This window comes from Apium graveolens, chromosome 3 (assembly GCF_009905375.1).
Source record: "Apium graveolens cultivar Ventura chromosome 3, ASM990537v1, whole genome shotgun sequence".
Classification (NCBI taxonomy): domain Eukaryota; kingdom Viridiplantae; phylum Streptophyta; class Magnoliopsida; order Apiales; family Apiaceae; genus Apium; species Apium graveolens.
In genome coordinates, this window is record NC_133649.1 from 370,185 (window position 1) to 442,273 (window position 72,089).

The following is a 72,089-nucleotide window of genomic DNA, read 5'->3' on the forward strand; positions in this document are numbered from 1 at the left end:
TATAAAATTTGAAGCAACAGATAAATAACAAGAGGCAGTGATGTACTAATACTAATATCATCTCCGGCAACGTCAATTCTATTAAACATATTCAAATAAGTAAATTAGGGTTACAATTTAAAAAAAAAACCAAAATTAAAAATTCAGGGTTTCGATTTTAAAAAACCCCAATTGAAAACTACTCACAGAGAATATCCTATTTCAAAATAACATAGTAAATTCACTTACCAATTCGAGTTTCTAAAATGATAACCAAGTAGAGAAGATCATAATTCAGGCTTATCCTCTTACGAGCTTAGCATAGAAAAATGGAGAGAGATGGTGGAGATGATGGTGGTGAGTGGTGGAGATGATGGTGGTGAGCAGAGCGGCGGTGATGTTGGTGAGTGGGGGTGGTGAGTGGTGGAGATGATGATGGTGGGGTGAGAGAGTCGGGGCGAGAGAGTCGGATGAGAGAGAGAGCTTATGTGTCTCGTGGGGAAAAACAAAAAGGGGGGAAGAATATTTGCTAAGGGGGGAAATTTATTTGGCTAAGGCGGAAACAAAAATAAAGTGGGCGGGGAGTGAATTTTTTTTTGGAACTTTAGACACCAGTTTTAAAAGAACCGATGTTTTAAAACAACATAGACATCATAAAAACACGGGGTGATATTATAAATTCTTTTAACATCAGTGGCAAACCTAACCGATGTCTAATGTGTGATGTCTATTGACAGTTTTCTTGTAGTGCAACCTAACGACTGAATTCACAAATCCTTTAACAATAAAATTGAAACCTGAACCTCGTAAATTACAAGGGCATCTAGATGATCCTTTCGCAACCATAAATTAATGAATTACTTTTACACTTTCTTTTTAAAATTATGCAACTTATTTAAGAACTGAATAACTACTTTTCTAGACACATCAATCGCAACAAAAAAAAGCTAAAATGAAACATCATTTAGCTTAGACACTTAAAAACATAATCTAATTAAAGAAATTTGTTACATTATTCAAATGTATGCAACTTAATAACTCAATCATATTGAAAATCAAAAACCTCTTATACAACTAAAATAATCAATTGCTCAAACTCAACAATAAACTTCATAATCCTTTCATAATACAAAACAAGTATATCTACAATTTTCATATAAAATCAGTAATTAGAAGTTACCTTTCTACGATTTGAATAAATTTGAAGAAATAGTTTGACTTTCGATATCAATGATGAAGTCCAGATAAATTATCAATTGATTTTTATGTTTGTCTTCTCTATGAATATGTACATAATCGAAAAAATCTATGATGTTTGTTGACGAAAAAGAAAGTTGCAGATTGTTGATGATGAAGAAATTGTGGAACGAAGTGTACGGAGGAAGTCCAATTTTCTAATTTTTTATCTTCTTGTATTGTTGTCGTATTTGTGCAATATAAATTGTTTATTAACGTAGATTTGCAAATACTTTTAAAAACTGTAATTATTTTTGCAAAACTTTTCTTTTTTTAGTATATTTATGAAAAATCCCCTAAAAATATAATTAAAAACAGGAAAATGAAAGAAAGAGAAGTCTATATGAACATATCAAAATATGATTTGTAAATCTCTTCTACTCAACAACTCAAGTATCTTCCACACAATATTTGAACAAAAACAATAAAAACGTATATTATTTATTTGGCCTATTAAATTAATATATAAATATGATTAAAAGCTCAAGATATGAAACTGAAATATTAATATAAAAATTATTAATAAGAAAATATTTAATATTATAATTGAGAAAAATATATAAGAAATTTATTTTTATTAAAAAGTATTTATTCAAAAATATCTAACAAAATATCTCTTAAAAATTGTCACTAAACTACATTGTTGCAAAACTAATATAATATCAATGTTATAAAATTCGGTAATCGAAAGATATCGGTCGAGGTACCGATTAGAATTTATCGGAGATCTGGGATTAATCAGATGCACTTTATATTTTAAATTATATTTAGTTTTAATATCCTTATTTTAGTAGTAATTTATAAGTTAATACACATTTATCATATTATATAATTATCATTATTTATGTTTAATTAAAATTCTATATTACCGATTAAGAAAAATACATAAATATTAATCGGATTTCAAAAATCGAATCGGTATCGTGCCTTTTCGAGAATTAATCGATAAAATCGGGAATCTTTAGAATCATGGATAATAATGTATATTCGATAAAAAGAATGTATAATAATGTAAAACATAGGTCCTTATTATATGATATGCATAAAATGGATCTTATCCAGATTTTTGATAGTTATTGTCCATTTACTATCAATTTATTATGGATCGTTATATCTTTAAAAAAATTGATCATGACCGTTAGATTTAAAATAAATGAAAATTTTATAACCAACGATAAGTAGGTATTTTATATTAAATAGAATATCCTACCCTTTCAATGATTTAAATAAAAAATAAGTAGGTATTCTAAACTGAATATAATAATAATGCAAAATTCGTAATTACTATTTTCTTCAAATTCTAGATCATATTTGTTGAACAAAATTTATAAACCATCACTGAATTAAACATTAATTCGTGAGATTCGCATGAGCTGTATATCGTAAAAATCTGATGTACAAAACTCAAGATAGAGCCGAAATAAAATGAAATGAAACTCAGTAATTTTTTTGTTTGTTTAAAATTTAATATAATTTTTTTACTATTTTAAATTAATGAACAATTGTTAAATAAAAAGTAAAATGTTCGTGCATTGCATGGAGAAACATGAAAAATTTGGTAATCGGTTATTCGGTACCGTATTTGAGTTTATATAATACTTGAGTTTATATAATATACGGGATTGTTTTTTTTATTTATGTTATTCATGATATTTTCTCAAAACTTAAATGGAGACAGTTCGTTCATAGGTGTAATGACATTGGAATAAGACAAAATAATATATGTTATTTATTCTGAATAAAAAAAAATTATACTATTGGACGTGATTAATATAAATTTAAAACAAACTAAATATAACTTCTTAAATTTAGTCGGTGCAATGAATTTCGGTTTAAAATAAAATAATGACTACTTAGCTAAAAAATTATACTCATTATGTCCCCCTAGTAGTATATATTGGAGGACGGGGGCTTGACACACATTTTAAGACACCTTTAAATTATAGATCCGTAAACAGTTTTTAAAACTTTTTTTTGTTCCGAATAAAAATTTTTTGTTTAAAGTTTAATAAAAAAATCAAAAATAAATAATAAAATTATACTTTATATTCACTTTAAAATTCGTGTCGAATATTGAAAAAAGAGTGTATTCCGTCAATCGAAATAATAGCACCTGGTTAAAATAAAATAACTTAAACTATTCATCAGACTAAAAAATTATACAACCCATCCGCGGTAAAATAATATTAAAATCAAAATAAAATTCAACCAATTTATACAAAATAATATGTACTATTCATATGAGTTAAACAAAAGTCTATATTTATCTCGGTTTAAACTAAATTAAAATCAAATTAAATATTATTAGTTGAATTTGATCATATAATGGGTCTGAGGATAAAATAATTTTAAATTAAATTAATTATGATTCACATACTTTTGAACCAGGATAAAACTTATCGTTTAATTAAAAAATAATTATATTTGTAAACACACATAAAAATAACAATAATACTATATGTTTCAATTTGAAATATTTCTTTTCAAAGTTATATACATTTAAATAAAACTATCGAATTATATTCTTATATAAATATATATAAGGGGATTTTATCCAAATTTTTATTAGTTATGACAGTGTACCGATTTAATATGGACACTTAGATCTTTTTGTAAATTTTTATTAGTTATGACAGTGTAGCAATTTTATCCAAAAGAATAAGACGTGAGGAATGAACTCGCTAAACAAGAACTTGTTAAAAATTGTTTCGTAGACAAAATTATTTATACCAATAATTTAGATTATCAGTTTTTAAGTTTTGGGAAAAATAATTTACTTGTCAATAAGGCTTTTCCTGATAAAATGAATTAATTGTAACTAAATTTAATATTATAAGATGTCGTTCATATAATTTTTATTCAATTTAACATTAATTAATAAGATTTTCCCTATATTTTGTTTTTGTAAAAAATTATAAGATTTTTAATTTTATATGAAAAAAGGAAAGTACTATTTACAAGTAGCATCAATTGAGCATAAAATAAAAGTTGATCTAAAATTTGATATTACGACTCATTGCATAAGTATTTTTTTTTCTTTTTTTATTGAAGTATGTGTTTCTTTATTTTTTTGTCTAAGTATGTATTCTTTCTTATTTTAACATTAATTAATAATTTATTTAATAGTTAATATTAATGTCAGTCTATAATAGTTAACACACCTAATTTATTGTCGGAGAAATTAAGAAAAGTAAACAACTTTCCATGTAGTTGCTTACTTGGCACAGGTGATATTATACCAACGGCGCTAGGAAGACACTAGGACTAACAACCGAATAACTAAGATTTATTACAAATAAACAAATTGTATTAAATTAAATTAGAATCCAAATAGAAGTTCTTAAACCCAGCCCATAAACCCAGCTCACGTACTATATAAACATTAATAATTTTGAATCATTAACAACATTAGAGAATTGTCACAGACTCACGATGGACAGAGAGGAATGTGACATTTGCGAAGGACTAAAGGTAGGGTTTCGCTTTGCGCCTTCACCACACGAAGTCTTGCTCCAATATCTCATCCCTATGATCCAAAAACAACCACTCCCCTGCGATCGTATCATCAAACAAGCTGATGTTTACGGAGCCTCGACGCAATGCGAAGTTTTCAGAGACGATGATCTCTTCTGGCAGTCAGCATCATCCGGCAAGAAGAAGACTATTTACGTGTTCACTAAGTTGTCCAAGAACGGTAAGCGTGTTTCGAGGAGAGCTGGTCGTGGCACTTGGGTTGGTCAGAGTAATAAAATGATTAAGGACAAGAAGAGTAATGAGGTTCTTGGAAGCAGAGGAGCTTTTACGTACAAAATCGACAAGAAGGTGAGTAGTAATGGTGAGAGTGGTGATAAGTGGTGCATGTATGAGTATACTCTGGATGATAAATTTTCGAAAAAACTTGGTTTACCAGAATCAGTTCAAGACTATGCGATATGCGAGATTATTAAGCGAGGTGATGATAATGCCAGCGAGTACTCTGTTAATCTACTGGAATCATCTAATCAATATGATACTGATTCTTCAGTGCTTATGGGCGAAGTTAATCTGTTAATTGATATGACTCTTGAAGCTGAAAATCAGGAGTCAAAATCAATTATGCTATAATTAAGGACCATGAATATTCTGCTGATTGTTTGCTGTTTTTAATGTATTAGTTGAGCATAATTTTCTGCAATAATGCTGCTGTTATGCAGTATAAATAAGCCTATCTTTATCAATAAAATTATTCAAGCATTTCATGATCATGTTTTCTCTTATACACTAGTCTATAACTTTTTTAATATCCTACATTGTGGTATCAGAGCTTTAATCTCAAGGGACCTGTGAGATTAAAGACCAGCCCTCAAACACATACACACAAAAATAAACCTGATGGATTCTGAGCACTTTAACAGCATTACACCACCTACGTTTGATGGTGAAAACTATCATATTTGGGCAGCTAGAATGGAAGCATATCTGGAGGCAAATGATCTATGGGAACCGGTTGAAGAGGATTATGAACTTCCTGCTTTAGCTAATAATCCAACCATGGCTCAGATGAAGCATCATAAGGAAAGGAAGACAAAAAAATCAAAGGCAAGGGCTGTTTTGTTTTCTGCTGTCTCATCAGATATATTCACAAGGATTATGACAATGAAGACCTCATTTGAAATCTGGAATTTTCTCAAAAGCGAATACGAAGGAGATGAAAGAATTAAAGGAATGCAAGTGCTGAATCTGGTCAGAGAATTTGAGATGCAAAGAATGAGAGAATCAGAAACAATCAAGGTATATTCTGATAGACTTCTTGGAATTGCTAACAAAGTTAAACTCCTTGGTACTGATTTTCCAGACTCTAGAATTGTTCAAAAGATACTTGTCACACTTCCCGAGAAGTTTGAGGTTACGATTTCAGCATTGGAAAACTCTAAAGATCTATCAACCATTACGTTGGCTGAGTTGCTGAATGCATTAAAAGCACAAGAACAAAGGAGACTCATGAGGCAAGAAGGAACTGTGGAAGGTGCTTATCAAGCCAAATCATTCAGCAAAGATGGTGGTAAAAACAGAAACTGGCAGAATAAGAACAAACCTGGTGGTTTTGCAAGCATTGAAAGCAATCAAAATAACAACGCTCAAGTTTTTCCACCTTGCTCTTACTGCAAAAAAACTAATCATCCTCCAAACAGATGTTGGTGGAGACCAGATGTAAAATGCCACAAATGCGGTCAGCTGGGACACATGGAAAAGATTTGTAAGTCACAGCAAGTGGAAGCTAAGACTGCTGAAAATCAATATCAGGATGAAGAGCAGTTGTTTGTAGCATCATGTTTTTCTGCTCATAATTCTACAAAAAGATGGCTTATAGATAGTGGTTGTACAAACCACATGACATATGATCGGGAACTCTTTAAAGATCTTAACGAGGCTATTGTTTCTAAGGTCAGAGTTGGGAATGGAGCATATATTGCAGTAAAAGGCAAAGGAACTGTTGAAATTCAATGTAATACAGGTTTGAAATTAATTTCTGATGTCTTGTATGTTCCTGATATTGATCAAAACCTCTTAAGTGTTTCTCAGTTGACAGAAAAAGGTTACAAGGTGTTATTTGATGACAATCAATGCGTTATTAAAGATGCAAAAGGTGTAGATATATTCAAAGCTCAAATGAAAGGGAAAACTTTCGCCTTGGATTTGACAAAACTAGAACAGACTGATGTACATGAAGAGGAGGCTTTTGTACACAAAGAGGATAACACAATGTTATGGCACAAAAGATTGGGGCACTTTCATCATGCAGCTATACTCTTTATGGAAAAGAACAATATGGCGAGAGGATTGCCTGCACTAGGAGAGGAACCACCTAAATGTGTTGCATGTCAGTATGGAAAGCAAAGTAGACTTCCTTTTCAGCAAAATAGTGCTTGGAGGGCCACAGAGAAGCTGCAATTGATACACACAGATGTGGCAGGACCAATGAGTACACCATCATTAAATGGTAGTAAGTACTATATTGCATTTATAGATGATTACTCGAGAATGTGTTGGATTTATTTCATGAAACAAAAATCTGAAGTTGCCGATATCTTTGCTACTTTCAAAGCTTGGGTTGAGACTCAAACTAGCAGCAAAATTATAATGATTAGATCCGATAATGGTACTGAATATACCTCTGAAAAATTTAACAAGTTTTGTAGAGATGCAGGCATTGAGCATCAGTTGACAGCACCTTACACTCCTCAACAGAACGGAGTCGTGGAAAGAAAAAATCGGACAATTATGGAGATGGCAAGGTGTTTACTTCACGACAAAGGATTGCCAAAGAAATTTTGGGCTGAGGCTGCGAATACAGCGGTTTTTTTTACTAAACAGACTGCCAACAAAAGCTTTGAGTAAGATGACTCCGTTTGAAGTATGGTATAAATTCAAACCCAAGTTGCTTAATTTGAAAACATTTGGTTGCTTATGTTTCTCTCATATTCCTCAAGTTAAAAGAGACAAATTGGACAAGAAATCAGATGTTGGAATATTTGTGGGTTACACCTCAAATGCCTACAGGATCTACCAACCACAAAGCAACAAAATTGTCACCAGCAGAGATGTTTATTTTCTTGAGTCAGAAAGCTGGAAGTGGGAAAATGAAAAGCAGGTTGAGATTCAAGAAGAAAACGAAAATGTGGATGATGAACCTGTTAAAGGTACCAGGCTACTTTCAGAAATTTATCAAAAATGCAATGTTGCCTTGATGGAACCTGCAGAGTACGAAGCAGCTGCAACTGATCAGAAGTGGATAGATGCAATGAAGGAGGAGCTGAAAATGATTGAAAAAAATCAGACATGGGAATTGGTGGATAGGCCTAAACACAAGAAAGCTATAGGCGTCAAGTGGGTTTATAGAACCAAGTTCAATCCTGATGGTTCTATAAACAAGTACAAGGCAAGACTTGTTGTTAAGGGGTATGCTCAGATTTATGGGGTGGATTTTTCAGAAACATTTGCTCCGGTTGCGAGGATGGAAACTATAAGAATGTTGTTAGCTCTCGCTGCACAAAAGGGTTGGACAGTACACCAAATGGACGTCAAATCAGCGTTTTTGAATGGTGTGTTAGAGGAAGAAATTTTCGTCGAGCAACCAGAAGGGTTTGTTTGTAAAGGACAAGAGGACAAGGTATATCGACTGATAAAAGCTTTATACGGCTGTAGACAAGCACCAAGGACATGGTACAGCAGAATTGACACTCATTTGTTAAGCTTGGGCTTTGTTAAGAGTCTAAGTGAAGCCACACTTTATGTCAAGAAATCAGATTTTGAAATTCTTGTTGTATCGTTATACGTTGATGATTTACTTGTAACAGGCAGCAATTTGAAGCAGATTGACAACTTTAAAGAAGAAATGAAGGCTGCGTTCGAGATGACAGATCTCGGAAAAATGACTTTTTTTCTTGGCATGGAAGTGCAGCAAAATACTAATGAGATTTTCATATGTCAAAAGAAATACGCCAAGGAAATTCTCAAAAAGTTTAACATGGATGAATGCAAGCCTACTACAACCCCAATGAATAACAAAGAAAAGTTTTGTGAAAAAGATGGTGCTCCTAAAACTGATGAAGGACTTTACAGAAGTTTAATTGGATGCTTGATGTATCTGACGATAACTAGACCAGATATTATGAATGCTGTAAGTATCCTCTCAAGATATATGCATTGTGCTAGTGAAATTCATTTTCAAGCAGGAAAAAGAATTTTACGATATGTTAAAGGTACAATTGATTATGGAGTAAAGTTTAGCAAAGTTGAGAATTTTAGACTCCATGGTTATGCTGATAGCGACTTAGCTGGATGTGAAGATGATATGAAAAGCACATTAGGTTATTGTTTTAGCTTTGGTTCTGGAATGTTCTCTTGGAGTTCAAAAAAGCAAGAAATAACTGCTCAATCCACAGCTGAAGCAGAGTTTATAGCCGCTGTTGCTGCTGCAAATCAGGCCTTATGGTTAAGGAAACTCATGATGGACTTACACATGAATCAACAAGAAGGCACAATTATATTTGTGGACAACCAATCTGCAATTTCAATTGCTGATAAGCCAGTATTTCATGACAAGACAAAACATTTCAAAATTAAGTTTTATTTCTTAAGAGAAGTCCAGAGTGAAGGGGAAGTGCAACTGATTCACTGCAGTTCAGAAAATCAGACTGCTGACATTCTCACAAAGGCTCTTTCAAAAAGTAGATATGAAATCTTGAGGCATAAGCTTGGTGTTTGCAGCTCCAGAGTCAAGGAGGAGTGTTAATTGATATGACTCTTGAAGCTGAAAATCAGGAGTCAAAATCAATTATGCTATAATTAAGGACCATGAATATTCTGCTGATTGTTTGCTGTTTTTAATGTATTAGTTGAGCATAATTTTCTGCAATAATGCTGCTGTTATGCAGTATAAATAAGCCTATCTTTATCAATAAAATTATTCAAGCATTTCATGATCATGTTTTCTCTTATACACTAGTCTATAACTTTTTTAATATCCTACATAATCAGATACTAACAGATTCACAACGAGTTCCCAACATTATTGATACTTATTCTCCGATGCATGTGGGCGAAGTTAATCAGATAGTCCCGGTTGCACAAGGAGTTCCCAACACTGATCACGAGCCTTGGTTCGATGCTGATTTTTCAATGCCTATGGGTGAATTTAATCAGATACTACCTGTTGCAGAAGGAGTTCCCAACATTGATGACGAGTCTTGGATTGATGATATTGATTTTACAATGCCTATGGGTGAATTTGATCAGATACTACCTGTTGCAGAAGGAGTTCCCTACCTTGATCATGAGCCTTGGATTGATACTTATTCTTCGATGCCTGGGGGTGAAGTTAATCAGATACTACCAGTTGCACAAGGAGTTCCCAACATCGATCACGGCCCTTGGATTGATACTGATTTTTCAATGCCCATGGGAGAATTTAATCAGATACTACCTGTTGATCAGCAAGGAGTACTTCCCAACATTGATTACGAGCCTTGGATTGTCGATGACAGAAATTATTCGCAACCAGCAAATCCTCAACATGTTATCAATCAGAATAATCCTAATATTTTAATGCTTCCTGGAGAGACTGATCAACCAATCCCGGTTGCAGAAGGAGTTATCCACAATGTTCCTGCACCGGATTATCAACCTGAGACTGTAATCGGGAACAATCAATCATCAGCGACTATTCCATTGATGGATGAAGGTGAGCTCGAATCACTAGTTTCGCTTTTTGCTTCATTACCAGGGGAAGATTTCGACGACTACATGCAGAGAAGCTCGATGAAGTGAATTTGACAAACAAGAAAGTAAAACAAGGGAACCAATTACACAAAACAATGTTTGTTTAGGGTTCTCTTAAGTAGTGCAGTATCTTTTTCCTACATTAGGAGTTTTTTGCTTTTGAAATACTTTTAGGTTTTCTATTCCAACATTGTTGTAATTGGTGGTGTTATTTAAACTTTCATTTAGCTTTTGCAGTTTCATATTTCTACCTGTTTACATAATTTTCATCTTAAATTTCATGTAATCTCTTGATTCGGTATATCTACTACTCTGCTTTCATTTAATAACTCTATCCTGTTTCAAGTTGAAAGCTTTTGTCAAGGACATCAGCAAGGCAACAATTTAAATGCGAACAATCTAATCTTTGCGAAGGCTTGCAAGAGTTATTCCCCCACACTTTGCATTAGGTTTGCTACTTTCTTTTGTGAAGTATATTGTCTCTTCAGGGGCATTATTTCAAACTTTTATCAAGAGATTGATTTTATCTGGATAACCTCTATTCTTGACAAATGTTGTCTCAAGAGAATTTCTAAATGACTGAGAGCTAAAAGTATGTGACCCGATCTTGTTTGATTTACTTTCCTCCATTGAAGGAGGCAAAGTATAAAAAGGATTTTCCATGTAAGGTTTACACGGTTTCTCTTTGGAGGGTAGTGCTTTTCTTACATTCTGCATTTCACAAGTCTGCTTGTCTAGAGCTTGTATTAGATGCTCTTTAGGAATAATTAGGACCATATCCTTTCCTTTCTCTCTGCATTTCAAAAGCATACAGCACTGAAATTCCTACCTATCTGTTTCCAACTAAGTTCAACTCGTTTCGGCTACAGAAGGTTCTGAGTTCAGACTCGTTGAACAAAATTAGTTACATAGTAGTATAAAGGCATTGTAGGGGTAAGTGTTTTTATCAGTAAGGTCATGAGAAATAAAGAACTGCCAAAACATCGATTAAAAATTTAATCTACGGTTCCATTAAAGTCGAAACAGCACAATCATTTGATCATGGTACTCCTGTATGTGCTTTAGATTTCATGAAGTTCTGACTTCTGAGTTCTGACTCGAAAACAAGCTCCCTACAAAAATAAGGATAATACTGCGTTATTATGAATTTCTCTTCAACAAGTCGACGCTTTAACTAATTACAACAATTCACACCTATGCAATGATGAAAAGTGAAAACAATGCCTCTACTTTGTCAAAGAAAACATTCCCCTTGTTCTGTATAAGCACTGTTTAATACTAATCAACAACACAATACAAGCAGATTAAGGTATTCAAATGTGTAGCAGCAGCCCACTTTAGGAGAAGGAAGAATTGCAGAAAGAATAAAGCCGATGTAGAACTTATATTCAACGAATGTAGCGATGATTGTCGTATACAAATGACATTCTTGGCGTAGTTATAGTGCATATACTTTTTCTCAGGTAAACGGCCAAAAGAATGGCATTAGGACTAATATGCATTGGTTTGATCCCACTATTTAGTTTTTTGGGTAGGATGTAGTCATATCCTTTGACCTCTATAGTATCGGTCTTCATACCTTTTAACATTTTTTCTTAGTAAAAGACGTTTTTACCCTCCGATATTGGCCGATATGTCGTTTTATCTCCGAAAATGGCTAAAAGGAACGATACCTAATACTACAGGGGTTAAAATGTATGACTTCATACTTTTGAGGCTGAATACTTTAGGGGTCAAAAGGTCATTAAGCCTAGGAGTTTTTTGCTTTTGAAATACTTTTAGGTTTTCTATTCCAACATTGTTGTAATTGGTGGTGTTATTTAAACTTTCATATAGCTTTTGCAGTTTCATATTTCTACCTGTTTACATAATTTTCATCTTAAATTTCATGTAATCTCTTGATTCAGTATATCTACTACTCTGCTTTCATTTAATAACTCTCAAACCCAATTTTCTTTTTCACTATGAGGCGAATATTTTATTTGCAGAAGGTGATAAAGTCTGGACTTCATGTACAATGATTCTGGTTGAGGTTTTCGTCGATGGCGGTTGTGACAAACAAGACGTTTTCTGCAACTTCTCTTCACATCATCAAACTCCCAAGAGAATGGAATCTGCAGCAGTTGATAAAGTAAAACTCGGTTATTAGTGATTATGTCGAGTGTGGTGTTCATTGCTAGGCTAATAGGGAACACAGTTAGAACCGAACACTAACAGAAAATAAATGAGCGAATGAAGAAAGTAAGACCTGATAAGAGTATAGAAGGGATGCATATTTAGGCAATTTTGATTAGTTTTACTGGTTTTTGTAGTTAAAAGTTGCGAGCAGCCTTGTTCTTTGGAAGATCCATCTCGTGTTAGTATTTTCATAATTATAGGCATTACATCTATTCCAGAGAAAAGTTTAAGATTATAGCAAGATAACGTGCAACCTATATATCCTCTCTAGCATTCATCCACATGTTATTATAATTAGTAGAGAACTAATTGAAACAATCCACGTGTTTTGAACAAAATAGAATGAAAGATATCATAAAAGAACTGACACCGGAGCAGAGATATGGCTTGATTCATACTCAGAAAGCCTCACCTGCTGCATTGCTGGCAGTACCTTTGCTCTCTGCCTTTACTTATCAGAACAGGGATCTTTGAGTGACCCTCGCAAACCCTGTGGCGCCTATGGTACTCCCTGCACTTATTGAGGTCTTCCAAACACCCATCCACTAAACACATTGCCTTTTTTGCGTAACTGAAAGCACATACCTTCTTCGATTCTAAAGGTAATGGCAGTGATGGTAACCCCTTTGGCCCCTGCAATCTGTCCATTGCTCCATCTCGCACATCTCCTAATGTACTTGGTCTTTGATCATAGCAAATCATCACCATTCTTTGACAATCACGCATACGCTACCATTAATTACACACTTTAATTGATTTTCTTTGTTTTGTTTTTTTTTGTCTTGTTAACTCAACAAGTTATAAATCAGAATAATCCTAATATTCCAATGCTTCCTGGTGAGACTTATCAACCAATCCCGTTTGCAGAAGGAGTTATCCACAATGTTCCTGTGCCCGATTATCAACCTGGCACTGCAAACAGGAACAATCAATCATCAGCGACTATTCCATTGATGGACGAAGGTGAGCTCGAATCACTAGTATCGCTTTTTGCTTCATTACCAGGGGAAGATTTCAACGACTACATGTAGAGAAGCTCGATGAAGTGAATTTGACAAACAAGAAAGTAAAACAAGGGAACCAACTACACAAAACAATGTTTGTTTAGGGTTCTCTTAAGTAGTGCAGTATCTTTTTCCTACATTAGGAGTTTTTTGCTTTTGAAATACTTTTAGGTTTTCTATTCCAACATTGTTGTAATTTGTGGTGTTATTTAAACTTTCATTTAGCTTTTGCAGTTTCATATTTCTACCTGTTTAGATAATTTTCATCTTAAATTGCATGTAATCTCTTGATTCAGTATATCTACTACTCTGCTTTAATTTAATAACTCTATCATGTTTCAAGTTGAAAACTTTTGTCAAGGCAACAATTTAAATGTGAACGATCTAATCTTTTAAAACCTAATGGATGAGATCATGGTTCTCTAGGTTTGCTCACTGAAGTAGATTTCCCTATATATTGCCTACAAATTCGATAATGTTATATAAATTTAAGAACTTTTTCTACTGATACAACATGACAGAGTTCACAATGTTAAAGACAATTTAAAAATCTCAAATTTTCGGTAATTGAGCGTAATGCTACAAAAAGTGAAGAATTAGAGAGTCTAAAAGTGAGATTTAACCGTACCATCACCGATTTTTTCACAAAATTCTACGACCTCCAAATGTTAAAGATGGATCCGCCATAGCGCATGAACGCATATGTATACACGTTTCAGGCCTTCTGGGCCTGATGTATTGATAGTGGCTCTATGGCTGTACACTACTGACACTAAGTTGGTGCCTGGTGGGAGATCAGAATTGGAAAATTGGATGCCTTTGGAAACGTGTATTTGTTTGGGCATGTTTTGGCTAGAGATTGCTATAAATTCCATGATCTCTCTAATCCACAGTACACAGATCAAAATTTTCCGAAAAGTAGTGTGAGGCATGGAGTCATGGAAATATTATGTGCAGTCAATAGCATGGTGGAACATGAATACATTCATCCCAGAAATTAACAGTGCTGCACATAATTCAAAATAAAGCAAGCACATCAATTACATTGGCAGAGACATCATTACATAGAATCCTTAACATCACTGTTAATCCAACAACAAAAGAACAAGAAACTTATACTGAGGATGTAAAAGCTAGCTTAAGAATTCCCTGAAGAATTAGTCTCAGGTCCACTTCCTCTGGTGGGCGGTCGCCTCGGAGGCGGTCGGAAACGTATTGTCATGTCTTCCTGTATAAATTCGAGGACAGATAAATACAACAAAATTACAGTGATCGAACTAGAATCTTAAAATATTTGTGACAAAATACATAAGTGTAAGGAAACAATTAAAATTTCAAGATAGTCGAGATTAAAAAAATAATTCAATTTATTTACGAGGTTAGTCGAGTTTTAGCCTCCCCTGGTTCCATCCCGGGATTGAGGAGGTTAGCACACATTAACCGACTCCTGTAACCATATTTTTGTTTTGTTTGGGAGAAGGTCAATTTGTGACAATTAAACCTCATATGCTATTGTGGATATGAATGCAAAGTGTGAGTTGATGGATGAAGTGAGTAAAGTGACTGAGAGGATGAAGGTGATGGATGTTGTTTCTTGGACTGCAATGGTTACTGGGTATTTTCAGGTTGGGAGGTTTGAAGATGCTTTGAGCTTGTTTGAGATGATAAAAGTGGAGAAGAGGTTTGGTATTGACGGGAAGTGGAATATCAAGATTGGAGAGGATGGATTTTGGTTGCGTTTAGGCGATTTTTGCTCTGATTTTAGTTAATTTCATGGTTACTTTTGTGATATTAGTATTGGCCCTGCAGGCACACTTATTTTTCGTCATTTGCAACCACTTGCAACTTATTTTGCAACTAAATGTTATTTTCAACATATTTTTTCAAATTTGCATTTGTGGTTGCATATATGGTTGCTAGCAGTGGTAGGTATGGTTGCAAATACAACCTTCATCTTTAAGTTAACCTTTGGATAAGACATACTTCAGTTTATGCCAAGTATCTCAACACTGATCACAATAACAAGTTATGCTATGTAAAAGATTCCTTAGAAGAGGGTCACGTTTTAGATTCTGATACAGTAATCTCCCATGAACAAAAGTGTCAAATAGGTAAAACCATAATTAGTAGTTGATTCTTCCAAGTATTAAAATAATAAAATGATATGCAATGTGGAAACTAATAAGTAAGCACACAAAGAGGGATTACTTAAAGTACCTATGATAATGATCATCATCAAAATCATAACCAATGGCCTCGTCAGAGCAATTAGTTAGCATCTTTAAGTTATGCTTTTCTCATCAATGCTATTTTTATGTCTGATCATACATACCCCAAGTATCTCAACACTGATCACACTAACATTTGAGTAATTGTTTAGAGGTTCACCAATTCCATAATTGGGTTTTAGAAACGTGAGTAAGACTGTAACATTTGCGGTTACATCTAAAGTTACATATTTTATGTATTAGATAAATTTTTAATTTTTAAAGTTGCATATGTGGTTGAAATCTAGGTTTAAATTATTTCTATAAGGTTAATTTACAGTTATGGTAAGATTACATTTAGAGTTACATAATGGTTATATTAGATATTAATAATCTTGTAATTTTTATAGTTGCATATGTTGTTGAATTCTAGGTTTCAAACATGTATATAAGGTTGCATTAAACATGTTATATTTAGGATTGCATAAGTAGTTTCATAAAAAGTTACAAACAATATTGTATGTTGCTTTTTATAACAACATAATATTAAATGTGTTGCATTTGAGGTTTCTTTGAGTTGCAAATGTAATAGAGGTATCTAGTTGAGATTTCTTTGAGTTGTATTTGTAGTTGAATAATGGGTTTATAGTTTCGTATTTATATGAGTTGCACCAGTAGTTGAATTTTGGATTTCTTTGAGTTACAAATGTAGTTGCAGTTAAGGTTTCTAGTTGAATTTGAGATTTATTTGAGTTGTATATGCAGTTGCTCATAGTTGCTCATAGGATCTCTCAATGATATTGTCGCAACCGTAAACTAGTGAACTAGTTTGAAATAAGTTTTAGAAAATGCACAACCTAACTATTGAATACACCAAAATCTTCGATGTAAGTAATATGACCAAGAGCAATTTCAGATAAATCTTAAATCAAATTTAGAACCAAATTATAATTTAATCTTGGACCCTAATTTAATAATTTTGTAATATTTAGAGTTCAATAATTCCGTACTGGGTTTTAGAAACTTTTATAAGACTGTAATATAACATACAACGATTTTATAATTTATAATTTAACCCTAAACCCTACAATCCAAACATTTTATGCTAAACATTGAGTTTCATAATATGTTTACATATTAAATTTTAAATATTTTGTAATTTCATATGTGGTTGCAATCTAGGATGAATATCATGTGTATAAGGTTGTATAATATGTTTAATATCAAAATCTATCACATTAGGTTGTTTATCATGCATGCTTTTTTATTAGACTTAGAGTGTATGGAGAGGTTGCATTGAGAGTTACATAAGTGGTTGCATAAATAATGTCACAAATATTATATGCAATGTTGCTTTTGTGGTTGCATTGAGAGTTGAATCATGTACATAAGGTTGCATAAAGAGTTCAATATGTAGAACTATCACAAGATGGTATAGTACAAATGCTTTCATAAACCTTTTAATCATATTTCTTATTCAAATAAAAATGAAGCCAAAACTGAATTTGTGTTATACAACATGAAACAACTATTTTATGCCAATTGGTGTTTCCTTGGCTTCATAAATCTGAAATTTTGATAAATCTCGATGGTGTTTGTCAATGATCACCTCGTCTTTCTTGTGATGTATAATATCTTCTTCTACTGTTTTTCAATTGGTATTTGTAGTATTTCTAAGAAAACTAGGTCCGCGTAATCTACTTAATCTCCAATCATTATGGTATTTACTTCATCACTGATATCATCTGTTGCGTTTGATGGTATAACCCATTATATTTGAATTTCAACACGTCAATATTTGTTATCCTTTCACTATTAAAGATGGTAGATGATAGTTCCGTAACCGAGTTTTCAATTATTATTCACAAAGGGTATTTGTTGAAGTCTGTTTCCCTACTTGTGCTCTTTATAGAATAGCCATTAAAGATCGTCAAAAATTGTGAAAGGAGAACATGCCTAACAATGAAAATTGCACAACCAAAGAACATGTTAGGTGACATAATTTATAGGAATTTATCAATTCATATATAACATAGTTGAAGATATCAATTGCAATCACAAACTGCTAAAATGCAGGAAAAAAATAACATCTAGGCTTTTTAAAAATATATGCAACTAAATACAGAACATTTTTCCAGAATCAATTGCATTAGCAAAGTCATAAATTGAAAAACGAGGTAAACCATGTATTTTTCGGACATAAACAAATTCATCACATTGTTCAACATGTATTGCTGCATGTAATTCCTTAAATTAAAGTACATCTAGATGAGGTGTTTTAAGCATCAACTAATGCACCAATTTGACTTATTTTTAAAAAGTATCAAAATGTAGCCAATAAATACATTACATGCTTAAAAACTTTTACTGCAACCTAAACTTCATAAAATGGATCTCCATGTAATTTTTGCAAGTACTAATTAATTCCTATTTTGGAATAATTTTTTTAAAGTTATACAACTTATAACTGATTGCACAAATGCTTTGATAAATGACAAGATCATTGCAAACCGATCCTCCTAAACTTAAAGGAGCTCTCGATTTTCCTCAACCATAACTAATACAATAGTTTAAGTTAATTATTGCAAAGTTCGCAACCTAGTGACTGAGTACACAAATGTTTTGACAAGATTGTTGCAACCTGAACTTCCTAAATTGCAAGAACCTCTCGATGTAATTTTTAAAAACATAAACCAATAAAATAGTTCTAGTTAACTATTCAAAATTGTGCAACCTAACGACTGAATTCACAAATCCTTTAACAATAAAATTGAAACCTGAACCTCGTAAATTACAAGGGCATCTAGATGATCCTTTCGCAACCATAAATTAATGAATTACTTTTACACTTTCTTTTTAAAATTATGCAACTTATTTAAGAACTGAATAACTACTTTTCTAGACACATCAATCGCAACAAAAAAAGAAGCTAAAATGAAACACCATTTAGCTTAGACACTTAAAAACATAATCTAATTAAAGAAATTTGTTACATATTATTCAAATTTATGCAACTTAATAGCTCAATCATATTGAAAATCAAAAACCTCTTATACAACTAAAATAATCAATTGCTCAAACTCAACAATAAACTTCATAATCCTTTCATAATACAAAACAAGTATATCTACAATTTTCATATAAAATCAGTAATTAGAAGTTACCTTTTTACGATTTGAATAAATTTGAAGAAATAGTTTGACTTTCGATATCAATGATGAAGTACAGATAAAATGTCAATTGATTTTTATGTTTGTCTTCTATGAATATGTACATAATCGAAAGAATCAATGATGTTTGTCGACGAAAAAGAAAGTTGCAGATTGTTGATGATGAAGAAATTGTGGAACGAAGTGTACGGAGGAAGTCCAATTTTCTAATTTTTTATCTTCTTGTATTGTTGTCGTATTTGTGCAATATATATTGTTTATTAACGTAGATTTGCAAATACTTTTAAAAACTGTAATTATTTTTGCAAAACTTTTCTTTTTTTAGTATATTTATGAAAAATCCCCTAAAATATAATTAAAAACAGGAAAATGAAAGAAAGAGAAGTCTATATGAACATATCAAAATATGATTTGTAAATCTCTTCTACTCAACAACTCAAGTATCTTCCACACAATATTTGAACAAAAACAATAAAAACGTATATTATTTATATGGGCTATTAAATTAATATATAAATATGATTAAAAGCTCAAGATATGAAACTGAAATATTAATATAAAAATTATTAATAAGAAAATATTTAATATTATAATTGAAAAAAATATATAAGAAATTTATTTTTATTAAAAAGTATTTATTCAAAAATATCTAACAAAATATCTCTTAAAAATTGTCACTAAACTACATTGTTGCAAAACTAATATAATATCAATGTTATAAAATTCGGGAATCGAAAGATATCGGTCGAGGTACCGATTAGAATTTATCGGAGATTTGGGATTAATCATATGCACTTTATATTTTAAATTATATTTAGTTTTAATATCCTTATTTTAGTAGTAATTTATAAGTTAATACACATTTATCATATTATATAATTATAATTATTTATGTTTAATTAAAATTCTATATTACCGATTAAGAAAAATACATAAAGATTAATCGGATTTCAAAAATCGAATCGGTATCGTGCCTTTTTGAGAATTAATCGATAAAATCGGGAATCTTTAGAATCATGGATAATAATGTATATCCGACAAAAAGAATGTATAATAATGTAAAACAAAGGTCCTTATTATATGATATGCATAAAATGGATCTTATCGAGGTTTTTGATAGTTATTGTCCATTTACTATCAGTTTATTATGGATCGTTATATCTTTAAAAAAATTGATCATGACCGTTAGATTTAAAATAAATGAATATTTTATAACCAATGATAAGTAGGTATTTTATATTAAATAGAATATCCTACCCTTTCAATGATTAAAACAAAAAATAAGTAGGTATTCTAAACCGAATATAATAATAATGCAAAATTCGTAATTACTATTTTCTTCAAATTCTAGATCATATTTGTTGAACAAAATTTATAAACCATCACTGAATTAAACATTAATTCGTGAGATTCGCATGAGCTGTAAATCGTAAAAATCTGATGTACAAAACTCAAGATAGAGCCGAAATAAAATCAAATGAAACTTAGTAATTTTTTTGTTTGTTTAAAATTTAATATAATTTTTTTACTATTTTAAATTAATGAACAATTGTTAAATAAAGAGTAAAATATTCGTGCATTGCATGGCAAAATATTAAAAATTTGGTAGTCGGTTAGTCGGTACTTATTTGAGTTTATATAATACTTGAGTTTATATAATATACGGGATTGTTTTTTTTATTTATGTTATTCATTATATTTTCTCAAAACTTAAATAGAGACAGTTCGTTCATCGGTGTAATGACATTGGAATAAGACAAAATAATATATGTTATTTATTCTGAATAAAACAAAATTATACTATTGGACGTGATTAAAATAAATTTAAAACAAACTAAATATAACTTCTTAAATTTAGTCGGTGCAATGGATTTCGGTTTAAAATAAAATAATGACTACTTAGCTAAAAAATTATACTCATTATGTCCCCCCTAGTATTATATATTGGAGGATGGGGGCTTGACACACATTTTAAGACTCGTTTAAATTATAGATCCGTAAACAGTTTTTAAAACTTTTTTTTGTTCCGAATAAAAATTTGTTGTTTAAAGTTTAATAAAAAACTCAAAAATAAATAATAAAATTATACTTTATATTCACTTTAAAATGCGTGTCGAATATTGAAAAAAGACTGTATTCCGTCAATCGAAATAATAGCACCAGGTTAAAACAAAATAACTTAAACTATTCATCGGACTAAAAAATTATACAACCCATCCGCGGTAAAATAAAATTAAAATCAAAATAAAATTCAACCAATTTAAACAAAAGTCTATATTTATCTGGGTTTAAACTAAATTAAAATCAAATTAAATATTATTAGTAGAATTTGATCATATAATGGGTCTGAGGATAAAATTATTTAAAATTAAATTAATTATGATTCACATACTTTTGAACCAGGATAAAATTATCGTTTAATTAAAAAATAATTATATTTTGTAAACACACATAAAAATAACAATAATACTATATGTTTCAATTTGAAATATTTCTTTTCAAAGTAATATATATTTAAATAAAACTATCGAATTATATTCTTATATAAATATATATAAGGGGGATTTTATCCAAATTTTTATTAGTTATGACAGTGCACCGATTTAATATGGACACTTAGATCTTTTTGTAAATTTTTATTAGTTATGACAGTGTACCGATTTTATCCAAAAGAATAAGACGTGAGGAATGAACTCGCTAAACAAGAACTTGTTAAAAATTGTTTCGTAGACAAAATTATTTATACCAATAATTTAGTTTATGAGTTTTTAAGTTTTGGGAAAAATAATTTACTTGTCAATAAGGCTTTTCCGAAAAAAATTGAATTAATTGTAACTAAATTTAATATTATAAGATGTCGTTCATATAATTTTTATTCAATTTAACATTAATTAATAAGATTTTCCCTATATTTTGTTTTTGTAAAAAATTATAAGATTTTTAATTTTATATGAAAAAAGAAAGTATTATTTACAAGTAGCATCAATTGAGCATAAAATAAAAATTGATTTAAAATTTGATATTACGACTCATTGCATAAGTATTTTTTTTCTTTTTTTATTGAAGTATGTGTTTCTTTATTTTTTTGTCTAAGTATGTATTCTTTCTTATTTTAACATTAATTAATAATTTATTTAATAGTTAATATTAATGTCAGTCTATAATAGTTAACACACCTAATTTATTGTCGGAGAAATTAAGAAAAGTAAACAACTTTCCATGTAGTTGCTTACTTGGCACATGTGATATTATACCAACGGCACTAGGAACGACACTAGGACTAACAGCGGAATAACTAAGATTTATTACAAATAAACAAATTGTATTAAATTAAATAAGAATCCAAATAGAAGTTCTTAAACCCAGCCCATAAACCCAGCTCACGTACTATATAAACATTAATAATTTTGAATCATTAACAACATTAGAGAATTGTCACAGACTCACGATGGACAGAGAGGAATGTGACATTTGCGAAGGATTAAAGGTAGGGTTTCGCTTTGCGCCTTCACCACACGAAGTCTTGCTCCAATATCTCATCCCTATGATCCAAAAACAACCACTCCCCTGCGATCGTATCATCAAACAAGCTGATGTTTACGGAGCCTCGACGCAATGCGAAGTTTTCAGAGACGATGATCTCTTCTGGCAGTCAGCATCATCCGGCAAGAAGAAGACTATTTACGTGTTCACTAAGTTGTCCAAGAACGGTAAGCGTGTTTCGAGGAGAGCTGGTCGTGGCACTTGGGTTGGTCAGAGTAATAAAAAGATTAAGGACAAGAAGAGTAATGAGGTTCTTGGAAGCAGAGGAGCTTTTACGTACAAAATCGACAAGAAGGTGAGTAGTAATGGTGAGAGTGATGATAAGTGGTGCATGTATGAGTATACTCTGGATGATAAATTTTCGAAAAAACTTGGTTTACCAGAATCAGTTCAAGACTATGCGATATGCGAGATTATTAAGCGAGGTGATGATAATGCCAGCGAGTACTCTGTTAATCTACTGGAATCATCTAATCAATATGATACTGATTCTTCAGTGCTTATGGGCGAAGTTAATCAGATACTAACAGATTCACAACGAGTTCCCAACATTATTGATACTTATTCTCCGATGCATGTGGGCGAAGTTAATCAGATAGTCCCGGTTGCACAAGGAGTTCCCAACACTGATCACGAGCCTTGGTTCGATGCTGATTTTTCAATGCCTATGGGTGAATTTAATCAGATACTACCTGTTGCAGAAGGAGTTCCCAACATTGATGACGAGTCTTGGATTGATGATATTGATTTTACAATGCCTATGGGTGAATTTGATCAGATACTACCTGTTGCAGAAGGAGTTCCCTACCTTGATCATGAGCCTTGGATTGATACTTATTCTTCGATGCCTGGGGGTGAAGTTAATCAGATACTACCAGTTGCACAAGGAGTTCCCAACATCGATCACGGCCCTTGGATTGATACTGATTTTTCAATGCCCATGGGAGAATTTAATCAGATACTACCTGTTGATCAGCAAGGAGTACTTCCCAACATTGATCACGAGCCTTGGATTGTCGATGACAGCAATTATTCGCAAGCAGCAAATCCTCAACATGTTATCAATCAGAATAATCCTAATATTTTAATGCTTCCTGGAGAGACTGATCAACCAATCCCGGTTGCAGAAGGAGTTATCCACAATGTTCCTGCACCGGATTATCAACCTGAGACTGTAATCGGGAACAATCAATCATCAGCGACTATTCCATTGATGGATGAAGGTGAGCTCGAATCACTAGTTTCGCTTTTTGCTTCATTACCAGGGGAAGATTTCGACGACTACATGCAGAGAAGCTCGATGAAGTGAATTTGACAAACAAGAAAGTAAAACAAGGGAACCAACTACACAAAACAATGTTTGTTTAGGGTTCTCTTAAGTAGTGCAGTATCTTTTTCCTACATTAGGAGTTTTTTGCTTTAAAATACTTTTAGGTTTTCTATTCCAACATTGTTGTAATTGGTGGTGTTATTTAAACTTTCATTTAGCTTTTGCAGTTTCATATTTCTACCTGTTTACATAATTTTCATCTTAAATTTCATGTAATCTCTTGATTCGGTATATCTACTACTCTGCTTTCATTTAATAACTCTATCCTGTTTCAAGTTGAAAGCTTTTGTCAAGGACATCAGCAAGGCAACAATTTAAATGCGAACAATCTAATCTTTGCGAAGGCTTGCAAGAGTTATTCCCCCACACTTTGCATTAGGTTTGCTACTTTCTTTTGTGAAGTATATTGTCTCTTCAGGGGCATTATTTCAAACTTTTATCAAGAGATTGATTTTATCTGGATAACCTCTATTCTTGACAAATGTTGTCTCAAGAGAATTTCTAAATGACTGAGAGCTAAAAGTATGTGACCCGATCTTGTTTGATTTACTTTCCTCCATTGAAGGAGGCAAAGTATAAAAAGGATTTTCCATGTAAGGTTTACACGGTTTCTCTTTGGAGGGTAGTGCTTTTCTTACATTCTGCATTTCACAAGTCTGCTTGTCTAGAGCTTGTATTAGATGCTCTTTAGGAATAATTAGGACCATATCCTTTCCTTTCTCTCTGCATTTCAAAAGCATACAGCACTGAAATTCCTACCTATCTGTTTCCAACTAAATTCAACTCGTTTCGGCTACAAAAGGTTCTGAGTTCAGACTCGTTGAACAGAATTAGTTACATAGTAGTATAAAGGCATTGTAGGGGTAAGTGTTTTTATCCGTAAGGTTATGAGTAATAAAGAACTGCCAAAACATCGATTAAAAATTTAATCTACGGTTCCATTAAAGTCGAAACAGCACAATCATTTGATCATGGTACTCCTGTATGTGCTTTAGATTTCATGAAGTTCTGACTTCTGAGTTCTGACTCGAAAACAAGCTCCCTACAAAAATAAGGATAATACTGCGTTATTATGAATTTCTCTTCAACAAGTCGACGCTTTAACTAATTACAACTATTCACACCTATGCAATGATGAAAAGTGAAAACAATGCCTTTACTTTGTCAAAGAAAAGATTCCCCTTGTTCTGTATAAGCACTGTTTAATACTAATCATCAACACAATACAAGCAGATTAAGGTATGCAAATGTGTAGCAGCAGCCCACTTTAGGAGAAGGAAGAATTGCAGAAAGAATAAAGCCGATGTAGAACTTATATTCACCGAATGTAGCGATGATTGTCGTATACAAATGACATTCTTGGCGTAGTTATAGTGCATATACTTTTTCTCAGGTAAACGACCAAAAGAATGGCATTAGGACTAATATGCATTCGTTTGATCCCACTATTTAGTTTTCTGGGTAGGATGTAGTCATATCCTTTGACCTCTATATTATCGGTCTTCATACATTTTAACATTTTTTCTTAGTAAAAGACGTTTTTACCCTCCGATATTGGCCGATATGTCGTTTTATCTCCGAAAATGGCTAAAAGGAACGATACCTAATACTACAGGGGTTAAAATGTATGAATTCATACTTTTGAGGCTGAATACTTTAGGGGTCAAAAGGTCATTAAGCCTAGGAGTTTTTTGCTTTTGAAATACTTTTAGGTTTTCTATTCCAACATTGTTGTAATTGGTGGTGTTATTTAAACTTTCATTTAGCTTTTGCAGTTTCATATTTCTACTTGTTTAGATAATTTTCATCTTAAATTTCATGTAATCTCTTGATTCAGTATATCTACTACTCTGCTTTCATTTAATAACTCTCAAACCCAATTTTCTTTTTCACTATGAGGCGAATATTTTATTTGCAGAAGGTGATAAAGTCTGGACCTCATGTACAATGATTCTGGTTGAGGTTTTCGTCGATGGCGGTTGTGACAAACAAGACGTTTTCTGCAACTTCTCTTCACATCATCAAACTCCCAAGAGAATGGAATCTGCAGCAGTTGATAAAGTAAAACTCGGTTATTAGTGATTATGTCGAGTGTGGTGTTCATTGCTAGGCTAATAGGGAACACAGTTAGAACCGAACACTAACAGAAAATAAATGAGCGAATGAAGAAAGTAAGACCTGATTAGAGTATACAAGGGATGCATATTTAGGCATTTTTGATTAGTTTTACTGGTTTTTGTAGTTAAAAGTTGCGAGCAGCCTTGTTCTTTGGAAGATCCATCTCGTGTTAATATTTTCATAATTATTGGCATTACTTCTATTCCAGAGAAAAGTTTAAGATTATAGCAAGATAACGTGCAACCTATATATCCTCTCTAGCATTCATCCACATGTTATTATAATTAGTAGAGAACTAATTGAAACAATCCACGTGTTTTGAACAAAATAGAATGAAAGATATCATAAAAGAACTGACACCGGAGCAGAGATATGGCTTGATTCATACTCAGAAAGCCTCACCTGCTGCATTGCTGGCAGTACCTTTGCTCTCTGCCTTTACTTATCAGAACAGGGATCTTTGAGTGACCCTCGCAAACCCTGTGGCGCCTATGGTACTCCCTGCACTTATTGAGGTCTTCCAAACACCCATCCACTAAACACGTTGCCTTTTTTGCGTAACTGAAAGCACATACCTTCTTCGATTCTAAAGGTAATGGCAGTGATGGTAACCCCTTTGGCCCCTGCAATCTGTCCATTGCTCCATCTCGCACATCTCCTAATGTACTTGGTCTTTGATCATAGCAAATCATCACCATTCTTTGACAATCACGCATACGCTACCATTAATTACACAATTTAATTGATTTTCTTTGTTTTGTTTTTTTTTGTCTTGTTAACTCAACATGTTATAAATCAGAATAATCCTAATATTCCGATGCTTCCTGGTGAGACTGATCAACCAATCCCGTTTGCAGAAGGAGTTATCCACAATGTTCCTGTGCCCGATTATCAACCTGGCACTGCAAACGGGAACAATCAATCATCAGCGACTATTCCATTGATGGACGAAGGTGAGCTCGAATCACTAGTATCGCTTTTTGCTTCATTACCAGGGGAAGATTTCGACGACTACATGCAGAGAAGCTCGATGAAGTGAATTAGACAAACAGAAAGTAAAACAAGGGAACCAACTAACACAAAACAATGTTTGTTTAGGGTTCTCTTAAGTAGTGCAGTATCTTTTCCCTACATTAGGAGTTTTTTGCTTTTGCAATACTTTTAGGTTTTCTATTCCAACATTGTTGTAATTTGTGGTGTTATTTAAACTTTCATTTAGCTTTTGCAGTTTCATATTTCTACCTGTTTAGATAATTTTCATCTTAAATTTCATGTAATCTCTTGATTCAGTATATCTACTACTCTGCTTTCATTTAATAACTCTATCATGTTTCAAGTTGAAAACTTTTGTCAAGGCAATAATTTAAATGTGAACGATCTAATCTTTTAAAACCTAATGGATGAGATCCTGGTTCTCTAGGTTGGTTCTCTAGGTTTGCTCACTGAAGTAGATTTCCCTATATATTGCCTACAAATTCGATAATGTTATATAAATTTAAGAACTTTTTCTACTAATACAACATGACAGAGTTCACAATGTTAAAGACAATTTAAAAATCTCAAATTATCGGTAATTGTGCGTAATGCTACAAAAAGTGAAGAATTAGAGAGTCTAAAAGTGAGGTTTAACCGTACCATCACCGATTTTTTCACAAAATTCTACGACCTCCAAACTTTAAAGGTGGATCCGCCATAGCACATGAACGCATATGTATACACGTTTCAGGCCTTCTGGGCCTGATGTATTGATAGTGGCTCTATGACTGTACACTACTGACACTAAGTTGGTGCCTGGTGGGAGATCAGAAAAATTGGATGCCTTTGGAAACGCGTATTTGTTTGGGCATGTTTTTGCTAGAGATTGCTATAAATTCCATGATCTCTCTAATCCACAGTCCACAGATCAAAATATTCCGAAAAGTAGTGTGAGACATGGAGTCATGGAAATATTATATGCAGTCAATAGCATGGTGGAACATGAATACATTCATCCCAGAAATTAACAGTGCTGCACATAATTCAAAATAAAGCAAGCACATCAATTACATTGGCAGAGACATCATTACATAGAATCCTTAACATCACTATTAATCCAACAACAAAAGAACAAGAAACTTATACTGAGGATGTAAAAGCTAGCTTAAGAATTTCCTGAAGAATTAGTCTCAGGTCCACTTCCTCTGGTGGGCCGTCGCCTTGGAGGCGGTCGCCTTGGAGGCGGTTGGAAACGCATTGTCATGTCTTCCTGGGACAGATAAATACAACAAAATTACAATGAATACTTGCAAAACACTATGTTACTGCAGCAACTATAATGATCATGTCCCCACTCTGTTTTTCTCTCTCATGTTCTCTCTCTCACTCGTGTTCTCTCTCTGGTGCTCTCTCTCTCCACACACACAAATATACATACAGGTTCTTATATTCAACTTGTTCTCAATTAAATTCTGAACTATTCTAGTTTGTTGATTCTCGTAATTCACAATTCAATCAGCTCAACCTTGTTCCTAGTGATTTATGTGCAGACTTAAAGATTAGGGGGATGGGTTTTGGGATTTTGTGTTCATGGGGTTGTGGTTAAGAAAGGGTTTGTGGAGTGTAATGTGTTTGTTTGTAATGTGCTTACGATGATGTATTTTAAGAGTGGGGTTTTGAGGGATGCGCGGAAGGTATTTGATGAAATGTGTCATATAGGGGTTGAGGATGTTGTTTCGTGGAATTCGATTGTGGCTGTGTACGTGTAGAGTGGGGGATGTTAACGGTGCGTTGAGGTTGTTTGAGAGGTGGGGAGAAGGGGGAGTTTGGTGTGAGGGTGGATGCGGTTAGTCTTGTTAATGTTCTTCCTGCTTGTGGGGTTGAGAAAGTGTGGAGGAGAGGGAAGGAGGTTCACGGGTATGCGCTTCGGAGTGGGCTTTCTCAGGATGTGTTTGTGGGGAATGCTATTGTGGATATGAATGCAAAGTGTGAGTTGATGGATGATGTGAGTAAAGTGACTGAGAGGATAAAGGTGACAGATGCTGTTTTTTGGAATGTAATGATTACTGGGTATTTTCAGGTTAGGAGGTTTGAAGATGCTTTGAGCATGTTTGAGATGATAAAAAGTGGAGAAGAGGTTTGGTATTGACGGGAAGTGGAATAGGAAGATTGGAAAGGATGGATTTTGGTTGCGTTTAGGCGATTTTTGCTCTACTTTTAGTTAATTTCATGGTTACTTTTGTGATATTAGTATTGGCCCTGCAGGCGCACTTATTTTTTGTCATTTGCAACCACTTGCAACTTATTTTGCAACTAAATGTAATTTTCAACATATTTTTTCAAATTTGCATTTGTGGTTGCATATATGGTTGCTAGCAGTTGTAGGTATGGTTGCAAATACAACCTTCATCTTTAAGTTAACCTTTGGATAAGAGATACTTCAGTTTATGCCAAGTATCTCAACACTGATCACAATAACAAGTTATGCTATGTAAAAGATTCCTTAGAAGAGGGTCACGTTTTAGATTCTGATACAGTAATCTCCCATGAACAAGAGTGTCAAATAGGTAAAACCATAATTAGTAGTTGATTGTTCCAAGTATTAAAACAATAAAATGATATGCAATGTGGTAACTGATAAGTAAGCACACAAAGAGGGATTAGTTAAAGTACCTATGATAATGACCATCATCAAAATCATAAACAATGGCCTCGTCAGAGCAATTAGTTAGCATCTTTAATTTATGTTTTTTTCATCAATGCTATTTTTATGTCTGATTATACATATCCCAAGTATCTCAACACTGATCACAATAACATTTGAGTAATTGTTTAGAGGTTCACCAATTCCATAATTGGGTTTTAGAAACTTGAGTAAGATTGTAACATTTGCGGTTACATCTAAAGTTACATAATTTATGTATTAGATAAATTTTTAATTTTTAAAGTTGCATAGGTGGTTGAAATCTAGGTTTAAATTATATCTATAAGGTTAATTTACAGTTATGGTGAGATTACATTTAGAGTTACATAATGGTTATATTAGATATTAATAATCTTGTAATTTTTATAGTTGCATATGTTGTTGAATTCTAGGTTTCAAACATGTATATAAGGTTGCATTAAACATGTTATATTTAGGATTGCATAAGTAGTTTCATAAAAAGTTACAAACAATATTGTATGTTGCTTTTTATAACAACATAATATTAAATGTGTTGCATTTGAGGTTTCTTTGAGTTGCAAATGTAATTGAGGTATCTAGTTGAGATTTCTTTGAGTTGTATTTGCAGTTGAATAATGGGTTTATAGTTTCGTATTTATATGAGTTGCACCAGTAGTTGAATTTCGGATTTCTTTGAGTTACAAATGTAGTTGCAGTTAAGGTTTCTAGTTGAATTTGAGATTTATTTGAGTTGTATATGCAGTTGCTCATAGTTGCTCATAGGATCTCTCAATGATACTGTCGCAACCGTAAGTTAGTGAACTAGTTTGAAATAAGTTTTAGAAAATGCACAACCTAACTATTGAATACACCAAAATCTTCGATGTAAGTAATATGACCAAGAGCAATTTCAGATGAATCTTAAATCAAATTTAGAACCAAATTATAATTCATCTTGGACCATAATTTAATAGTTTTTTAATATTTAGAGTTCAATAATCCCCTACTGGGTTTTAGAAACTTTTATAAGACTGTAATATAACGTACAACGATTTTATAATTTTTAATTTAACCCTAAACCCTACAATTCAAACATTTTATGCTCAACATTGAGTTTCATAATATGTTTACATATTAAATTTTAAACATTTTGTAATTGCATATGTGGTTGCAATCTAGGTTGAATATCATGTGTATAAGGTTGTATAATATGTTTAATATCAAAATCTATCACATTAGGTTGTTTATCATGCATGCTTTTTTATTAGACTTAGAGTTTATGGAGAGGTTGCATTGAGAGTTACATAAGTGGTTGCATAAATAATGTCACAAACATTATATGCAATGTTGCTTCTGTGGTTGCATTGAGAGTTGAATCATGTACATAAGGTTGCATAAAGAGTTCAATATGTAGATCTATCACAAGATGGTATAGTACAAATGCTTTCATAAACCTTTTAATCATATTTCTTATTCAAATAAAAATGAAGCCAAAACTGAATTTGTGTTATACAACATGAAACAACTATTTTATGCCAATTGGTGTTTCCTTGGCTTCATAAATCTGAAATTTTGATAAATCTCGATGGTGTTTGTCAATGATCACCTCGTCTTTCTTGTGATATATAATATCTTCTTCTACTGTTGTTTCAGTTGGTATTTGTAGTATTTCTATAAAAATTAGGTCCGCGTAATCCACTTAATCTCCAATCATTATGGTATTTACTTCATCACTGATATCATTTGTTGCGTTTGATGGTATAACCTATTAAATTTGAATATCAACACGTCAATATTTGTTATCCTTTCACTATTAAAGATGGTAGCTGATAGTTCCATAACCGAGTTTTCAATTATTATTCACAAAGGGTATGTGTTGAAGTCCGTTTCCCTTATCTTGAGCTCTTTATAGAATAGTCATTAAAGATCGTCAAAAATTGTGAAAGGAGAACATGCCTAACAATGAAAATTATACAACCAAAGAACATGTTAGGTGACATAATTTATAGGAATTTATCAATTCATATATAACATAGTTGAAGATATCAATTGCAATCACAAACTGCTAAAATGTAGGAAAAAAATAACATCTAGGCTTTTTAAAAATATATGCAACTTAATACAGAACATTTTTCCAGAATCAATTGCATTAGCAAAGTCATAAATTGAAAAAACGGGGTAAACCATGTATTTTTCGGACATAAACAAATTCATCACATTGTTCAACATGTATTGCTGCATGTAATTCCTTAAATTAAAGTACATCTAGATGAGGTGTTTTAAGCATCAACTAATGCACCAATTTGACTTATTTTTAAAAAGTATCAAAATGTAGCAAGTAAATACATTACATGCTTAGAAACTTTAACTGCAACCTAAACTTCATAAAATGGATCTCCATGTAATTTTTGCAAGTACAAATTAATTCCTTTTTTGGAATAATTTTTTTAAAGTTATACAACATATAACTGATGACAGAAATGCTTTAACAAATGACAAGATCATTGCAAACCGATCCTCCTAAACTGCAAGGAGCTCTCGATTTTCCTCAACCATAACAAATACAATAGTTTAAGTTAATTATTGCAAAGTTCGCAACCTAGTGACTGAGTACACAAATGTTTTGACAAGATTGTTGCAACCTGAACTTCCTAAATTGTAAGAACCTCTCGATGTAATTTTTAAAAAGATAAACCAATAAAATAGTTCTAGTTAACTATTCAAAATTGTGCAACACTACAAGAAAAAAGTCCATAGACATCGGTTTTTGACCGATGTCTATGCTGTTTGGCAACCGATGTTGATGTCGGTGATGTCTATTCTAGACATCGGCCATAACCCGATGTCTTTACTAGCTTAGACATCGTTTCTGGAAAAAAAACTGATGTCCATGCATTGTTTTTTTACAAAAAATATTAGAAATAAATAAATTACACTTATTACAACAGATTAAACATATAATGAGTTATGTTTTTTACCACATAGACATCATATATTTTCTTTTAGGTGATGTAAAATCAGATATTAAACATCGATTTATTCAGTAAAATGCGATGTCTATAGTTGCACATAAACATCAATTATATGCCAAACAAAGTGATGTCTATGTTCAATTTACACTTGAATATGTCTATCTTTGACATCAGTTTTTTTATCAAAAATGATGTACATTAACTTTTTTTATATCAGTTTTTCTTCTTTAAAAGTAATGTATAATTATTTTTGAGATATCAGTATTTATTCATTAAAAGTGATGTACAATTGTTTTTTGACATCAGTATTAATTCATTAAAATACGTGTTTGCATCTCAGTATTTCAGCACTATTTTTATTTTTGAAGTTAAATGCTGCAATTGGAAGATCTGAGAATTAATATATATTTGAAATTCTACACTGCCAGTGCAAACTACAAAGATTATTTGATGAAATATTTACAAGATTTTCAGCAAGATCAAATCAACCAAATCAAGAGTCACACTAGTTCCCCCTGTTAAGATACAAAGTTGTGCGCACTAGTAAGCTGGTTTTGCAACAACTTTACTTTGATGCTTGAGGACTTTGTAATAGAGCAGCTATATCCAGTCCATGACTCCCACTCCGTTGTAGTCCCTCCACAGTGGATAAAAGTAAGTAATCTGCGGGTTTCACAATAGCTCTTTGTCTCAGAATATGGAGGTGATCTTGATTTGGAAGCAACTCGACATCATAGTTGAAGAGTAAGATTGTTGTTGCACTTACATTGAGGTTTTCGGGAGCAGGGAAGATCTTTCTTTAAGCACCAAGCAACTCTACAAAATAAACTAAGCTAGTTCATGGCGTGCTTATAAAAAACTAGTAGATATCATATCTATAGAAACTTACGAATTGTTATTTGAAGATGACATGCTGGATACAAGATTCTTGTAAAAGATACAAAAGGAATTTAAAAAAATATTGATATTTAGTTTATAGAGTATATGAAGCAGGAAGAAACCTACACATTAGATGGCTGGCAGTTATATTCAGCTATCCGTGAAAAATTGTTGTAAGATACATCACTGCACCCAATACAATTATGAAATTTGTGAATACGATAAACATGGAACTTAATAATGATCCATCCTCGCATGTGGTTTCTCTAAATCTAGATGATATATTGAACTGAAAGCTGTGTAAAGAACTAACAAATTTTCTTTGCTGCCAGAAATCCAACTTGGTATCTCTCCAGTCAATGAATTGTGATTCAGATACCTACATTCGATTACAAGTTGGTGTCACACTTCTGAGTACATTATTTTGCAAATTACATAGAGGCTAAAGTAAACATGTATAGGAAAGAAGATAAATTATGCAAGTCCAGCTATCCGAGTTAGTTGCATGTGTTCCTGGAAGGTAATAATTTCTTATAATAAGTATTTGAAATAAATTCACATACAGATATTGTATACTAAGGTCGTTTAAGAGCGCCATTGAATCTGGTATTTGGCCAGTCAACCGATTAAAGCTCAGATCTCTGCAAACAAATAAAATAAAACTCAAAATGATTAAATTTTGATATATTTCCTAGCATACATGTTTCTGCAGGTTTTTGCATTCAACATGGCACATCACACACTACACAAGCATATAAAGCTAATTTTTAGGACCTAACTGTAAAAGTAGAACAATACTTTTGAAAATCCAGAAGTACCCTCATAATTTATAATGTTCTTCTTTATATGCATAGATAGAATAGTGTAACTAAATTATTATAAGGAGAGTCTCTGAATGTGCTAATGAATTCTACATAGTAATACTTAAAAATATAGGTCTCTGTTGTGTGCTTGTATCGACTAATGCATCTGTGAAAACATATATAGTACATTGTAATCCCTCACACGTGCATGCACAGACATACATTGTGAGGAACTCCATTACCAGAAATTAGTTCCGGATTGAGCAATAATAAAAGTTAGCTTACAGGGTTTTTAGTTGACCAAGTACTCCAAAGTATTCTGGAATTGCACCATTGATCAAGCAATTTCTTAATATCCTGCAAAAGAAAGAAATGTTAACTAATTTTTTCAGGGAAACACATCTGCATCAGACAAAATTTATGTACGACTTACAGCACATGCAAGGATTGCATATCTTTTAAATCTGGGATAGTCGATTTTCTTCCAGTCAGATCAGATATCCTCCTATCAACAGAAAGCACAGAAGTAATAAACTGATCTCAAAAGTCCAAACCAAAAATCAACTACAATGATAGAAAGTCATGAAGGTATTAAATATTGGCTAGATATTTGAGCAGTTCTTACAGTTCTATTAGATTTCTCAGACGGGAGATGCTCAAAGGAATTGGACCCTCCAGTCCTATTCCCTGCAAGTCCCTGCACAAAATTTGAAGTTTATTGAGAGGTATATGTAACCGTAGTTTCTAGAATATGTACTAACAACCAAGTAGAACCAAACTGAAGCATAATCGACCAAAATTACTCACAGTCTTGTCATATTTGTCCAGTTTCCAATGAAATCGGGTATCTTCCCAGAGAAATCATTCCCATCTATCCTACTGCAAGGAGTAGATAATTTTAAGACTCTGTTAAACTTAGAAATATACAGTATAGATGAAGTAGTACTTACAAATCCTCTAGATTCCTCAGGTTGCCAAATGTTTCTGGTATTGTTCCATTTAATTTATTTGCAGAAACAACGCTGTGAAGATTGTTTGCAAGATTTCCATCAATAGATAAATAATGATAGAAGTGTTAAAGCATTATGTAATTATGTTTTAATTATGATAAAAATGTGAACACATTATGTAATAAATAAAAGCCCTCCATGAAGAACCCTTTAGGCATGTAATTATAATTCTTACAATCTCCTCAAGCCAATCAAACTTCCAAAGTTTCGAGGAATAGGCCCTTCAAGTAGATTATCTTCCAAAAACCTGAAAAGTTCAGCTCAGATTAAGTCAACCAAAGGTTATACTTGAAATCCAAGTCATATAGATCACATTTTCACTTACAGCTCCTGAAGAGTAGCGATGTTGGCTAGTTCCTGAGGAATCGAACCTTGGATGCGATTCCCCAAAAGGGATCTGCAGAAAGGAGAGTTCTAATTTACTACAACTCTAAGAGGTCATGCTAGGAAGCTTAATTTAAAGATATGTTTAGTTCACTACACTGCACAAAAAAATGCAGACAAGAAATTAACAAGCAACACAACAAAACCATACAGAAAGACAACGCGAAGCTGACCAAAAGCTCTGGGAATGGTTCCTCCGAGGACTCAGAGGCATGAACCTCGAGTGAGAAGAAGGCCCAGATGAGAAATTCACATGATCACCAAACCTATTCATTGGGGAGCTTAATCATGTATTAGTCTTATTATAAGATCTGAAGTTTCCCACATCATTCATCCCCGCGAATCCTGTTAATAAGCATCAAGTTCTTAGCAGCCAATACAGAATCATTGCTACAATAATACAGAAATCAAAATACTGAAAGTAGTATCGATATTTAAGTTTTAACTAACAACATGTTATTTTTAGACACATACAAGACTCAACCAAAACTAAACCAGGTCATAGTGTTCAACAAAATTTTTGTTTTGTCAACTACAGAGCATGGCACATACATCTGTTTCAACTTTTCACAAAATTAAAGCAACATGAGCTATTTCGAACATAAATATGTGATAAATCATTAATCAGTGACAACATTTTGCAGGAAAGATCCAGCAGACGAGCACAAACAAGCTTTTAGATGTTCATTCCTCTAGATCCAAACTAAAAGGCAAGTAAAAGGTCATAATATAAAACCAAAATAAATAAAAAGATCATAGATTGTATCAGTTTTCTTTCACATGTACTTTAACTATCACATACATATGTAGTTCCTTTTTTATGCAACCAATCAAAATTATTCTAGTAAATCTAAAGCTCATCATCAGATATAAAATTTGAAGCAACAGATAAATAACAAGAGGCAGTGATGTACTAATACTAATATCATCTCCGGCAACGTCAATTCTATTAAACATATTCAAATAAGTAAATTAGGGTTACAATTTAAAAAAAAAAGCAAAATTAAAAATTCAGGGTTTCGATTTTAAAAAACCCCAATTGAAAACTACTCACAGAGAATATCCTATTTCAAAATAACATAGTAAATTCACTTACCAATTCGAGTTTCTAAAATGATAACCAAGTAGAGAAGATCATAATTCAAGCTTATCCTCTTACGAGCTTAGCATAGAAAAATGGAGAGAGATGGTGGAGATGATGGTGGTGAGTGGTGGAGATGATGGTGGTGAGCAGAGCGGCGGTGATGTTGGTGAGTAGGGGTGGTGAGTGGTGGAGATGATGATGGTGGGGTGAGAGAGTCGGGGCGAGAGAGTCGGATGAGAGAGAGAGAGCTTATGTGTCTCGTGGGGAAAAACAAAAAGGGGGGAAGAATATTTGCTAAGGGGGGAAATTTATTTGGCTAAGGCGGAAACAAAAATAAAGTGGGCGGGGAGTGAATTTTTTTTTGGAACTTTAGACACCAGTTTTAAAAGAACCGATATTTTAAAACAACATAGACATCATAAAAACACGGGGTGATATTATAAATTCTTTTAACATCAGTGGCAAACCTAACCGATGTCTAATGTGTGATGTCTATTGACAGTTTTCTTGTAGTGCAACCTAACGACTGAATTCACAAATCCTTTAACAATAAAATTGAAACCTGAACCTCGTAAATTACAAGGGCATCTAGATGATCCTTTCGCAACCATAAATTAATGAATTACTTTTACACTTTCTTTTTAAAATTATGCAACTTATTTAAGAACTGAATAACTACTTTTCTAGACACATCAATCGCAACAAAAAAAAGCTAAAATGAAACATCATTTAGCTTAGACACTTAAAAACATAATCTAATTAAAGAAATTTGTTACATTATTCAAATGTATGCAACTTAATAACTCAATCATATTGAAAATCAAAAACCTCTTATACAACTAAAATAATCAATTGCTCAAACTCAACAATAAACTTCATAATCCTTTCATAATACAAAACAAGTATATCTACAATTTTCATATAAAATCAGTAATTAGAAGTTACCTTTCTACGATTTGAATAAATTTGAAGAAATAGTTTGACTTTCGATATCAATGATGAAGTCCAGATAAATTATCAATTGATTTTTATGTTTGTCTTCTCTATGAATATGTACATAATCGAAAGAATCTATGATGTTTGTTGACGAAAAAGAAAGTTGCAGATTGTTGATGATGAAGAAATTGTGGAACGAAGTGTACGGAGGAAGTCCAATTTTCTAATTTTTTATCTTCTTGTATTGTTGTCCTATTTGTGCAATATAAATTGTTTATTAACGTAGATTTGCAAATACTTTTAAAAACTGTAATTATTTTTGCAAAACTTTTCTTTTTTTTGTATATTTATGAAAAATCCCCTAAAAATATAATTAAAAACAGGAAAATGAAAGAAAGAGAAGTCTATATGAACATATCAAAATATGATTTGTAAATCTCTTCTACTCAACAAATCAAGTATCTTCCACACAATATTTGAACAAAAACAATAAAAACGTATATTATTTATTTGGCCTATTAAATTAATATATAAATATGATTAAAAGCTCAAGATATGAAAATGAAATATTAATATAAAAATTATTAATAAGAAAATATTTAATATTATAATTGAGAAAAATATATAAGAAATTTATTTTTATTAAAAAGTATTTATTCAAAAATATCTAACAAAATATCTCTTAAAAATTGTCACTAAACTACATTGTTGCAAAACTAATATAATATCAATGTTATAAAATTCGGTAATCGAAAGATATCGGTCGAGGTACCGATTAGAATTTATCGGAGATCTAGGATTAATCAGATGCACTTTATATTTTAAATTATATTTAGTTTTAATATCCTTATTTTAGTAGTAATTTATAAGTTAATACACATTTATCATATTATATAATTATCATTATTTATGTTTAATTAAAATTCTATATTACCGATTAAGAAAAATACATAAACATTAATCGGATTTCAAAAATCGAATCGGTATCGTGCCTTTTCGAGAATTAATCGATAAAATCGGGAATCTTTAGAATCATGGATAATAATGTATATTCGACAAAAAGAATGTATAATAATGTAAAACATAGGTCCTTATTATATGATATGCATAAAATGGATCTTATCCAGATTTTTGATAGTTATTGTCCATTTACTATCAGTTTATTATGGATCGTTATATCTTTAAAAAAATTGATCATGACCGTTAGATTTAAAATAAATGAAAATTTTATAACCAACGATAAGTAGGTATTTTATATTAAATAGAATATCCTACCCTTTCAATGATTTAAATAAAAAATAAGTAGGTATTCTAAACTGAATATAATAATAATGCAAAATTCGTAATTACTATTTTCTTCAAATTTTAGATCATATTTGTTGAACAAAATTTATAAACCATCACTGAATTAAACATTAATTCGTGAGATTCGCATGAGCTGTATATCGTAAAAATCTAATGTACAAAACTCAAGATAGAGCCGAAATAAAATCAAATGAAACTCAGTAATTTTTTTGTTTGTTTAAAATTTAATATAATTTTTTTACTATTTTAAATTAATGAACAATTGTTAAATAAAAAGTAAAATGTTCGTGCATTGCATGGCGAAACATGAAAAATTTGGTAGTCGGTTATTCGGTACCGTATTTGAGTTTATATAATACTTGAGTTTATATAATATACGGGATTGTTTTTTTTATTTATGTTATTCATGATATTTTCTCAAAACTTAAATGGAGACAGTTCGTTCATAGGTGTAATGACATTGGAATAAGACAAAATAATATATGTTATTTATTCTGAATAAAAAAAAATTATACTATTGGACGTGATTAATATAAATTTAAAACAAACTAAATATAACTTCTTAAATTTAGTCGGTGCAATGGATTTCGGTTTAAAATAAAATAATGACTACTTAGCTAAAAAATTATACTCATTATGTCCCCGTACTAGTATATATTGGAGGACGGGGGCTTGACACACATTTTAAGACTCCTTTAAATTATAGATCCGTAAATAATTTTTAAAACTTTTTTTTGTTCCGAATAAAAATTTTTTGTTTAAAGTTTAATAAAAAAATCAAAAATAAATAATAAAATTATACTTTATATTCACTTTAAAATTCGTGTCGAATATTGAAAAAAGACTGTATTCCGTCAATCGAAATAATAGCACCTGGTTAAAATAAAATAACTTAAACTATTCATCAGACTAAAAAATTATACAACCCATCCGCGGTAAAATAATATTAAAATCAAAATAAAATTCAACCAATTTATACAAAATAATATGTACTATTCATATGAGTTAAACAAAAGTCTATATTTATCTGGGTTTAAACTAAATTAAAATCAAATTAAATATTATTAGTTGAATTTGATCATATAATGGGTCTGAGGATAAAATAATTTTAAATTAAATTAATTATGATTCACATACTTTTGAACCAGGATAAAACTTATCGTTTAATTAAAAAATAATTATATTTGTAAACACACATAAAAAAAACAATAATACTATATGTTTCAATTTGAAATATTTCTTTTCAAAGTTATATACATTTAAATAAAACTATCGAATTATATTCTTATATAAATATATATAAGGGGGATTTTATCCAAATTTTTATTAGTTATGACAGTGTACCGATTTAATATGGACACTTAGATCTTTTTGTAAATTTTTATTAGTTATGACAGTGTAGCAATTTTATCCAAAAGAATAAGACGTGAGGAATGAACTCGCTAAACAAGAACTTGTTAAAAATTGTTTCGTAGACAAAATTATTTATACCAATAATTTAGATTATTAGTTTTTAAGTTTTGGGAAAAATAATTTACTTGTCAATAAGGCTTTTCCTGATAAAATGAATTAATTGTAACTAAATTTAATATTATAAGATGTCGTTCATATAATTTTTATTCAATTTAACATTAATTAATAAGATTTTCCCTATATTTTGTTTTTGTAAAAAATTATAAGATTTTTAATTTTATATGAAAAAAAGAAAGTACTATTTACAAGTAGCATCAATTGAGCATAAAATAAAAGTTGATCTAAAATTTGATATTACGACTCATTGCATAAGTATTTTTTTTTCTTTTTTTATTGAAGTATGTGTTTCTTTATTTTTTTGTCTAAGTATGTATTCTTTCTTATTTTAACATTAATTAATAATTTATTTAATAGTTAATATTAATGTCAGTCTATAATAGTTAACACACCTAATTTATTGTCGGAGAAATTAAGAAAAGTAAACAACTTTCCATGTAGTTGCTTACTTGGCACAGGTGATATTATACCAACGGCACTAGGAAGACACTAGGACTAACAGCGGAATAACTAAGATTTATTACAAATAAACAAATTGCATTAAATTAAATAAGAATCCAAATAGAAGTTCTTAAACCCAGCCCATAAACCCAGCTCACGTACTATATAAACATTAATAATTTTGAATCATTAACAACATTAGAGAATTGTCACAGACTCACGATGGACAGAGAGGAATGTGACATTTGCGAAGGACTAAAGGTAGGGTTTCGCTTTGCGCCTTCACCACACCAAGTCTTGCTCCCATATCTCATCCCTATGATCCAAAAACAACCACTCCCCTGCGATCGTATCATCAAACAAGCTGATGTTTACGGAGCCTTTCAGAGACGATGATCTCTTCTGGCAGTCAGCATCATCCGGGAAGAAGAAGACTATTTACGTGTTCACTAAGTTGTCCAAGAACGGTAAGCGTGTTTCGAGGAGAGCTGGTCGTGGCACTTGGGTTGGTCAGAGTAATAAAATGATTAAGGACAAGAAGAGTAATGAGGTTCTTGGAAGCAGAGGAGCTTTTACGTACAAAATCGACAAGAAGGTGAGTAGTAATGGTGAGAGTGGTGATAAGTGGTGCATGTATGAGTATACTCTGGATGATAAATTTTCGAAAAAACTTGGTTTACCAGAATCAGTTCAAGACTATGCGATATGCGAGATTATTAAGCGAGGTGATGATAATGCCAGCGAGTACTCTGTTAATCTACTGGAATCATCTAATCAATATGATACTGATTCTTCAGTGCTTATGGGCGAAGTTAATCAGATACTAACAGATTCACAACGAGTTCCCAACATTATTGATACTTATTCTCCGATGCATGTGGGCGAAGTTAATCAGATAGTCCCGGTTGCACAAGGAGTTCCCAACACTGATCACGAGCCTTGGTTCGATGCTGATTTTTCAATGCCTATGGGTGAATTTAATCAGATACTACCTGTTGCAGAAGGAGTTCCCAACATTGATGACGAGTCTTGGATTGATGATATTGATTTTACAATGCCTATGGGTGAATTTGATCAGATACTACCTGTTGCAGAAGGAGTTCCCTACCTTGATCATGAGCCTTGGATTGATACTTATTCTTCGATGCCTGGGGGTGAAGTTAATCAGATACTACCAGTTGCACAAGGAGTTCCCAACATCGATCACGGCCCTTGGATTGATACTGATTTTTCAATGCCCATGGGAGAATTTAATCAGATACTACCTGTTGATCAGCAAGGAGTACTTCCCAACATTGATTACGAGCCTTGGATTGTCGATGACAGCAATTATTCGCAAGCAGCAAATCCTCAACATGTTATCAATCACAATAATCCTAATATTTTAATGCTTCCTGTAGAGACTGATCAACCAATCCCGGTTGCAGAAGGAGTTATCCACAATGTTCCTGCACCGGATTATCAACCTGAGACTGTAATCGGGAACAATCAATCATCAGCGACTATTCCATTGATGGATGAAGGTGAGCTCGAATCACTAGTTTCGCTTTTTGCTTCATTACCAGGGGAAGATTTCGACGACTACATGCAGAGAAGCTCGATGAAGTGAATTTGACAAACAAGAAAGTAAAACAAGGGAACCAACTACACAAAACAATGTTTGTTTAGGGTTCTCTTAAGTAGTGCATATCTTTTTCCTACATTAGGAGTTTTTTGCTTTTGAAATACTTTTAGGTTTTCTATTCCAACATTGTTGTAATTGGTGGTGTTATTTAAACTTTCATTTAGCTTTTGCAGTTTCATATTTCTACCTGTTTACATAATTTTCATCTTAAATTTCATGTAATCTCTTGATTCGGTATATCTACTACTCTGCTTTCATTTAATAACTCTATCCTGTTTCAAGTTGAAAGCTTTTGTCAAGGACATCAGCAAGGCAACAATTTAAATGCGAACAATCTAATCTTTGCGAAGGCCTGCAAGAGTTATTCCCCCACACTTTGCATTAGGTTTGCTACTTTCTTTTGTGAAGTATATTGTCTCTTCAGGGGCATTATTTCAAACTTTTATCAAGAGATTGATTTTATCTGGATAACCTCTATTCTTGACAAATGTTGTCTCAAGAGAATTTCTAAATGACTGAGAGCTAAAAGTATGTGACCCGATCTTGTTTGATTTACTTTCCTCCATTGAAGGAGGCAAAGTATAAAAAGGATTTTCCATGTAAGGTTTACACGGTTTCTCTTTGGAGGGTAGTGCTTTTCTTACATTCTGCATTTCACAAGTCTGCTTGTCTAGAGCTTGTATTAGATGCTCTTTAGGAATAATTAGGACCATATCCTTTCCTTTCTCTCTGCATTTCAAAAGCATACAGCACTGAAATTCCTACCTATCTGTTTCCAACTAAGTTCAACTCGTTTCGGCTACAGAAGGTTCTGAGTTCAGACTCGTTGAACAAAATTAGTTACATAGTAGTATAAAGGCATTGTAGGGGTAAGTGTTTTTATCCGTAAGGTCATGAGAAATAAAGAACTGCCAAAACATCGATTAAAAATTTAATCTACGGTTCCATTAAAGTCGAAACAGCACAATCATTTGATCATGGTACTCCTGTATGTGCTTTAGATTTCATGAAGTTCTGACTTCTGAGTTCTGACTCGAAAACAAGCTCCCTACAAAAATAAGGATAATACTGCGTTATTATGAATTTCTCTTCAACAAGTCGACGCTTTAACTAATTACAACTATTCACACCTATGCAATGATGAAAAGTGAAAACAATGCCTCTACTTTGTCAAAGAAAACATTCCCCTTGTTCTGTATAAGCACTGTTTAATACTAATCAACAACACAATACAAGCAGATTAAGGTATGCAAATGTGTAGCAGCAGCCCACTTTAGGAGAAGGAAGAATTGCAGAAAGAATAAAGCCGATGTAGAACTTATATTCAACGAATGTAGCGATGATTGTCGTATACAAATGACATTCTTGGCGTAGTTATAGTGCATATACTTTTTCTCAGGTAAACGGCCAAAAGAATGGCATTAGGACTAATATGCATTGGTTTGATCCCACTATTTAGTTTTTTGGGTAGGATGTAGTCATATCCTTTGACCTCTATAGTATCGGTCTTCATACCTTTTAACATTTTTTCTTAGTAAAAGACGTTTTTACCCTCCGATATTGGCCGATATGTCGTTTTATCTCCGAAAATGGCTAAAAGGAACGATACCTACACTACAAGAAAAACATGATCCTACAACCGTTTTTCACCGTTGTTTGATGTCAAAATTTTTGGTCGTCTATTGAGGAGCCGTGTGATTTCGATCAGACAACAGTGCATCGAACCATTACTAGAAGCTACAGACACAACAGGTTCATAACTGTTACCGAAACTGTCATTCAACAACAGGTTGTATAAAAGACTGTATTGTTGGAACAGTTTACCTGCAACGGTTTTCCTCAAGAAGACAACGGTGTATTACTGTCAACTAAGAGTGCAAAATTTCTATATATTATTTGTCAAACAACGGGTAGTTTGTTGATTGTTGTTTGAAAGGCTAACCACAATAGGTTTAGGACAATACAGTTATGTTATGATGTCTTAGACAACACCTTGAGCGAGAGTATTGTAAGGAAGTCTTTCAAACATCGGTTTGTGAAATGTATTTCCAATAATGAGTTGTGGTTAACGGCCATTTTAAAGCTCTTTAGACCACATTTTTTGTTTAACTCCTATTGTAGTGCACCCCTTGAGACAACAGCGTCGTATATAATGTTGTTTGAAAGGCTAACCACAACAGTTTTAGGTTAATACTGTTATTTTATGCTGTCTTATACAACAGTTTTAGGTAAATATTGTAAGGAGCTATTTCAAACAATGGTTTGTGATAGTATTTTAATACTAAGTTATGTTAACTGCCATCTTAATGCTCTTTAGACCACATTTTTTGTTTAAAGCATATTGTAGTGTTATCCTTGAGATAACACCATCGTATATTTTGTCGTTATGTGAACATGATAGACACAATATTACCATGTTTTAAAGTGTTGTGAATAGAGCTTTAGTCAACTGTTAAAACAATGTTACAGTGTTGTTCCAATTAGTTTGGTACAATGGCTGTTTTTGATTGAGAACACAATCATCTGTTGTATATAAAATTTTGCATATAAAATCCTGATTTCATCCAAACCACCTGTTTTCTAAAAACTAAATCCCAAAAATGAATCCACCAAAAATGAATCCACCAAACGAACAAACCGAGAACTAACTACCAATCACAAAAAAATCAAAATCCACCAAACCAACAAACCTAGAACTAGCTAGAACAAGAACAAGCCAATATATATAAATTCACCAAACCAACAAACTTAGAACTAGCTAGAACAAGAACAAGCCAATATATATAAATCCACCAAACACATATCAATCCAACAATCCTAGAACAAGCCAATATATATATATATATCCACCAAACATCTAATATAAATCCACCAAACACAACCAATCCAACAATCCTACAACACTAGAACAAGAACCGGGCAATATATATAGATTGAGCACAATATATATAGATTGACCATGCAATCTACTAATAGATTGAGACAAATCTATCAATCTACCGACAATTCTGTTTGGATTGGACCAAAAAGTGCATCACCATGACCAACTGCATAATTTAAAGTTCAAATCCGACTACTAGTTCAAACAAAAGACCACAAATTTGGAACCTAGATTGCATGGCGTTTCATGAAATATTTTGCAAAATCACAGCGGATCTCGTTAATGTCATCATCAGTGTAAACCAAGTTTGATCTGCGCATCCACTGAAAAATAACCCAAAATTTTACATAAGTCATACAATTAAGTACTGTACGAGTAAGAGTATAAGTCAATGGGAAAACCCAAAGTGAAAATCTCACCTTAGCAGCAAACTCAAGTTCTTTGTCCTGAACAATCTCCTTCATATAGCGCATCACAAACAGGCCACAATCCTTGGTTCCTGACTGCACTGGAACTCCCTGGATTAATTAAAAATGCATTACAAAAGCTGTGAATTGGAGAGAAAGAAGCTCTTGTATGTATATTGCAGAGAGATAACTATACAAAACAGATTTGGTGAATGTAAAAAATAAGTCTCTAAACTATGAGTGCAGTAGTGTTTATATACAAGCATTAATCTAACTAACTTCTATCCTTAACAACTAACTGATATGTAACAAATAATTATTTAATTACAATATCAACTAACTGAGATGTAAGAAATAATTATTTAATTACAATATCCTTAATAGCATAGAAAAAATATGATGAGAATTGATTATTACCGCCATGTTCTCCCACAAAATTTTCTTCTTGACAACCTTGTTGAGATCCTCTTTGTAAATTTTAATGGCACTACAACCAAAATAATACCAGCAAAACCATTAAGCAACTGAAAAATGCGTGGTCTATCAAAGTTCAAGACTCCATACAGATATTTTAGAAGCTGAATCTTACTTGTCGACAACATCCAGCCATTCCACATTAGCGATTCGACGTTTTAGAGGGTCCATGTGGTAGACAACCTCTGCCTCAGGATTTGCAACAGTTAAATTCCAATGGTTCCTACACAAACATGAATGAATTGAAGCCTTGTCATAAAAATTAAAACTTAGAAGCTCCAAAAAAAATCAATTTAAAAAGGCATGTGATCCTGTTTAGCTAAAACATTATATGAGAATGTCTAACTAGCTAGCTCTTGGATTAAAACTTACACGTCATTGTAAGGCATAAGAAAGTATTGCCCTTTCTTAGCATTCTTAAATCGTGCAGCGAGTGCACGCGACCTCTGCCCTGCATTACCACAGCCAATGGCACCAATTGTGGTGGGATCTACGAACTTGATCATGTTGGTCATCTTATTTTTTTTGACGTATTCGTTTATGGAGCTACATATAAAAATATGAGAGATTAAAAAAAAAATCGTTTCTGGAGCCACAGACTAACTATGAGATATTAAAAAAAAATTGTGGAGAAACTTACTGAATAAAAAGGACGATCACAGACCCCGACATTTCACCTCCAGAGCACACCGAATATATATCTGATAAGTAAATGGCCATCTTTTTTGTAGAGCCAAAGGCTTCTTGGGATAGTTGAAAAGAAACCGTTCGTTCATCAGCTAAGGCACCCTTTGCCCATGTCCACAAATGATTTAATGCAGATGGGTAGTTTGCACCCATCTCAACAACAAGCTCTGGTTCAACATCAGCGACTAATTTATAAGTCTTCTTTTTTCCCTTTTTCTTGGCTTTCTGCAGAAAATACACATGAAAATAGTAAGAAAGAAAATACTAAATAAAAACATTCTAGCTATATAGTGCTATTCTAAATATTTTTACCTTCGGAGCTGACAAAACATTGGAAGTGCTATTGTTCCTCATTGTTATCAAGTTTCTTGGCCATGCAATAAAAGTTCCCATGGCTTGTTCCACGGTCAAAATCTCGTCACCGATGGGATATGGAATCTTAGCATCTCCTTGAATGACTTGAGTGATTGACACTCTTGCATTCTCTTCCCCAAGTCTGACTCCATGGATTGTCTCCTCTCCTTCAACAACAACAACTTCATCAATCTTCGCACAAGCTACAATGTTGCTGAGCGATCCAAGAGCCAATTTACAAACAGAATTATCCGGAGCATTCACTTTAACTTCTTCACATCTGTCTTCCTCAAAAACAATTCTACAACTTTCATCCTTGCCATCCAACCTCTGAGCATCCTCAGGATCCACCCCTAAATCAACAAACAAACTTTCAATCTTTTGAATTTTCAGACCACCTCCCTCCTGTTGAACAGGAAATAAATTCTTTGCAGTTGTAGGTGTAGCAGGATGGTTTACAGCTGCATCAACATCAACCCCGCCGTTAGAGTGACAGCTTGCTTGTTGGGAAGGATGCGTTGGAGTACATTCTTGTTGTACGGGCCTTTTCAAGATCTCTGCCCTCAGCTTTTCCATTTCAGCAGCCCAAAAATCATCTCTCGCTTTAATTATTTTTGGAGTCTCCTCTGCCAAGTACCTCTGAACTCTTTCCTGTATCTTTTCATCCATTGTTCTAGCTTTTTTTTGCCTTGGAAGATCAAAATAAACCGACTGCTTTACATGAACACCTTGTCCACGGACCCGTCCACCATGCTCAGGCTTACCGAGCGCGAGTGTTAAAACATCATCAACACCTTCAGCTATTAGTTTCCCTTCCTTAACCTCCTTTTTCAATTTTTCCTAAAATATTAAGTGTACCATATTATCACAGTCTGAGCTATTTCCATGTAAAAGACTAACATAATTAAGTACCATATACTTTCAATTAATTAAGACAAAAATTAATATATAACTTACAATTTCCGTTGCTTTATCTTCAACAATTTTTCCTAAAAATTTACCATCTTTGTCCTTCCTTGCTAGGACCCAGGTTGACGATCGATCAACTTCCTCTTCATCTGGATGAGATTGATACTGCATTCACATGTATATGATCAGGAAAGTATAATAGTATAAATATGTTAGACAAATTAGTTTGTATTAGAATAATAACTATGTCATTTCACTATTACGCACCCATTCATTCTCAAGGTTAGCATAACCTTTTCGAGACATCCGATGTGGATATACACTCAGCATCCTTCTTTGTATAGCATCATCATGACATTTCTGCATAAGAAGCACGAATGTGGTTATGAAATCAATATTAATTAAATACCAAAAACTAGAAACAACAAGTATGTTTTAATGCTAACTAGAAATAAGTATGTCATAATGCTAACTGGAAACATACCAAAAACTCAGGTGACGTGCGATCAGCAACAAATATATCCCAATGCGATTTTTCTATGAAAGAGAAATCTGCAGGAGGATAGGCCAACACTTCAGGTTGATCTCGATAAGGGAGAATGTAATTTGTGGTCAGTCGACTTTTGAACTCCCTCCATTTCTGACCAGCGGAACGTAAAACCAACTTTTTCGCAGACGGAGGTAAAATGAAACTGTAATATCCGTATTTTTATTTTAATTATTATCTATTTAATATTTGTATTAGTTAGAAATAGATTAGAATTAGTAATAATAGTAATTTTTAATACAATTTGATTTGGAATAGAATTAGTAATTATATTATTAATTAGATTAGGGATAGGATTCTATTAATTGTGGGCGTGTGGGCCTATAAATATATATATATACAAGTTATGTCCTATTCTATGTCTTTTTAATTGGAGCCGCTCTTAGAGGCTAGGGTTTGAGAAGACAAGAAGATCTTAGAAGTTTATTCTTGTGTTATTCGATTGATCAAGGTACGAGAATCGATCTTTTCTTCTTCATAATCATATCATGTTCATCTTCTTATTTGTTTGTGCTGAAATTCGTATGTGATAAAATCAGCATCTCGTATCTGTTGTAAAATCCATAACTTATTCGTTTGTACACGGAATTCATTGATTCTTGATTTTCTGGAAAGCTTGTTTCGATACCTACAACTTCCATGTTTACATATTTTGTGGAATCAGCCTCTAACTATGTGCAAATATCCATTCTTTGTGACCCTTCAGATTTATGACGTGAACAGTTTTTCATACCTTCTAAAATTCGTTATAAATCGATCTTATGTCGGAAAATTACTCATGATATCAATCTGGAAAGCTTATGAAATTCTCTTTCATTATATGGTATACCCATTATATATTTAAATCTTTTAAATTGCCTAAATTGCCTTACAAATATTCTGGTCTGTTTATACTTATCAGCATAGTTGTTTCATGTTCAAAAATTCATATCTTCTTCATTATTCGTCATAAAATTATGATCTTTATAAACTATGAAACCTCTGAGAATTCTCTTTCATTGTCTAGTTATAGTCGAAGTGAGATCAGATTGTCTTTATTGTCTAAATTTGCCTTCTTTGTAATCTGTTCCTGAATAATTTCTGCTGTGATACCTGAACTTCAAAAATTCATAACTAATTCGTTATCAGTGCGTTTTTGATGAATCTTATCATTTTGGAATCCTTGTTAAATCTACTTTATTTCTCCAGTTGACCATTATTTCAAATCCTTAACTTATCTGCTGTTAAAATTCGAATTAGTATAAGTTGTTCACTTTCAATCGTATTTCAACAATCCGATTTAATGGTCCATCAGATGAGGTACGGATTCTATCCCATTTTTATTCAGCGCTACTTATTTTAGAATTGAATATCTCTGATTCACTCAATTCCATATTTTATTTGCTCCGTTAATATTATCTGATCATTTTAACTTCCGAAAATTATTTTAAAATTTGATTTGGAAAATTTTAGATATCTGTTTATGCGATTTTCAAAAATTATTTATGACACCCTTTGTCCTGGAAATTTGAATTACCTGTATCTGGTGATTTTAAATTTGCGAGAATATTTTTATTTGAACCCTTAGAGATATAGGGTATACCGAGTTAACCAGCTGTAGGGGTACTACAGCCATGTCATTGCGGCACCAGTGACATGACACTTCCGTGACAGTGTGATTGGTCACGGCGTATCCTTCTGTTAGCTCTTGGGAGGAGCTTTTGCGCAATTGATATTTGTTTCAGGATACGTGGGTGCACCCAGAGTTTGATTTGTGATTTGATTCGACAGTGACGTTGTATATGCCGTACTCGTTAACTGGTTTGTTGCACACATTAGGTACCCTATGATGTGTGTATTTGTTATTTGTTTTGCTCTCGGTATGAAATATCTTAGCCCTCGTTGTTTCAGCCTGTTTTATTTAAACTTGCTGTTTTATATTAAACTGTCAAATGTTCATCTTGTTTTATGTTTTATAAATTTATTCCAATCCGTACTGGGCATTTGGCTCATGCCGTATTCTTCTTCTGGCAGGTACTTAGGGGGACTTTTGGGGCTGTGTGATGGAGAGCTACCCTTTATTTCGTTTTTAGGATTTCAGACTTCTATCATTATTTAGACTTAATTTCTTATTAGAGATTTCAGCATTTATATTTTTGGTTTAGATATTTTGAAGATTTAATATTATTTTTTTTTTGAGATTTTAGACTGTTTAATTATTGTTAGAAATATATTAGTGCTCTGTTTGCAGGTTTTGGATTTTAAGTAATATTTCCCTTCTATTTTAAGAAGGGGGTGTTACAGAGATGGCATCAGAGCTTAGGTTCTTTCTTGTAGAAAACCTACTTAGGTTGACCTGTGAGTTTGGGTAGATGATAGGATGGGTGTTCCATTTAATTTCGTTTCATTATGCTCTTTATCGTTTCATTTTGCTTTGCAAGAATTGAAGGAGCAGTTGCAGGAGTTGTTGAATAGGGGATTTATCAGACCAAGTGTGTCTCCATGGGGCGCTCCTGTGTTGTTTGTGAAGAAGAAGGATGGTTCTATGAGATTGTGCATTGACTATAGGGAGTTGAATAAGGTGACTGTTAGAAACAGGTATCCTTTGCCACGCATTGATGACTTGTTTGATCAGTTACAAGGGGCGAAGTACTTTTCGAAGATAGATTTGAGATCTGGTTACCATCAGTTACGAGTTAGGGAGGAAGACGTTTCGAAGACTGCATTTCGCACTCGTTATGGTCATTATGAGTTTCTCGTGATGTCCTTTGGGTTGACGAATGCACCAGCGGTATTTATGGATTTGATGAATCGGGTCTTTCATGATTATCTGGATAAATTCGTGGTGGTCTTCATCGATGATATCTTGATATACTCTAGGAGCAGAGAGGAGCATGAGGAGCATTTACGTACTGTACTTGAAATTTTGAGGAAGAGGAAGTTGTTTGCGAAATTTTCCAAGTGTGAATTCTGGTTGGAGGAAGTGGCATTCTTGGGGCATGTTGTATCTGGTAGGGGCATTGAGTTGGATCCTGCGAAAGTCGAGGCTATTACTAATTGGCCCAGACCTAGCAATGTGACGGAGGTGAGGAGTTTCTTGGGTTTGGCAGGCTACTATAGGCGTTTTGTGGAAGGTTTCTCTTCCATAGCTTTACCATTGACTCAGCTAATGAGGAAGGGAATTAAGTTCGAGTGGAATGATGATCGTGAGAAGAGCTTTCAAGAGTTAAAGAAGAGGTTGGTGTCAGCTCCAATACTTGTGTTGCCATCAGGGAGTGGAGGTTTTCAGGTGTATAGTGATGCTTCTAAGAGAGGATTGTGGTGTGTTCTTATGCAACATGGGAAAGTGATTTCTTACGCTTCTAGGCAGCTTAAACCATATGAGGTGAATTATCCTACCCATGACTTGGAGTTAGCAGCAGTGGTCTTTGCTTTGAAGATCTGGAGACACTATCTTTATGGAGAGACTTGTGACATCTTTACTGATCACAAGAGTCTCAAATACATCTTTACTCAGAAGGAGCTTAACATGAGGCAGCGGAGGTGGCTTGAACTTCTTAAGGATTATGATGCAAATATTCAGTACCATCCGGGGAAGGCGAATGTAGTGGCAGACGCTCTTAGTAGGAAGAACTTGGGGAGTGTTGCATCTCTCATTACTCAGCCGCACCTTATTTCAGATTTGGAGCGCTTGGGTGTTGAGTTGTATTTTAGAGGATCAAGTGGTAGTATTGCAAATTTGAAAGTGGAATCGAATCTTGTTTCAAGGGTTAAGGAAGCTCAGAAGAGTGATACAGGTTTGGAAGCTATTAGATCCGAGGTGGCAGGTGGAAAACAAACACAATTTCATTTCGATGATGAGGGTGTGATGTGGTTGGGTAGTAAATTGTGCGTGCCCGCAGACCCGACGATTCGTGAGGAAATTTTGAAGGAGGCTCATAGTTCTTCATTTTTTATTCATCCAGGTTCCACCAAGATGTATAGGGATTTGAAGAAGCACTTTTGGTGGAGTGGAATGAAGGGAGATATAGCAGAATTTGTGGGAAAATGTCTTACATGTCAACAAGTGAAGATAGACCATCAGAGGCCTAGTGGATTGTTGCAACAGCTAGATATACCAGTTTGGAAGTGGGAAAACATTACTATGGATTTTGTAACTCATTTGCCGAGGACTTTCAAGAAGAATGATGTTATATGGGTGGTGGTTGATAGACTCACTAAGTCCGCTCACTTCTTGCCTATTAAAGAGACTACTCCTATTCATGAGTTGGCAGAGATTTTGCAGCGAGATATTGTTAGACTTCATGGTGTGCCGGTGTCGATAGTTTCTGACAGGGATACGAGATTTACATCGCGTTTTTGGAAGGGATTCCAGCAAGCTTGGGGTACGAGGCTTAATTTCAGTACAGCTTATCATCCGCAGACCGATGGACAGTCAGAGAGGACGATTCAGACATTGGAGGATATGTTGAGGGCTTGCGCGTTAGAGTGGACAGGTGATTGGGATAAATATTTGTATCTTGTTGAGTTTGCGTACAATAATAGTTGGCCCGCGAGTATTGGTATGCCACCATTTGAGGCTTTGTATGGTAGGAGGTGTAGGGCACCATCTTGTTGGGATGAGGTTGGTGAGAGAGTCATCGAAGGGCCGGAGTTAGTTAGAATTACTAATGAGAAGGTAGAGAAAGTTAAAGAAAGTCTGAAGGAAGCTCGATCTCGTCAAAAGAGTTACGCGGACCAACATAGGAAGTTTGGGGGATTTGAGCCAGGTGATCATGTGTTCTTAAAGGTGTCGCCTTGTAAGGGTGTGAAGCGTTTTGGTATGAAGGGAAAGCTTAGTCCGAGATATGTTGGCCCTTTTGACGTTATGGAGAAAGTAGGGGAAGTATCTTATAGAGTTGCGTTGCCACCACAACTATCTCATGTGCATAATGTGTTTCATGTGTCGGTTTTGAGGGGCTACAAATATCATCCATTACATGTAGTTCAGTATCCATTACATAAGATTAAAGAGGATCTTTCTTGTGAGGAGGAAGCTGAGGCTATCTTAGCTCGAGAGGAGCGAGTTTTGAGGAAGAACACCATTCCGTTTGTGAAAGTTTTGTGGAAAAATCATTCGGAAAGAGAGGCTACTTGGGAATTAGAAGAATCTATTCGTGAGAAATATCCGCATTTGTTCGATTCAGGTACGAGTTTTAGTTTCGTTCGATTCCGGGGACGGAATCCTTTTTAAGGGGGTATATATGTAATATCCGTATTTTTATTTTAATTATTATCTATTTAATATTTGTATTAGTTAGAAATAGATTAGAATTAGTAATAATAGTAATTTTTAATACAATTTGATTTGGAATAGAATTAGTAATTATATTATTAATTAGATTAGGGATAGGATTCTATTAATTGTGGGCGTGTGGGCCTATAAATATATATATATACAAGTTATGTCCTATTCTATGTCTTTTTAATTGGAGCCGCTCTTAGAGGCTAGGGTTTGAGAAGACAAGAAGATCTTAGAAGTTTATTCTTGTGTTATTCGATTGATCAAGGTACGAGAATCGATCTTTTCTTCTTCATAATCATATCATGTTCATCTTCTTATTTGTTTGTGCTGAAATTCGTATGTGATAAAATCAGCATCTCGTATCTGTTGTAAAATCCATAACTTATTCGTTTGTACACGGAATTCATTGATTCTTGATTTTCTGGAAAGCTTGTTTCGATACCTACAACTTCCATGTTTACATATTTTGTGGAATCAGCCTCTAACTATGTGCAAATATCCATTCTTTGTGACCCTTCAGATTTATGACGTGAACAGTTTTTCATACCTTCTAAAATTCGTTATAAATCGATCTTATGTCGGAAAATTACTCATGATATCAATCTGGAAAGCTTATGAAATTCTCTTTCATTATATGGTATACCCATTATATATTTAAATCTTTTAAATTGCCTAAATTGCCTTACAAATATTCTGGTCTGTTTATACTTATCAGCATAGTTGTTTCATATTCAAAAATTCATATCTTCTTCATTATTCGTCATAAAATTATGATCTTTATAAATTATGAAACCTCTGAGAATTCTCTTTCATTGTCTAGTTATAGTCGAAGTGAGATCAGATTGTCTTTATTGTCTAAATTTGCCTTCTTTGTAATCTGTTCCTGAATAATTTCTGCTGTGATACCTGAACTTCAAAAATTCATAACTAATTCGTTATCAGTGCGTTTTTGATGAATCTTATCATTTTGGAATCCTTGTTAAATCTAATTTATTTCTCCAGTTGACCATTATTTCAAATCCTTAACTTATCTGCTGTTAAAATTCGAATTAGTATAAGTTGTTCACTTTCAATCGTATTTCAACAATCCGATTTAATGGTCCATCAGATGAGGTACGGATTCTATCCCATTTTTATTCAGCGCTACTTATTTTAGAATTGAATATCTCTGATTCACTCAATTCCATATTTTATTTGCTCCGTTAATATTATCTGATCATTTTAACTTCCGAAAATTATTTTAAAATTTGATTTGGAAAATTTTAGATATCTATTTATGCGATTTTCAAAAATTATTTATGACACCCTTTGTCCTGGAAATTTGAATTACCTGTATCTGGTGATTTTAAATTTGCGAGAATATTTTTATTTGAACCCTTAGAGATATAGGGTATACCGAGTTAACCAGCTATAGGGGTACTACAGCCATGTCATTGCGGCACCAGTGACATGACACTTCCGTGACAGTGTGATTGGTCACGGCGTATCCTTCTGTTAGCTCTTGGGAGGAGCTTTTGCGCAATTGATATTTGTTTCAGGATACGTGGGTGCACCCAGAGTTTGATTTTTGATTTGATTCGACAGTGACGTTGTATATGCCGTACTCGTTAACTGGTTTGTTGCACACATTAGGTACCCTATGATGTGTGTATTTGTTATTTGTTTTGCTCTCGGTATGAAATATCTTAGCCCTCGTTGTTTCAGCCTGTTTTATTTAAACTTGCTGTTTTATATTAAACTGTCAAATGTTCATCTTGTTTTATGTTTTATAAATTTATTCCAATCCGTACTGGGCATTTGGCTCATGCCGTATTCTTCTTCTGGCAGGTACTTAGGGGGACTTTTGGGGCTGTGTGATGGAGAGCTACCCTTTATTTCGTTTTTAGGATTTCAGACTTCTATCATTATTTAGACTTAATTTCTTATTAGAGATTTCAGCATTTATATTTTTGGTTTAGATATTTTGAAGATTTAATATTATTTTTTTTTGAGATTTTAGACTGTTTAATTATTGTTAGAAATATATTAGTGCTCTGTTTGCAGGTTTTGGATTTTAAGTAATATTTCCCTTCTATTTTAAGAAGGGGGTGTTACAGAAACCCAGCTACATACATAAGAAATTAAAAAGATATCAGATACATAAGTAATGAACATATAATGAAAGATACATAATTATTTGAGTTTGTTTTACCAGAACACACTCCCAAAGCTTGTTCTTTGTCTCATCGGGAACACATTTCCAACTATCATGCCAGATTGGTGCTTTGGTTCTTGCCAAAACCCCAATATAGGATTGCATTTCTGCCGCTTCAGGACCATACGGCTCTCCCTTTCCATTAAAAGACACATTAAGTTTATTCCCCTGGATCTTTCGTCTCACAATTCTATGCATCGTTACACAACCTCGCTTGAGTAGTTTTAGTCCTTCATTGTTGTTCGGGGTGGTAACAGGTTTCACTTTTTTCTTCTTATTTTTGGAAATTTTTTTCTGTAAGATTTCAGATATAGGCTTCTTCTTCACAGACTTTGGGGAAGAAGTGGATGGGGTGGGGGTCATAGCAGGGGTCTGGTTGTTTAAGGACCTGGTCTTTCGTAAAGCCCTGATCACATTCATGGTAGTTGGGTGGGATGAAGACCTGGACCTTTTAAGCTCTTTCTTCTTTGGCCCTGTTCTCGGTGACTTTCTTGTGTTCAATTCTGTCTTCTTTGACTCACTTTTCTTTTTCGGAGTGGCCATTATCTATACACCAAACAAAAACTAAAGTTTAAAACACATGTATCAAATGTATATGGAAGAAAAACCAAATTTCAGAGTCACATAATATAGAACATGTAAAATGAGCTGTCATATATCTAAAAGGACTTCGCATATATGCACGAAACATATATACTCAAACAGAGGCAATGTGTTTATGTGTTCCGTGAATCAAACAGAGGCAATGTGGATCAAAATCCACAAAATCTTAAGTGAAACATTAAAATCAAGCATAGTGAAACACTAAAATCAGGGATGCTGAGTGTATATGCAGAGTGTATTTAGAGGAACACTAAAATCTAGAGTGAAACATAGAACACATGAAATCAGGGACTCACAAGCATAGTGAAAATACAAAATCAACACCCACAAGCATAGTGAAAACCACAAAATCAACAAAATTGAACACCCCACAAGCATAGAACACCCCACAAGCATAGTGAAAACCCAAAAAATCAACAAAATCAACACCCACAAGCAGCATCATATATTCAAAACCCCACAAGCATAGTGAAAACCCACAAAATCAACACCCACAAGCAGCATCATATATTCAAAATCCACAAAATGCATTTCTCAAAATCGAAACCCACAACCCCTAAATACATGAAATCGGGGACTCAAAATCGAAACGGTTGAGTAATCGCCCTTGTCGCGTGTGATGCTAGGTTGAGTAATCGCCGTTGTCGCCTGTGATCGCCGTTGTCGCCTGTGATCGCCGTTGTCGCGTGTGATAAAATGAAAATGAAAAATGAAATTGTGAATGTAAACTGGTAAAGTAAACACCGCGAAGCCAAGGTGGGAGACAATTTTTGATTGGGGGGAAATGAAAAATCAAATGAACGGTGCTGATTTGAGATAGTACCTCAATCTAACGGTATGTAATGTCTTTTAATATATTTTAATTTTTAAAAATTAAATTATCTTGTCTGAAAAACTGTTGTTAGACATACTTTGTTACAATTGTTTAGTTAATAATTTCGATTAGAAGATTTTTATTCGGTTCAGTGTTTCGTTAAAAAGATGACTTTATTTTAAACATCTTATATTTTCCGATAAAATCTGTACATGACTACACTAAGTCGATATTAACATCCGTACGGTTGGATCGTTGACAAATCCATTTTATAAATTAATTAAGTCAACTGGGTAGTAGTACCCGTGTCAGGGACTACAGCTTTTACCGGATTTCTATTAAAAAGACGAACAAGAAGAGTTGATTATTTTCCGATAAAATTTGTACATGACTACAATAAGTCGATATTAACATCCGTACGGTTGGATCGTTGACAAATCCATTTCAGAAATTAATTAAGTCAACTGGGTAGTAGTACCCGTGTCAGGGACTACAGCTTTTACCGGATTTCTGTTAAAAAGACGAACAAGAAGAGTTGATTATTTTCCGATAAAATCTGTACATGACTACACTAAGTCGATATTAACATCCGTACGGTTGGATCGTTGACAAATCCATTTTATAAATTAATTAAGTCAACTGGGTAGTAGTACCCGTGTCAGGGACTACAGCTTTTACCGGATTTCTGTTAAAAAGACGAACAAGAAGAGTTGATTATTTTCCGATAAAATCTGTACATGACTACACTAAGTCGATATTAACATCCGTACGGTTGGATCGTTGACAAATCCATTTTATAAATTAATTAAGTCAACTGGGTAGTAGTACCCGTGTCAGGGACTACAGCTTTTACCGGATTTCTGTTAAAAAGACGAACAAGAAGAGTTGATTATTTTCCGATAAAATCTGTACATGACTACACTAAGTCGATATTAACATCCGTACGGTTGGATCGTTGACAAATCCATTTCAGAAATTAATTAAGTCAACTGGGTAGTAGTACCCGTGTCAGGGACTACAGCTTTTACCGGATTTCTGTTAAAAAGACGAACAAGAAGAGTTGATTATTTTCCGATAAAATTTGTACATGACTACAATAAGTCGATATTAACATCCGTACGGTTGGATCGTTGACAAATCCATTTCAGAAATTAATTAAGTCAACTGGGTAGTAGTACCCGTGTCAGGGACTACAGCTTTTACCGGATTTCTGTTAAAAAGACGAACAAGAAGAGTTGATTATTTTCCGATAAAATTTGTACATGACTACAATAAGTCGATATTAACATCCGTACGGTTGGATCGTTGACAAATCCATTTCAGAAATTAATTAAGTCAACTGGGTAGTAGTACCCGTGTCAGGGACTACAGCTTTTACCGGATTTCTGTTAAAAAGACGAACAAGAAGAGTTGATTATTTTCCGATAAAATTTGTACATGACTACAATAAGTCGATATTAACATCGATAAAATTTGTAAATGACTATCCATAAGTCGATTTTTATTTGGATTTAATTGATTTTGACATTCTTGGACATAATTTAAGGATTATTTAAAATTTTAACAACCCAATCATTGAGCTTTGTTATGTCTGAATGAGAACATAATAATTGAAGTCAAAATTAGGTCATTCATTACTCCTCATCTTATCCCCTCCTGTACTCTCCATCGTGATTCGTGGCGGCTCCATCGCACCTCGACCTCCTCGAACCTCCATCGACCTCGACCTCAAGCTCGACCTCGACCTCAAGCTGCTTCGCACCTCCTCCATCGCACCTCGACCTCAAGCTCAACCTCCCCCATCGAACCTCGACCTCCATCGCAGAGACCTCCATTTTAGGTAAATCCGTAACCTAAATTATCTTTTTAGTGTTTTAGGGTTCCTCCATTGTTTCAGTGGTTTAAGCTCTAACACAAGCTCACCTCTGCAATTAATTGTTTGAAGTGATAAGCTTAATAGTTAATTGTTTAATTAGTTAGTCATAATCTTAATTAGTTAATTGTTTAATTAGTTAGTCATAATCTTAATTAGTTAATTGTTTAATTAGTTAGTCATAATCTTAATTAGTCACCTCTGCAATTAATTGTTTGAAGTGATGCACATTGGGAATTTGGGTTTGTGATAAGCTTAATTAGTTACTAATTGCTAATAGATTATGTAGTTGTTGCTGATTGTTTTGGTTTGGTAGTTAGTCATAAGCTTAATAGTTTTGGTTATTTGGGAATTTGGGTTTGTAATTGTTTTGGTAGTTAGTCATAAGCTTAATAGTATATGCTCTGTTTTTGACCATCATGTCACTTTCTTTTTGCAGCTTGTTTTATATCAAAATATGGATAGGTCATGGTTAAAAGCTGATAGAAGAACAAGAGAGTTTGAGAATGGAGTGGACGATTTACTTATGTTTGCCTTTGAGAATGGATATAACGAAGACAAAATAAGTTGTCCATGCTTAAAGTGCGCACATAGCAAATCTTGGAAAGCTCGGATTGTTAAAAACCATCTGTTTCAAAATGGTATTGATGAAACGTATACTCGCTGGATATGGCACGGGGAGCCAAATATTGTAGAAAGTCCTGTATTGGATGAAAGTGACAACTCGGTATCTTCTAATTACCAATTCTGCATAAGAATGGGTGAAGCTGACGATGATGATGTTCTTTCTTCAGATTCTTCAGATTTCATCAACCATGTGAAAGGTGAGCATGAACCTCTTTATCCTGGTTGTGAGAATTACACTAAGATGAAAGCTTTGGTTAAGTTATTCAACTTGAAAGTGAAGCATGGTATGTCTGATTCATGTTTTTCTGATGTTCTATTATTGATTGGGTCTTTGCTACCAGAAGGCAACAATGTCCCTTCTTCTTTCAATGAAGCGAAGAAAACCTTATGTGCATTAGGAATGGGTTATGATAAGATACACGCATGCCCGAATAATTGTCTACTATATCGTGGGCCACAAGATGAAGATGAGACTACTTGTCGCATATGTAAGGCCTCTAGATGGAAACTGAATAAGAAAGGAGAAGAACAAGAAGGAGTCCCTGCTAAGGTCTTATGGTATTTCCCCTTGATACCAAGAATAAGAAATTTGTTCAATACACCAGCGATTGCGAAGGACATGACTTGGCATGAGACCGAACGACAACAAGATGGTAAAATGAGGCATCCAGCAGACTCGCAAACATGGAAGGATGTCGATCAAAAGTGGCCTGATTTTGCATCGGAGAGTAGAAACCTCCGGTTAGCTTTATCCGCCGACGGTTTCAATCCTTTTCGTGGAAACCGTACTGATCACTCAAGTTGGCCAGTTTTGCTATCGGTTTACAACCTTCCACCTTGGATCTGTATGAAAAGAAGGTACATTATGCTTTGCTTGTTAATATCAGGACCGACCGAGCCTGGAAATGATATAGATGTGTTCCTTCAACCACTTATTGAAGATCTGCAGGAGTTGTGGCGCGGGAAACAAGTGTACGACGCATATAGACAAGAGTCTTTCGTACTTAGGGGCATATTATTATGGACAATAAGTGACTATCCGGCCTTGGGGAACTTGTCGGGACATGTAGTTAAAGGATATAATGCTTGTATTGTTTGTGTTGATAAAACAGAGGCTACTAGGCTGGTTCACTATCGGAAGACGGTAGTTATGAGGCATAGGAGGTGGTTGCCTCGTCATCATCCGTATAGAAAGCAAAAGGCAGCTTTTGATAATAGCGTTGAGACAGGTGCTGGTCCTATTCCATTAACTGGTGAGAAGGTTTTTGAAAGAGTACAACATCTAAGGGACCATGTCTTTGGTAAGACACAACGCCAACATAAACGGAAGAAAGGTGATGCTAGACCAGTTTGGAAGAAGTTATCTATCTTCTTTCAACTTGAGTATTGGAAATTTTTGCCAGTTAGGCATGTTCTCGATGTGATGCACATCGAGAAAAATATATGTGAGGCTTTACTTGGAACTTTGCTAAATATTCCCGGAAAGACAAAAGATAGGGAGTCAGTCCGTCTCGATATGGCAGAAATGGGAATAAGAATGGAGCTAAGGCCAAAAACTCCCGGAAAGAAAGAGAAGGTACCTTTGGCTGCATGGAACTTATCAAATGCTAAAAAGAAGGTAGTTTGCTCATCATTTCTTCAAATGAAGTTACCGGATGGATTTTGTTCAAATATCAAGAATCTTGTAAATATGGAAAAACTTCGGCTTGTTGGAATGAAATCTCATGATTGCCACACAATATTGCATCATTTGCTTCCAATTGCGATTCGGTCGGTACTGCACAAAAAAGTCAGGTGCACAATAATAAGGTTTTGCCTTTTCTTCAAGGCAATTTGCAGCAAAGTCATCGATGTAGATAAATTGGAAAATATGCAATCTCAGTTGGTGGAAACATTATGCCAGCTGGAAAAACACTTTCCCCCTTCGTTCTTGGATGTCATGATCCATCTCTCAATTCATCTTGTGAGAGAGGTTAAGCTTTGCGGGCCAATCTTTCTACGTTGGATGTATCCTTTTGAGAGATATATGAAGGCGTTTAAAGTATATGTTCGAAATGCTGCTCATCCCGAAGGTTGTATTGCCGAGGCATATGTTGCCGAAGAGGCCGTTGAACGTTTGGTCAATTTTGAAGAAGCTACCATAGGTTTGCCAAAAAATGATAGGCATGAGCAAAATGCAATAAGCAAACCTTTATCTGGTGCGACAATGATCAAGCCAAGCAAAGAGGAATTGCATCTAGCACACTTATGTGTTCTGCAAAATAGCAATCACATGAGGCAATATTTTGAGTAAGTTACTAACATATGTGTGTGTGTGTGTGCATTTTGTTATTTTCTCATTATCTGCAATTCTGTAAATATATTGAAGCAATTGATTTTACTTGTAGTGAACATATGGCATCTTTAATGCTAAGATACCAGCAGCATGAAAATGACGAGGTGTGGCTAAAAACCAAGCAGAATGAACAATTCCCCGAATGGTTCAGGAAAAAGGTAAGTTTTATTTATGTGTTTATTACCTTGTTACGTAGTCCTGATTAAAAACAATACAGACAAGTAATATAAGAAGTCGAAGACATCCAATAAAAAATAAAAACACAGACCTAAAAAAATTGTTTAATTTTTTTTTTATTGTACAGATTGAGACGGAATTGCTCCATGACCATAATAGCATAGGTGATGATATAAGGTGGATGGCAGAAGGGCCTAACAAGAATGTTCCTACGTTTAGTGGTTATAAAATCAGCGGGGTTATTTATAGCACCAAGGAGCGTGATAATAATAGACAAGTACAGTGTAGTGGTGTTTGTGTTGTTGCAGATACATTAATGCTTTCCGAAAAATTTAAATCTGTTGAACATACTTCACATACCTATTATGGAGTTATAACAAGTATATGGGAGCTAGACTATAATAATTTTAGAGTCCCTATATTTCGTTGCAATTGGGTAGATATGAACAAAGGGGTTAAGGTTGATGAGTTGGGATATACATTGGTTAATTTAAATAAATTAGGATTTTCAAATGATCCTTTTGTTCTAGGGAAACATGTTAAGCAAGTTTGCTACATTGATGATACTCTTGAAAAATTTTGGTCTGTGGTGTTGAAAGTCCCGGAAAAGAACTTTTATGACCACTGTGATGATGAAAATGAAGGCTCTGTAGAAATAGAACTTGAGAATGAGCTGCAGTTGCCCGTGTTCCCGAATGTTGATGAACTGGACGATGAAAATACTAGCTATATGCGAGAGGAAGAAGAATGGATTCAACTTCCATAGTGGTAATATATATAATTATTTATAGATACTTGAGTCCATGTACCGCTCACTTTATTCTTTTTGTAGGTGAAGCTCCCATTATCCATGTGTACTGCTCGTGAACCCCTTGATGAGATTACTTTTGCCGTGATAAAATCATCATCTAGTTGACTGAGTTTTCAATTTGTGAATGCTGCTGGTTGATGCTCTTCTTATAATAGATGATGATTTTATCATAGCAAAAATAATCATTCGGCGGACATACAAGTATGGCTAGCTTCTACTGCAGAAACAGGGCTTGGAGATATGTTATCTACTGCAGAGGATAAATTATAAAATTTTCCACATCAAACTTGTGCAAATTAATGTTGATCACTTGTTTTTGTGTTTATGCAGAATTACCAGCATACGGCGGTTGTCAAGGCGTGCAAAATTATGGCTAAGCAGCATGCATGTTACCAAAGGCAGTAAACAAGGATTGTGTTTCCATTTTCATTGTAATATTCACTACTAAACAACTCTGTCTTGTATATATGGAACAATGTAATTTGAAATCTCTGTCTTGTTTAATTGAAAGTGTATGGTTTGCCAATTTTGAGGAATGGCTTACAATTTTGATTGAGGATCTCTAGTTTGTTGTTGGTTGGACCTTTGGCTGATTTATGGTATTATATCTGTTGGTTTGGGTTTATTCAGATTGGACATCTTATTGTTGGTTTGTGTACAGCAGGGTTGGGATATGTAATATGTGCAAGTCAATTTTTTTTTCCATCTTTGCTGTATAGACAACGGTTTCTTTTGCTAATCAGTAAACTGTTGTATGAACCTCTATTATCCCATAATGTTAATAACCATTGTCTATGAACTTTGCTTTCTACAATGGTATTTTAAATCCATTGTTTGATAGAGTCTAAGATATCAGTTTTAGTAAACCATTGTCTAAATTAGACAACGGACTTGTCAAAAACTGTTGTCTTAAGATGGAATGAATTTTTGTACATACAACATGCATGCAACATTATGTAAAAGGGTTACAAACAACAGCTCGTAAAATAACAGTTGTCTTAAGATAGAATGAGTTTTTGGACATACAACATTGGTTCACGCTTGTTTAAAATAGTCATAAACAACAGTCCATGAAATCACAGTTGTCTAAATAAGTCAAATCGAAACGCTTAGACAATAGTGTGCAAAAACCTCTATAAACGTTGTTGGATGGAAAGTAAGACAACTGTTTTTTCATAGCGAAGAAAACCCCGTGGTTTGATTTTTTGGGACAACGGGTATATTTTGAACCGTTGTCTCATGACAGTTATGTGAATGAGATTTTGGTGTAGTGCTAATACTACAAGGGTTAAAATGTATGACTTCATACTTTTGAGGCTGAATACTTTAGGGGTCAAAAGGTCATTAAGCCTAGGAGTTTTTTGCTTTTGAAATACTTTTAGGTTTTCTATTCCAACATTGTTGTAATTGGTGGTGTTATTTAAACTTTCATATAGCTTTTGCAGTTTCATATTTCTACCTGTTTACATAATTTTCATCTTAAATTTCATGTAATCTCTTGATTCAGTATATCTACTACTCTGCTTTCATTTAATAACTCTCAAACCCAATTTTCTTTTTCACTATGAGGCGAATATTTTCTTTGCAGAAGGTGATAAAGTCTGGACTTCATGTACAATGATTCTGGTTGAGGTTTTCGTCGATGGCGGTTGTGACAAACAAGACGTTTTCTGCAACTTCTCTTCACATCATCAAACTCCCAAGAGAATGGAATCTGCAGCAGTTGATAAAGTAAAACTCGGTTATTAGTGATTATGTCGAGTGTGGTGTTCATTGCTAGGCTAATAGGGAACACAGTTAGAACCGAACACTAACAGAAAATAAATGAGCGAATGAAGAAAGTAAGACCTGATAAGAGTATAGAAGGGATGCATATTTAGGCATTTTTGATTAGTTTTACTGGTTTTTGTAGTTAAAAGTTGCGAGCAGCCTTGTTCTTTGGAAGATCCATCTCGTGTTAGTATTTTCATAATTATAGGCATTACATCTATTCCAGAGAAAAGTTTAAGATTATAGCAAGATAACGTGCAACCTATATATCCTCTCTAGCATTCATCCACATGTTATTATAATTAGTAGAGAACTAATTGAAACAATCCACGTGTTTTGAACAAAATAGAATGAAAGATATCATAAAAGAACTGACACCGGAGCAGAGATATGGCTTGATTCATACTCAGAAAGCCTCACCTGCTGCATTGCTGGCAGTACCTTTGCTCTCTGCCTTTACTTATCAGAACAGGGATCTTTGAGTGACCCTCGCAAACCCTGTGGCGCCTATGGTACTCCCTGCACTTATTGAGGTCTTCCAAACACCCATCCACTAAACACATTGCCTTTTTTGCGTAACTGAAAGCACATACCTTCTTCGATTCTAAAGGTAATGGCAGTGATGGTAACCCCTTTGGCCCCTGCAATCTGTCCATTGCTCCATCTCGCACATCTCCTAATGTACTTGGTCTTTGATCATAGCAAATCATCACCATTCTTTGACAATCACGCATACGCTACCATTAATTACACACTTTAATTGATTTTCTTTGTTTTGTTTTTTTTTGTCTTGTTAACTCAACAAGTTATAAATCAGAATAATCCTAATATTCCAATGCTTCCTGGTGAGACTTATCAACCAATCCCGTTTGCAGAAGGAGTTATCCACAATGTTCCTGTGCCCGATTATCAACCTGGCACTGCAAACAGGAACAATCAATCATCAGCGACTATTCCATTGATGGACGAAGGTGAGCTCGAATCACTTGTATCGCTTTTTGCTTCATTACCAGGGGAAGATTTCAACGACTACATGTAGAGAAGCTCGATGAAGTGAATTTGACAAACAAGAAAGTAAAACAAGGGAACCAACTACACAAAACAATGTTTGTTTAGGTTCTCTTAAGTAGTGCAGTATCTTTTTCCTACATTAGGAGTTTTTTGCTTTTGAAATACTTTTAGGTTTTCTATTCCAACATTGTTGTAATTTGTGGTGTTATTTAAACTTTCATTTAGCTTTTGCAGTTTCATATTTCTACCTGTTTAGATAATTTTCATCTTAAATTGCATGTAATCTCTTGATTCAGTATATCTACTACTCTGCTTTAATTTAATAACTCTATCATGTTTCAAGTTGAAAACTTTTGTCAAGGCAACAATTTAAATGTGAACGATCTAATCTTTTAAAACCTAATGGATGAGATCATGGTTCTCTAGGTTTGCTCACTGAAGTAGATTTCCCTATATATTGCCTACAAATTCGATAATGTTATATAAATTTAAGAACTTTTTCTACTGATACAACATGACAGAGTTCACAATGTTAAAGACAATTTAAAAATCTCAAATTTTCGGTAATTGAGCGTAATGCTACAAAAAGTGAAGAATTAGAGAGTCTAAAAGTGAGGTTTAACCGTACCATCACCGATTTTTGCACAAAATTCTACGACCTCCAAATTTTAAAGATGGATCCGCCATAGCGCATGAACGCATATGTATACACGTTTCAGGCCTTCTGGGCCTGATGTATTGATAGTGGCTCTATGGCTGTACACTACTGACACTAAGTTGGTGCCTGGTGGGAGATCAGAATTGGAAAATTGGATGCCTTTGGAAACGTGTATTTGTTTGGGCATGTTTTGGCTAGAGATTGCTATAAATTCCATGATCTCTCTAATCCACAGTACACAGATCAAAATTTTCCGAAAAGTAGTGTGAGACATGGAGTCATGGAAATATTATGTGCAGTCAATAGCATGGTGGAACATGAATACATTCATCCCAGAAATTAACAGTGCTGCACATAATTCAAAATAAAGCAAGCACATCAATTACATTGGCAGAGACATCATTACATAGAATCCTTAACATCACTGTTAATCCAACAACAAAAGAACAAGAAACTTATACTGAGGATGTAAAAGCTAGCTTAAGAATTCCCTGAAGAATTAGTCTCAGGTCCACTTCCTCTGGTGGGCGGTCGCCTCGGAGGCGGTCGGAAACGTATTGTCATGTCTTCCTGTATAAATTCGAGGACAGATAAATACAACAAAATTACAGTGATCGAACTAGAATCTTAAAATATTTGTGACAAAATACATAAGTGTAAGGAAACAATTAAAATTTCAAGATAGTCGAGATTAAAAAAATAATTCAATTTATTTACGAGGTTAGTCGAGTTTTAGCCTCCCCTGGTTCCATCCCGGGATTGAGGAGGTTAGCACACATTAACCGACTCCGGTAACCATATTTTTGTTTTGTTTGGGAGAAGGTCAATTTGTGACAATTAAACCTCATATGCTATTGTGGATATGAATGCAAAGTGTGAGTTGATGGATGAAGTGAGTAAAGTGACAGAGAGGATGAAGGTGATGGATGTTGTTTCTTGGACTGCAATGGTTACTGGGTATTTTCAGGTTGGGAGGTTTGAAGATGCTTTGAGCTTGTTTGAGATGATAAAAGTGGAGAAGAGGTTTGGTATTGACGGGAAGTGGAATATGAAGATTGGAGAGGATGGATTTTGGTTGCGTTTAGGCCATTTTTGCTCTGATTTTAGTTAATTTCATGGTTACTTTTGTGATATTAGTATTGGCCCTGCAGGCACACTTATTTTTCGTCATTTGCAACCACTTGCAACTTATTTTGCAACTAAATGTTATTTTCAACATATTTTTTCAAATTTGCATTTGTGGTTGCATATATGGTTGCTAGCAGTGGTAGGTATGGTTGCAAATATAACCTTCATCTTTAAGTTAACCTTTGGATAAGAGATACTTCAGTTTATGCCAAGTATCTCAACACTGATCACAATAACAAGTTATGCTATGTAAAAGATTCCTTAGAAGAGGGTCACGTTTTAGATTCTGATACAGTAATCTCCCATGAACAAAAGTGTCAAATAGGTAAAACCATAATTAGTAGTTGATTGTTCCAAGTATTAAAATAATAAAATGATATGCAATGTGGAAACTAATAAGTAAGCACACAAAGAGGGATTAGTTAAAGTACCTATGATAATGATCATCATCAAAATCATAACCAATGGCCTCGTCAGAGCAATTAGTTAGCATCTTTAAGTTATGCTTTTCTCATCAATGCTATTTTTATGTCTGATCATACATACCCCAAGTATCTCAACACTGATCACACTAACATTTGAGTAATTGTTTAGAGGTTCACCAATTCCATAATTGGGTTTTAGAAACTTGAGTAAGACTGTAACATTTGCGGTTACATCTAAAGTTACATATTTTATGTATTAGATAAATTTTTAATTTTTAAAGTTGCATATGTGGTTGAAATCTAGGTTTAAATTATTTCTATAAGGTTAATTTATAGTTATGGTAAGATTACATTTAGAGTTACATAATGGTTATATTAGATATTAATAATCTTGTAATTTTTATAGTTGCATATGTTGTTGAATTCTAGGTTTCAAACATGTATATAAGGTTGCATTAAACATGTTATATTTAGGATTGCATAAGTAGTTTCATAAAAAGTTACAAACAATATTGTATGTTGCTTTTTATAACAACATAATATTAAATGTGTTGCATTTGAGGTTTCTTTGAGTTGCAAATGTAATAGAGGTATCTAGTTGAGATTTCTTTGAGTTGTATTTGCAGTTGAATAATGGGTTTACAGTTTCGTATTTATATGAGTTGCACCAGTAGTTGAATTTTGGATTTCTTTGAGTTACAAATGTAGTTACAGTTAAGGTTTCTAGTTGAATTTGAGATTTATTTGAGTTGTATATGCAGTTGCTCATAGTTGCTCATAGGATCTCTCAATGATATTGTCGCAACCGTAAACTAGTGAACTAGTTTGAAATAAGTTTTAGAAAATGCACAACCTAACTATTGAATACACCAAAATCTTCGATGTAAGTAATATGACCAAGAGCAATTTCAAATAAATCTTAAATCAAATTTAGAACCAAATTATAATTTAATCTTGGACCCTAATTTAATAGTTTTGTAATATTTAGAGTTCAATAATTCCGTACTGGGTTTTAGAAACTTTTATAAGACTGTAATATAACATACAGCGATTTTATAATTTATAATTTAACCCTAAACCCTACAATCCAAACATTTTATGCTAAACATTGAGTTTCATAATATGTTTACATATTAAATTTTAAATATTTTGTAATTTCATATGTGGTTGCAATCTAGGATGAATATCATGTGTATAAGGTTGTATAATATGTTTAATATCAAAATCTATCACATTAGGTTGTTTATCATGCATGCTTTTTTATTAGACTTAGAGTGTATGGAGAGGTTGCATTGAGAGTTACATAAGTGGTTGCATAAATAATGTCACAAACATTATATGCAATGTTGCTTTTGTGGTTGCATTGAGAGTTGAATCATGTACATAAGGTTGCATAAAGAGTTCAATATGTAGAACTATCACAAGATGGTATAGTACAAATGCTTTCATAAACCTTTTAATCATATTTCTTATTCAAATAAAAATGAAGCCAAAACTGAATTTGTGTTATACAACATGAAACAACTATTTTATGCCAATTGGTGTTTCCTTGGCTTCATAAATCTGAAATTTTGATAAATCTCGATGGTGTTTGTCAATGATCACCTCGTCTTTCTTGTGATGTATAATATCTTCTTCTACTGTTTTTCAGTTGGTATTTGTAGTATTTCTAAGAAAACTAGGTCCGCGTAATCTACTTAATCTCCAATCATTATGGTATTTACTTCATCACTGATATCATCTGTTGCGTTTGATGGTATAACCCATTATATTTGAATTTCAACATGTCAATATTTGTTATCCTTTCACTATTAAAGATGGTAGATGATAGTTCCGTAACCGAGTTTTCAATTATTATTCACAAAGGGTATTTGTTGAAGTCTGTTTCCCTACTTGTGCTCTTTATAGAATAGCCATTAAAGATCGTCAAAAATTGTGAAAGGAGAACATGCCTAACAATGAAAATTGCACAACCAAAGAACATGTTAGGTGACATAATTTATAGGAATTTATCAATTCATATATAACATAGTTGAAGATATCAATTGCAATCACAAACTGCTAAAATGCAGGAAAAAAATAACATCTAGGCTTTTTAAAAATATATGCAACTAAATACAGAACATTTTTCCAGAATCAATTGCATTAGCAAAGTCATAAATTGAAAAACGAGGTAAACCATGTATTTTTCGGACATAAACATATTCATTACATTGTTCAACATGTATTGCTGCATGTAATTCCTTAAATTAAAGTACATCTAGATGAGGTGTTTTAAGCATCAACTAATGCACCAATTTGACTTATTTTTAAAAAGTATCAAAATGTAGCCAATAAATACATTACATGCTTAAAAACTTTTACTGCAACCTAAACTTCATAAAATGGATCTCCATGTAATTTTTGCAAGTACAAATTAATTCCTATTTTGGAATAATTTTTTTAAAGTTATACAACTTATAACTGATTGCACAAATGCTTTGATAAATGACAAGATCATTGCAAACCGATCCTCCTAAACTTAAAGGAGCTCTCGATTTTCCTCAACCATAACTAATACAATAGTTTAAGTTAATTATTGCAAAGTTCGCAACCTAGTGACTGAGTACACAAATGTTTTGACAAGATCGTTGCAACCTGAACTTCCTAAATTGCAAGAACCTCTCGATGTAATTTTTAAAAACATAAACCAATAAAATAGTTCTAGTTAACTATTCAAAATTGTGCAACCTAACGACTGAATTCAGAAATCCTTTAACAATAAAATTGAAACCTGAACCTCGTAAATTACAAGGGCATCTAGATGATCCTTTCGCAACCATAAACTAATGAATTACTTTTACACTTTCTTTTAAAATTATGCAACTTATTTAAGAACTGAATAACTACTTTCCTAGACACATCAATCGCAACAAAAAAAGAAGCTAAAATGAAACATCATTTAGCTTAGACACTTAAAAACATAATCTAATTAAAGAAATTTGTTACACATTATTCAAATGTATGCAACTTAATAGCTCAATCATATTGAAAATCAAAAACCTCTTATACAACTAAAATAATCAATTGCTCAAACTCAACAATAAACTTCATAATCCTTTCATAATACAAAACAAGTATATCTACAATTTTCATATAAAATCAGTAATTAGAAGTTACCTTTCTACGATTTGAATAAATTTGAAGAAATAGTTTGACTTTCGATATCAATGATGAAGTACATATCAATTGTCAATTGATTTTTATGTTTGTCTTCTATGAATATGTACATAATCGAAAGAATCAATGATGTTTGTTGATGAAAAAGAAAGTTGCAGATTGTTGATGATGAAGAAATTGTGGAACGAAGTGTACGGAGGAAGTCCAATTTTCTAATTTTTTATCTTCTTGTATTGTTGTCGTATTTGTGCAATATAAATTGTTTATTAACGTAGATTTGCAAATACTTTTAAAAACTGTAATTATTTTTGCAAAACTTTTCTTTTTAAAGTATATTTATGAAAAATC

At 33.3% G+C, this 72,089-nt stretch overlaps 4 protein-coding genes and 1 long non-coding RNA gene across 5 annotated transcripts; 3 read left to right on the plus strand and 2 right to left on the minus strand.

Annotated features, from left to right (window-relative positions):
- Positions 1 to 4,647: 4,647 nt before the first annotated feature.
- LOC141711217 (NAC domain-containing protein JA2-like) lies at positions 4,648 to 5,319 on the plus strand. Its single transcript, XM_074513626.1, has one exon. The coding sequence runs from the start codon at positions 4,648 to 4,650 to the stop codon at positions 5,317 to 5,319; it is 672 nt and encodes a 223-aa protein (XP_074369727.1).
- Positions 5,320 to 28,656: 23,337 nt separating this feature from the next.
- On the plus strand, positions 28,657 to 29,150 carry LOC141711218 (pentatricopeptide repeat-containing protein At5g16860-like). Its single transcript, XM_074513627.1, has 2 exons — positions 28,657 to 28,760; positions 28,808 to 29,150. The coding sequence occupies exons 1-2, from the start codon at positions 28,657 to 28,659 to the stop codon at positions 29,148 to 29,150; spliced, it is 447 nt and encodes a 148-aa protein (XP_074369728.1).
- A 4,489-nt stretch (positions 29,151 to 33,639) lies between these two features.
- LOC141711219 (uncharacterized) lies at positions 33,640 to 41,317 on the minus strand. Its single transcript, XM_074513628.1, has 9 exons — positions 41,232 to 41,317; positions 35,656 to 35,727; positions 35,506 to 35,577; positions 35,271 to 35,342; positions 35,128 to 35,199; positions 34,754 to 34,825; positions 34,606 to 34,677; positions 34,081 to 34,158; positions 33,640 to 33,703 (listed from the first exon to the last, which is right to left on the minus strand). Exons 1-9 carry the CDS (start codon positions 41,315 to 41,317, stop codon positions 33,640 to 33,642), a joined length of 660 nt encoding a protein of 219 aa, XP_074369729.1.
- A 4,652-nt stretch (positions 41,318 to 45,969) lies between these two features.
- LOC141712018 (uncharacterized) lies at positions 45,970 to 46,639 on the minus strand. The gene is made up of 3 exons (XR_012571506.1): positions 46,512 to 46,639; positions 46,340 to 46,409; positions 45,970 to 46,033 (listed from the first exon to the last, which is right to left on the minus strand). It is a non-coding gene; the product is annotated as an uncharacterized LOC141712018 (long non-coding RNA).
- Positions 46,640 to 60,097: 13,458 nt separating this feature from the next.
- Positions 60,098 to 62,560, plus strand: LOC141711220 (uncharacterized). The gene has a single exon (XM_074513629.1). It carries the CDS (start codon positions 60,098 to 60,100, stop codon positions 62,558 to 62,560), a length of 2,463 nt encoding a protein of 820 aa, XP_074369730.1.
- The last annotated feature ends 9,529 nt before the right edge of the window (positions 62,561 to 72,089 follow it).

Excerpts from the sequence above, each read along its gene's own strand:
- LOC141711217 (XM_074513626.1), top strand. The coding sequence starts at position 4,648 with ATGGACAGAGAGGAATGTGACATTTGCGAAGGACTAAAGGTAGGGTTT.
- LOC141711218 (XM_074513627.1), top strand. The coding sequence starts at position 28,657 with ATGTATTTTAAGAGTGGGGTTTTGAGGGATGCGCGGAAGGTATTTGAT. Across the intron at positions 28,761-28,807 it reads TGGAATTCGATTGTGGCTGT|AGGTGGGGAGAAGGGGGAGT; the intron begins GTACGTGTAGAG and ends AGGTTGTTTGAG.
- LOC141711219 (XM_074513628.1), bottom strand. The coding sequence starts at position 41,317 with ATGGGAGCAAGACTTGGTGTGGTGAAGGCGCAAAGCGAAACCCTACCT. Across the intron at positions 35,343-35,505 it reads TTGATTGGCTTGAGGAGATT|CGTTGTTTCTGCAAATAAAT; the intron begins GTAAGAATTATA and ends CAATCTTCACAG. Across the intron at positions 33,704-34,080 it reads GACCTTAGTATACAATATCT|TGATGTATCTTACAACAATT; the intron begins GTATGTGAATTT and ends TATTGGGTGCAG.
- LOC141711220 (XM_074513629.1), top strand. The coding sequence starts at position 60,098 with ATGGATAGGTCATGGTTAAAAGCTGATAGAAGAACAAGAGAGTTTGAG.